Source organism: Cherax quadricarinatus, chromosome 44, assembly GCF_038502225.1.
Source record: "Cherax quadricarinatus isolate ZL_2023a chromosome 44, ASM3850222v1, whole genome shotgun sequence".
Lineage (NCBI taxonomy): Eukaryota > Metazoa > Arthropoda > Malacostraca > Decapoda > Parastacidae > Cherax > Cherax quadricarinatus.
Genome location: NC_091335.1, coordinates 28,715,867 through 28,787,955, shown reverse-complemented (window position 1 = coordinate 28,787,955; position 72,089 = coordinate 28,715,867). Strand labels below are relative to the sequence as shown.

The 72,089-nt window shown below is 41.0% G+C and overlaps 1 protein-coding gene across 1 annotated transcript; it reads left to right on the top strand.

The window, feature by feature from the left end:
• Window positions 1-31,365: 31,365 nt before the first annotated feature.
• Window positions 31,366-64,801, top strand: LOC128697332 (lachesin-like). The gene is made up of 3 exons (XM_070093856.1): window positions 31,366-31,369; window positions 32,725-33,043; window positions 63,632-64,801. The coding sequence occupies exons 1-3, from the start codon at window positions 31,366-31,368 to the stop codon at window positions 63,750-63,752; spliced, it is 444 nt and encodes a 147-aa protein (XP_069949957.1). The 3' UTR covers window positions 63,753-64,801.
• Window positions 64,802-72,089: the final 7,288 nt, after the last annotated feature.

Sequence of the window (72,089 nt, the reverse complement as noted above, 5' to 3'; positions counted from 1 at the left end):
TCAATAGGTACCAGATCAACCAGACTGTGATGGATATGTGGGGCAGCTAGCCTGCAGCAGCAACAGCCTGGTTGACCAGGCAAGCACCAGATGAGCCTGGTCCATGGCCGGGCTCCATGATATTTCAGCACACTCCCTTTTTTTTCCTTCTTTGTAGGTTTTTTGTGTCTATGTTTAATTTTGTGTTCTGTGCTCTGTTCTTGCGAGAGAGAGACCCAGTTTTTTTCAGTCACTTATCACGAGGTTTATATTTCGCGTTGCATCGCCTTTATATTTTACGTTATGCTGGTGCTGATATCAAGAGGCCATAGGCCTACTGTGCTCAACCTGCTCTACCCTCTCTCTGCCTCACTTACGCACCTGACAGCCTACAGACAACAAGTGTGCTCTCTCTCCCTCGTGGGCATGGACCTGGCTGGCCCAGGCCAATTTAAACATACTGCCTGTGTGCCAAGATCTCAAAAAAGCAAAGTCATTATTTACGAAGAACATAATTCACCTCTACCAGAGATCCACACCCACAAAATCTATTATTATAATACAACCCCACTCAAACATCCTCACTCATTCTCCCACACATGTACACCCACACACATACACCCACACACACACACACACACACACACACACACACGCATGCCAGGGACTATGATTCAACCCTTGCAACACACGAACTCCCCCCCCACACACACACATACTCAAAACCCTAAACACACGCACACACACACACACACACACACACACACACACACACACACACAAAATCACCATCAGAGCCCCACAGCCAAACAAGCATCCCAACACAATCCACAATTCACACTTACAGCCCCCACTCCACAATATGCTGTCGAGACCCACAGGACATTACCACGTCCCCAACCACACAGACCCCCAGAACAGTGTTGGAGAGGAAACTGAAGGTATGGTACACCAACGCTGATGGAATAACGAATAAGTGGGAGGAGTGGCATGAAAGAATCAAAGAGGCATCACCAGACATCATAGCTCTCACCGAAACCAGGCTCACAGGAATAATAACAGATGCCATCTTTCCAATGGGATATCAGATCCTGAGGAAAGACAAAGGGAAAAGAGGGGATGGTGGAGTGGCACTGCTCGTCAAAAACCAATGGGATTTTGAAGAGCTGGAGAGAGGAGTTAGAGGAGAAGCAAGAGACTACACAGTAGAACCACTTCAGTCTTCAGGTCCCAAGATGGTAGTTGCAGTGATGTATAACCCACCACAGAACAGCAGGAGGCCAAGGCAAGGGTATTATTAGAGTAACAGAGCGATCGTTGACACACTGGCTGTAGTGACCAGAAGGGCTCATGCGAGCAAGCTACTGATTGTGGGTGACTTCAATCACAAAGAAATTGACTTGGTGAACTTAGAGCCACCTGGGGCCCAGAAACGTGGAGAGCTAAGATGATGGAGGTGGTACTGGAAAACCTCATGTACCAACACGTAAGGGACACTACCAGAGAGAGAGGAGAGGATGAACCAGCAAGACTGGACCTAGTATTCACCTTGAGTAGTGCAGATATTGGCGACATCACATATGAAAGACCCCTCGCGGCCAGTGAACATGTGGTTCTGAGCTTCGAATACATAATAGAGTTACAAGTGGAAAGGGAAGCAGGAAGGGCAGGACGAACGAAGCCAAACTACAAGAGAGGGCTACAGTGGCATGAATAATTTCCTGCACAAGGTTCAGTGCGACAGAGCACTGACAGGGAAGTCAGTAAATGAGATGATGGAATATGTGACAACAATATGCAAGGAAGCTGAGGAAAGAGTTGTACCCAAGGGAACACCATCAAGTGTTGTACACAATACATACAACCGAGAAAGAAATGAAGAGGCTGTTAAATGAGCTAGATACCTCAAAGGCGATGGGGCCGGATAACATCTCTCCATGGGTTCTGAGAGAGGGAGCAGAGATGCTACATATGCCACTAACACCAATCTACAACACATGTATCGAAACAGGGAGACTGAGGCACGGAAGACAGCAAATGTAGTCCCAATTTAAAAAAAAGGGGACAGACAAGAAGCACTAAAGACCAGTGTCACTGACATGTATAGTAGGCAAAGTCACGAAGAACATTATCAGAAGAGTGGTGGAGCACCTAGAAAGGGAATGAGCTTACCACGACAACCAGCACGGTTTCAGGGACGGGAAAACTCGTGTCACAAACCTACTGGAGTTTACTGACAGGGTGATAGCAGTAAGACAAAGAGAGAGAGGGATGGGTAGATTGCGTTTTCTTGGACTGTAAGAAGGCTTTTGACATAGTTCCACACAAGAGATTAGTGCATAAGCTGGAGGGCCAGGGAGGTATAACAGGGAAGTCACTGCAATGGATCAGGGAATTCCTGTCGGGAAGACCTCAGCGAATCATGGTACGTGACGAGGTGTCAGAGTGGACCCCTCTGACGAGCGGGGATCCACAGGAGTTAATCCTAGGACCAGTGCTGTTTCTGGTATATGTGAACGAAAAGACGGAAGGAATAGGCTCAGAAGTGTCCCTGTTTGCAGATGATGTGAAGTTGATGAGAAGAATTCATTCGGACAAGGACCAGGCAGAACTAGAAAGGGATGTGGATAGGCTGCAGACCTGGTCCAGCAATTGGCTCCTGGAATTCAACCCCACCAACTGCAAAGTCATAAAGATTTAGGAAGGGCAAAGAACACCGCAGACGGAGTACAGTCCACGGGGCCAGAGACTACAAACCTCACTTAAGGAAAAGGACCTTAGGGCGAGTATAACACCGGGCACATCACCTGAGACACATCAACCAAATAACTGCTGCAGCATATGGGCGCCTAGCAAACCTGAGAATAGCATTCTGACATCTCAATAAGAAATTGTTCAGGACTCTGTACACCGTGTACGTTAGACTTATATTGGAGTATGCAGCACCAGTTTGGAACCCACACCTAGCCAAGAATGTAAGGAAATTAGAGAAAGTGCAAAGGTTTGCAACAAGACTAGTCCCGGAGCTAAGGTGCATATACTACGAGGAGAGGTTACGGGAAACTGACCTGACGACACTGGAGGACAGGAGAGATAGGGGGGATATGACAACGACATATAAAATACTGAGAGGAATTGGCAAGGTGGACAGAGACAGGATGTTCCAGAGATGGGACACAGCAACAGATCATTATTAGAAGTTGAAGACTCAGATGACTCACAGGGCTGTCAGGAAGTATTTCTTCAGTCTAAGAGTTGTGAGGGAGAGGAATAGTCTGGGAAGTGATGTAGTGGAAGCAGAAACTGTACATAGCTTTAAGAGGAGGTATGATAAATCTCATAGAGCAGAAAGTGACCTAGTAGTGATGAATAAAGAGGTGGGGCCAGGAGCTGTGGCTCGAATCCTGCAACCACAACTAGGTGAGTACAACTAGATGAATACACACATGCACACACACACACACACACACACACACACACACAAACACAAACACACACACACACAAACACACACACAAACACACACACACACACACACACACACACACACACACACACACACACACACACACACACACACACACACACACACACACACACACACACACACACAAATGTACATAAGCTTTACATTTCATTGTAACTTGCAAAAAAAAATGGGATCACAGGAAGTGGGACGGGAAGTAGGGAACCGAGGATGAGTCTGTGAAGGAAGAATGGACAACAGAACTCATGGAAAGGAAACAAGGGTGAGAAAGGAGGCTAGAATAGCTTAACATTAAAATACAGGAGAGGATGGCTGTGGAGTGCGAGAAGTGGGAGCTACAAGCTGCAGAAGCTAGGATACGGAGCTTAGAGAAGCTGAAAATGCTGAAATGGATTAAAGAATCAAAGAGCAGAATGGGCATGACATCAGGAACATGAACATCAGTAGCCATCGAGAGGACTGAGGGAAGGCAAGAAAATAAGTCATACAGAGAGACCGTATCAGACCACCGGGGTTCCCACGAAAAGTCGAGAAGTGAAAGTGACAGGCAGTTGGGTACAGGGACAACAGATAGAGAGGGGAAGGAAGGGAAGGAGACAGGTGCCCTGCAGAGGCGTTATCAGACCATTGAGTGATCCGGGAAATCTTAACGAAAATAGCAATGGGGATACTTAAATCAGATCATGGGAGGACAAAAGGGAGACGTCAATCTTTGTTCACGGGCTTTAAGAGGCAGTCTTTCTTCGTAAGTTGCCCCACCTTACGAAGACAAGGGGAGGAAAAAGGAGAGCTAAAAATATCATGAAAAACTTAGGAGAGGAAAACTTGACCCAGCTGACAAGTGTGGGCACATATGACAAGCAGGGTTCCAAAAGGGTCCGTCCTACAGCCGGTGTTATTTCTGATATATGTGACTGACATGACAGAAGGAATAGATTCAGAGGTGTCCCTCTTTGCAGATGACGTGAATCTAATGCACAGAATTCAACTGGATTATTAATTAGCATGTAGAACTATAGAGAGATCAGGGCAGGCTGCAAGCCTGGTCCAATAAGTGGCTCCTGGAATTTAACCTCACCAAGTGCAAAGTCACGAAGATCGGGGAAGGTAAAATTAGACCACAGAGTACAGGCTAGTAAGTCAAAGACTTGAAACCTCAGTCAAGGAAAAGGATGCTGGGGTGAGTATAATACCGAGCACATCTCCTGAGGTGGACATTAACCAAATAACTGCTACAACATATGGGCTCCTGGCAAGCCTGGCGTATCGACACCTTAGAAAGGAATCCTTCATGTTTTCATTCACTGTGTACGTCACGCCCATAGAGTAAGCAGCACCGGTATGGAACCCACACTTGGTCAAGGATATCAAGAAATTAGATAAAGTGCAAAGGTTTGTAACAAATCTAGTCTCGGAGCTAAGGGGTGTGTCCTACGAGGAGAGGTTAAGAGAAATCAACCAGATGATACTGGAGGATAGGAGAGATATGGAGGACATAATAACGACATTTAAAATACTGAGAGAAATCGACAAGGTGGACAGAGAATGTTCCAGAGATGGGACACAGCAACAAGGGGTCACAGTTGAAAGTTGAAACCTCAGATGAGTCACAGGGATCATAGAAAGTATTTCTTCAGTCATTGAGTTGTCAGGAAGTGGAACAGTCTGGGAAGTGAGGTAATAGAGGCACGATCCATACATAGCTTTAAGAACCTGCACATTGTGCATCAAAGTATGGAATGATCTAACATCCAGGCCCCAGAATAAATATGGGTGCCTAGCCGCAGCTAACCAGTGAATCACGTATCCCGGGGCACCAGACCTCTCATAATTTATTTCATCTAATACTGCAACATAGAGTGAACTTTGAAAGAGATTTTGGAACGTTTAATCATTCTCAAACAGGAGAAATTATTTATAATATCCTTTCTAAATCTAAATTCCTCCAACTTGAACTCATTGCCACTAGTCTTGTCTCGGTTATTTATTTTCAACATGCTATTTATACCAATATATTTAAGCCTTTCCAAAGAGTGCAAGTTCAATGCCTTTAGCCTGTTTTCGTAAACATGACTCACGAAATCGCAATGGCACGACTGCAAACAAACCGTACCACTGTAGCTAGCTGGTCCAGTGGCTATCGCAACGGTCTGGAGTTTTGCGACTCTCTGATCGCGGGTTCTAACCCCACCCGAGGTATTGTTTGTTTTCGTAAGGTTTCTAATACATGGAATAAACTTTGACATTCTTCCCTGTATATATCTGAACATATCTAAGTTCATCCTATAATGTTTAGGCCAGAACTGAGCAGCGTAATATAACTGACGTCTACGTGAAGATTCATTTAGCCAAACTTTAATTTCTATAACCTTATGATGACTTTTATTTACGTTTCTTGATGTAAAACCAGTAATTTTAGTAACTTTATTGAGTTCACTTATGCACAGTTGTCTTGGCTTTAAATTTCTGTTAACCAGGATTCATAGTTTTTATTCTCGCATTCGACTGACAAAGTTCTACTAAATTTACCTTACAAGTTCCATAGTTATTTCTTTTCCCAGGATTTAAGCTTTATATTTCTGTACACTGAGCAGCATCTGCCATTCCCCAAAATAACAACTTATCCAGATCATTCCATGCCCCTCTAGTGTCCTCATCCAGATCATTCCAAACCTCTCTAGTGTCCTCATCCAGATCATTCCAAACCTCTCTAGTGTCCTCATCCAGATCATTCCATGCCCCTCTAGTGTCCTCATCCAGATCATTCCAAACCTCTCTAGTGTCCTCATCCAGATCAATCCAAACCCCTCTAGTGTCCTCTTCCAGATCATTCCATGCCCCTCTAGTGTCCTCATCCAGATCATTCCAAACCCCTCTAGTGTCCTCATCCAGATCATTCCATGCCCCTCTAGTGTCCTCATCCAGATCATTCCAAACCCCTCTAGTGTCCTCATCCAGATCATTCCATGCCCCTCTAGTGTCCTCATCCAGATCATTCCATACCCCTCTAGTGTCCTCATCCAGATCATTCCAAACCCCTCTAGTGTCCTCATCCAGATCATTCCATACCCCTCTAGTGTCCTCATCCAGATCATTCCATACCCCTCTAGTGTCCTCATCCAGATCATTCCATGCCCCTCTAGTGTCCTCATCCAGATCATTCCAAACCCCTCTAGTGTCCTCATCCAGATCATTCCATACCCCTCTAGTGTCATCATCCAGATCATTCCATACCCCTTTAGTGTCATCATCCAGATCATTCCATGCCCCTCTAGTGTCCTCATCCAGATCATTCCAAACCCCTCTAGTGTCCTCTTCCAGATCATTCCATGCCCCTCTAGTGTCCTCATCCAGATCATTCCAAACCCTCTAGTGTCCTCATCCAGATCAATCCAAGCCCCTCTAGTGTCCTCTTCCAGATCATTCCATGCCCCTCTAGTGTCCTCATCCAGATCATTCCATACCCCTCTAGTGTCCTCATCCAGATCATTCCATGCCCCTCTAGTGTCCTCATCCAGATCATTCCAAACCCCTCTAGTGTCCTCATCCAGATCATTCCATACCCCTCAAGTGTCATCATCCAGATCATTCCATACCCCTCTAGTGTCCTCATCCAGATCATTCCATACCCCTCTAGTGTCATCATCCAGATCATTCCATACCCCTCTAGTGTCCTCATCCAGATCATTCCATGCCCCTCTAGTGTCCTCATCCAGATCATTCCAAACCCCTCTAGTGTCCTCATCCAGATCATTCCATACCCCTCTAGTGTCATCATCCAGATCATTCCATACCCCTTTAGTGTCATCATCCAGATCATTCCATGCCCCTCTAGTGTCCTCATCCAGATCATTCCAAACCCCTCAAGTGTCCTCATCCAGATCATTCCATGCCCCTCTAGTGTCCTCATCCAGATCATTCCAAACCCCTCTAGTGTCCTCATCCAGATCATTCCAAACCCCTCTACTGTCCTCATCCAGATCAATCCAAACCCCTCTAGTGTCCTCATCCAGATCATTCCAAACCCCTCTAGTGTCCTCATCCAGATCAATCCAAACCCCTCTAGTGTCCTCATCCAGATCATTCCAAACCTCTCTAGTGTCCTCATCCAGATCATTCCAAACCTCTCTAGTGTCCTCATCCAGATCAATCCAAACCCTCTAGTGTCCTCATCCAGATCATTCCAAACCCCTCTAGTGTCCTCATCCACATCATTCCAAACCCCTCTAGTGTCCTCATCCAGATCATTCCAAACCCTCTATGTCCTCATCCAGATCATTCCAAACCCCTCTAGTGTCCTCATCCAGAACATTCCAAACCTCTCTAGTGTCCTCATCCAGATCATTCCAAACCCCTCTACTGTCCTCATCCAGATCAATCCAAACCCCTCTAGTGTCCTCATCCAGATCATTCCAAACCCCTCTAGTGTCCTCATCCAGATCATTCCAAACCTCTCTAGTGTCCTCATCCAGATCAATCAAAACCCCTCTAGTGTCCTCATCCAGATCATTCCAAACCCCTCTACTGTCCTCATCAAGATCATTCCAAACCCCTCTAGTGTCCTCATCCAGATCATTCCATACCCCTCTAGTGTCCTCATCCAGATCATTCCATACCCCTCTAGTGTCCTCATCCAGATCATTCCAAACCCCTCTAGTGTCCTCATCCAGATCATTCCAAACCCCTCTAGTGTCCTCATCCAGATCATTCCAAACCCCTCTAGTGTCCTCATCCAGATCATTCCAAACCCCTCTAGTATCCTCATCACAAATAATTTGACGGCCTCTTAAAGTGGCATCAACAAACTTTTGTCTCTATTTACTCATCAAAGTCGTTCATCTAGATTCTAGAACAGTAACAAGGGTCACAGCACTGATCCCTGCAGAACATTAACGAAGGTCACATCACTGATCCCTGCAGAACATTATCAAGGGTCACAGCACTGATCCCTGCAGAACATTAACAAGGGTCACAGCACTGATCCCTGCAGAACATTAACAAGGGTCACAGCACTGATCCCTGCAGAACATTAACAAGGGTCACAGCACAGATCCCTGCAGAACATTAACAAGGGTCACAGCACTGATCCCTGCAGAACATTAACAAGGGTCACAACACAGATCCCTGCAGAACATTAACAAGGATCACAGCACTGATCCCTGCAGAACATTAACAAAGGTCACAGCACTGATCCCTACAGAACATTAATAAGGGTCACAGCACTGATCCATGCAGAACATTAACAAGGGTCACAGCACAGATCCCTGCAGAACATTAACAAGGGTCACAAGACTGATCCCTGCAGAACATTAACAAAGGTCACAGGACTGATCCCTGCAGAACATTAACAAGGGTCACAGGACTGATCCCTGCAGAACATTAACAAGGGCCACAAGACTGATCCCTGCAGAACATTAACAAGGGTCACAGCACTGATCCCTGCAGAACATTAACGAAGGTCACATCACTGATCCCTGCAGAACATTATCAAGGGTCACAGCACTGATCCCTGCAGAACATTAACAAGGGTCACAGCACTGATCCCTGCAGAACATTAACAAGGGTCACAGCACTGATCCCTGCAGAACATTAACAAGGGTCACAGCACAGATCCCTGCAGAACATTAACAAGGGTCACAGCACTGATCCCTGCAGAACATTAACAAGGGTCACAGCACAGATCCCTGCAGAACATTAACAAGGATCACAGCACTGATCCCTGCAGAACATTAACAAAGGTCACAGCACTGATCCCTACAGAACATTAATAAGGGTCACAGCACTGATCCATGCAGAACATTAACAAGGGTCACAGCACAGATCCCTGCAGAACATTAACAAGGGTCACAAGACTGATCCCTGCAGAACATTAACAAAGGTCACAGGACTGATCCCTGCAGAACATTAACAAGGGTCACAGGACTGATCCCTGCAGAACATTAACAAGGGTCACAAGACTGATCCCTGCAGAACATTAACAAGGGTCACAGCACTGATCCCTGCAGAACATTAACAAGGTTCACAGCACTGATCCCTGCAGAACATTAATAAGGGTCACAGCACTGATCCATGCAGAACATTAACAGGGTCACAGCACTGATCCTGCAGAACATTAACAAAGGTCACAGCACTGATCCCTGCAGAACATTAACAAAGGACACAGCACTGATCCCTGCAGAACATTAACAAAGGTCACAGCACTGATCCCTGCAGAACATTAACAAGGATCACAGCACTGATCCCTGCAGAACATTAACAAGGGTCACAGGACTGATCCCTGCAGAACATTAACAAGGATCACAGCACTGATCCCTGCAGAACATTAACAAAGGTCACAGCACTGATCCCTACAGAACATTAACAAGGATCACAGCACTGATCCCTGCAGAACATTAACAAAGGTCACAGCACTGATCCCTGAAGAACATTAACAAGGGTCACAGCACTGATCCCTGCAGAACATTAACAAAGGTCACAGCACTGATCCCTGCAGAACATTAACAAAGGTCACAGCACTGATCCCTGCAGAACATTAACAAAGGTCACAGCGCTGATCCCTGAAGAACATTAACAAGGGTCACAGCACTGATCCCTGCAGAACATTAACAAAGGTCACAGCACTGATCCCTGCAGAACATTAACAAAGGTCACAGCACTGATCCCTGCAGAACATTAACAAGGGTCACAGGACTGATCCCTGCAGAACATTAACAAGGATCACAGCACTGATCCCTGCAGAACATTAACAAAGGTCACAGCACTGATCCCTGCAGAACATTAACAAGGATCACAGCACTGATCCCTGCAGAACATTAACAAAGGTCACAGCACTGATCCCTGCAGAACATTAACAAAGGTCACAGCACTGATCCCTGCAGAACATTAACAAAGGTCACAGCACTGATCCCTGCAGAACATTAACAAGGGTCACAGGACTGATCCCTGCAGAACATTAACAAAGGTCACAGCACTGATCCCTACAGACCATTAACAAGGATCACAGCACTGATCCCTGCAGAACATTAACAAAGGTCACAGCACTGATCCCTGCAGAACATTAACAAGGATCACAGCACTGATCCCTGCAGAACATTAACAAAGGTCACAGGACTGATCCCTGCAGAACATTAACAAAGGTCACAGCACTGATCCCTGCAGAACATTAACAAGGGTCACAGGACTGATCTCTGCAGAACATTAACAAGGATCACAGCACTGATCCCTGCAGAACATTAACAAGGGTCACAGGACTGATCCCTGCAGAACATTAACAAAGGTCACAGCACTGATCCCTGCAGAACATTAACAAGGATCACAGCACTGATCCCTGCAGAACATTAACAAGGGTCACAGCACTGATCCCTGCAGAACATTAACAAGGGTCACAGCACTGATCCCTGCAGAACATTAACAAGGGTCACAGCACTGATCCCTGCAGAACATTAACAAGGGTCACAGCACTGATCCCTGCAGAACATTAACAAGGGTCACAGCACTGATCCCTGCAGAACATTAACAAGGATCACAGCACTGATCCCTGCAGAACATTAACAAGGGTCACAGCTCTGATCCCTGCAGAACATTAACAAAGGTCACAGCTCTGATCCCTGCAGAACATTAACAAAGGTCACAGCACTGATCCCTGCAGAACATTAACAAGGGTCACAGCACTGATCCCTGCAGAACATTAACAAGGGTCACAGCACTGATCCCTGCAGAACATTAACAAGGGTCACAGCACTGATCCCTGCAGAACATTAACAAGGGTCACAGCACTGATCCCTGCAGAACATTAACAAAGGTCACAGCACTGATCCCTGCAGAACATTAACAAAGGTCACAGCACTGATCCCTGCAGAACATTAACAAGGGTCACAGCACTGATCCCTGCAGAACATTAACAAGGGTCACAGCACTGATCCCTGCAGAACATTAACAAAGGTCACAGCACTGATCCCTGCAGAACATCACTCGTAACAGTTTCCCTATTTTTTCAAGGTGATTTCAAATTGCTTCAGCAATTACTGATTCAATTACCTTCTCAACAACTGATGTCAGGATGATTAATCTGTAACTGGATTAATCATGGAATTAAATTCTGCCATTTGCAAGAGATTCATTTAAAAAAGTAATTTAAAATCACTGTATTAATTATATTTGGAAAGTAATTATTTTTATTTTAGGTGTTAGAATTAATTTTCCAGTTAAAACATTTCAGATTACTGATTATTAATGATTTTTAACTTCCAGTATTATGCAATTTAGTTAATTTATTAACTGGATTAAATTTAAACCTCAACAATAACGTTAAATTCTATTAATTAACGTACATAGTCATACCATTTCTTTGGTCCATTACAGAGTCACCGTTTTTCGAATTTCCAATTCAGAATGTAACCGCTCAGGTTGGCCGAACAGCGAAGCTCACCTGTGTTGTTGATAATCTTGGGCACTATAAGGTATGTCTAACACCTGTTGATAATATTGGGCACTATAAGGTATGTCTAACACCTGTTGATAATCTAGGACAATACAAGGTATGTCTAAAACCTGTTGATAATCTAGAGCACTACAAGGTATGTCTAACACCTGTTGATAATCTAGAACAATACAAGGTGTGTCTACCACCTGTTGATAATCTTGGTCACTATAAGTTATGTCTAACACCTGTTGATAATCTAGGACAATACAAGGTATGTCTAACACCTGTTGATAATCTAGAGCACTACAAGGTATGTCTAACACCTGTTGATAATCTAGGACAATACAAGGTGTGTCTACCACCTGTTGATAATCTTGGTCACTATAAGTTATGTCTAACACCTGTTGATAATCTAGGACAATACAAGGTATGTCTAACACCTGTTGATAATCTAGAGCACTACAAGGTATGTCTAACACCTGTTGATAATCTAGGACAATACAAGGTATGTAGCAAAACAAGTCTAATGACTCAAGAAATCGTAATGTCACGATCGCGGGTTCTAGCCCTACCCGTGGTATGGTTCGGTTAAGTCTTTAATATTACGTATCCTCAAGAGGAAAGTTTAAATGAAGTAGTTACTTCATATTTTTTTCCCATTTTTTTCGTTTATATTTAGTTCGTAACACGACAAAGCCTCATCCTGTTGGCTTCAAATTTCGGACTGGTGGCAGTTATATGTTAGCAAAATATGTTTACATTGTGTCTGAGGTAGAAAATTACCTTCGTGTGCAATTATCCTCGAGTAAATTATGTAACAAGTCTCGTGCCTGTATTAGGCAGAAGTTGCAGGAGTAAAGTGGTTTTGAAAGTATAAAATAATTATAACTTACAGCAAATATTGTGCATGTTCAAGGCAGACGGGGGAATAATGATAATAACTGTAGAGAATACATCTACAGTGGACCCTCGAATTTAGTCGTGCCTTTTCTGTATGCAAAACTGTAGAGAATTCATCTACAGTGGACCCTCGAATTTAGTCGTGCCTTTTCTGTATGCAAAACTAACTGTAGAGAATATATTTACAGTGGACCCTCGAATTTAGTCGTGCCTTTTCTGTATGCAAAACTAACTGTAGAGAATATATCTACAGTGGACCCTCGAATTTAGTCGTGCCTTTTCTGTATGCAAAACTAACTGTAGAGAATATATTTACAGTGGACCCTCGAATTTAGTCGTGCCTTTTCTGTATGCAAAACTAACTGTAGAGAATATATCTACAGTGGACCCTCGAATTTAGTCGTGCCTTTTCTGTATGCAAAACTATTTTTATCTATAAAATGTATTTTTTGTTAATATTTTTGGGCGTCTGGAATGGTTTAATTGGATTTACATTATTTCCTATGGGAAATATTAACAAAAAATACGTTTTATAGATAATAAAATTAGTTTTGCACACAGAAAAGGCACGACTAAATTCGAGGGTCCACTGTACTTGATACAAAATAAATCTTAGCCAGCAAGATTCGAACCCATGTTGGCAGCTGTCCACGAGTGTGGCTGAGCTGCCAACCTGACGCCTTACAAATGTCCACATGACTTCAGAAATCATAATGACACGATTGCAAACCATATCACGGGTGGGGGTTAGAACCCGCGATCAGAGAGTTACAAAACTCCTAGTTGGATGAATCTTATTGTAGCTAGCTGACCCAGTGGCTAACGCGTCGGTCTGGAGTTTTATGACTCTCTGATCGCGGGTTCTAACCCCACCCGTGGTATGTCGTTTTTACAAATGACCAATAAAGTTAGGCAGCCTACTTGACTATAAGCCATGTTTCTTTATAACATTATTGGCCATCTGGATCTGAATAATTTAAGGCAGTCAGGTTGAAAGGTAGGCCACACTCGTGGACAACTGCCAACATTAGCGACAAATCCTTGTGGCCTCGATATTTCTTTGTATATACATTTGCTTGCTTCTGCTAGGTGCACTGAATGTGGCTGGCAATACGATGTTGCGGGTACACAAGAATGAATTAGGGATAAAAGCAATGTCTTTTGGGTTTATACACAAATAACCCGCACATAAAAGAGAGAAGCTTACGACGACGTTTCGGTCCGACTTGGACCATTGACAAAGTCACACTAGTGTGACTTTGTCAATGGTCCAAGTCGAACCGAAACGTCGTCGTAAGCTTCTCTCTTTTATGTGCGGGTTATTTGTGTATCGTTCCAGTCACGGTATTGTGCCTTTTTGTTATTTATCTTTTGGGTTTACTTTCCAGGTTGCCTGGGGTTACAAGGGAACCGGTGCTGTGCTGACAGTATCCACACAAGTCATCACCAACAACCCCCGTATCTCCATCCAGCGGGAGCAGCGCTCCACCTGGGTGCTGACTATCGCCAATGTCACCATGCAGGACCAGGGACACTACTGGTGCCAGGTTAACACCTCCCCACCGAGCTCCATCTCTGGCTTCCTCGCTGTAGTAGGTAATACCAATGATTCTACTCACGGCCACAACTTGTGGTAACTCACAGGCTGGTCTCATGAGATTATGCTCAGGCTAACAGACTAATCATCCATAGAAATGTAGAAGTTATGTTAGGTGAAAGTGAGAAGCAGATATCTAAAACGACAGGAATAAGTGAGAGTAGAAGAATAAACCTTAAGCCAAAAAGGATATACACAGAAGGTAGGAGGAGATAGTGATATACTGTATAAAGTTGCGTAGAGAAGATATCCAGAATAACTAAGAACAAACAGTTTTGAATAACTTATTGTGAAAAGAAATAGAAAATCTTATGGATAAATTTTTACGTGAAGGAAAATGTATTCCAGGAACAATAGAAAACATATATACAGAATGGAAAAAAATACATCCAAATGGACGATCGTAAATCCCAAAGAAGAAATAACACATACACAGAATATATATATATATATATATATATATATATATATATATATATATATATTAATAACACTGCGACTAGACGGGGAATCGAACCCGTGTTGTTTTAGCCCGCCTCATGGCAAGCGAAAATTCACGACCCTCTAACCCGTTGGACCATCCAATCCTACAAAGATCAAGCACCCAGCAAAACAAGGTGTTGTACCGTGATCCGAGGTGTACTAGCCTCCACAGCTTTAACCCAACTGAACTCCTTCCCTCGGCCCAGGAGCTTGAACAGTAAATTTATTCTTACTCCCTAAAGGCCACATCGTCTATGAACGATGAATAAACAGAAGGGTGGATGGTAGAGCATCGGACTGTCAATTTACGGACAGCGGTTCGAGCCCCTCGTCCACCCTTCTGTTGATCCTAATATATACATATATACATATATATACATATATATAAATATATAAATATATATGTATAAATATATATATTTATATATATATGGATATATATATATACAGTGGACCCCCGCATAACGATTACCTCCAAATGCGACCAATTATGTAAGTGTATTTATGTAAGTGCGTTTGTACGTGTATGTTTGGGGGTCTGAAAGGAATAATCTACTTCACAATATTCCTTATGGGAATAAATTCGGTCAGTACTGGCACCTGAACATACTTATGGAGTGAAAAAATATCGTTAACCGGGGTCCACTGTATATCCAAAATTTATGAAATAGGTAATGATTTAAAATATCCAAGAAATGTAATTGATAAATCTTTTAAAGTTGCTAGAAATACTTTTTACAATCCAAAAAGGGACAACAAGCCTAATTCAACTAAAAATATGTTGGTCCTCCCTTACCATGAAAACTTGGTTGATATGCCTTCTCTTCTTAAGACTTTTAATATTAAAGTTGTATTCAAAAATCTTGATACAGTAAAAAAATTTTTGATAAAGAATTCCCCCCAAAATGCTGATGGATGCGTCTATAAGATTCCTTGTAAAATTTGCGATAAAGTTTATTACGGTCAAACTGGTAAAAATCTCGAACTAAGATTAAAACAACATAAATATAGCATTACAACTGGACAAGATTCCAATGCTCTATTTATTCATGTAAGAGATTTTAACCATCCAATTGATTTTCAAAAAGTTGAGAAAGTAGTATCAAGCAAGTCCATGGTCGACAGGAATATAATTGAATCTTGTTTCATAAAAAGCAGTTTTGACAATAATATGAATATTTCCTTTGGTTTATATAAATTAGATCCATTTATAATTAATAGAATTTGGGAAGAATTTAATAATACACTGGACAAATAATAATTTTTAAATTTTCTTGGGTAGAATAGTTCGTGGGTGAGTTGTGCAAAGGACCTATCCAGTTGGGTCGGCGCGCGTCAGGTGTTTAACCGTTGTGGGATCTGATAGTGAGGTGTTGGCCGGACCCCTTATATAGCTTCCTTGGATGCTTTACTTTCATAGTTCCTTGATAATGTGAGTAGTCACGAAAGCGCTTGGAATTTCTCTATTCTTTCAGAGTGGTTGTTTTGCATATTTTGAAATCACCTGTTTAGTGTGATATTTTTTTATTGATATATATATATATATATATATATATATATATATATACACCAATTACAAGTTCCGCCGCTCGCTACTCCCCCACCCTCATCCCCCATGCATCCATGCTGCCCTTCACCCGTCACCCCACAGCTGGCGCCCTCCCACCCCCCACGATATCAGCAATGTCACAAGTAGTCGCGGGTTCCCAGGAATCTTCACGACAGAGCCAAAGCTGTCGTTCACGAGGCATCTGCCGGGTGTGCCACAGGGAATGTGCACTCAATCCCACATCTGGCAACATCCGTGCACACAATGGATGTCTAGGCTCCAGGAGAGCTCCAAATGAGAACAACCAACAGCCTCCCCCAGCAGACAGGGCTGACAGCTACCGTGACTTCACCTCTACAGAGGACCTCAAATCTGCAATCAAATTAACATCCACCAGGACTCTGACACACATCCCCAAAGCAGCTCGCCCTCAAGCTGCTAGCAAATTTACTGACCTTCTGAAGAAAGTCAACGATGCTCCTTCAAACAACAGATCCTGGCACAACTTGCTGCTTTTTGGCAATGCCTGTTTGGCTGTCCCACCAAGGAGGGACAAGTCACTAGCAACACATGTTATTAGGGCAATAAATGCATTCCCAAGGGATGACAACCTCGTCCATCTACCCCCTAGGGCGACAAACACCCGCCGGGCAAATGCCAACAACAGGACACCCGACACCTCAAAAATCAGAGCCCAAATTAGCAAAAAAAATAGAAGAGGGTAATACTATTGGAGCTTTGAGACTTATAACCAGTGAGGATACCATCGCTCCCAAGGACGTCAGCACGGCGCAAGCTCTGAAGGACAAACATCCACCCAGGGCTCCCAGTACCAACATTGACCTCCCTGACATTGCAGCAGGCGTAGAACATCTAACCTTACAGGATGCTGATGTGTATAAAGCTGCTATGTCATTTCCACAGGGTTCAGCAGGAGGTTTCACCGGTTTAAGGCCTCAACACTTAAAACAAATACTCAATCCAGCACTTGGTGAGGTTTCAGAGAGGCTGCTGTCTGAACTCACCAAATTTTCCAACCTGTGCCTGGCTGGCGGTGTCCCAGAGGCCATCAGACCCTTTTTCTTTGGTGCCTCATTGTGTGCCCTCCGGAAAAAGGATGGCGGAATCAGGCCCATTGCAGTGGGTAACACCCTTCGGCGCCTAGTCGCCAAGGCTGCAGTAAGAAGGGTGAGTCAAGAGGCTGCTGCAGTGCTGAAACCAACTCAGCTCGGTTTCGGCGTTCAACAGGGCTGTGAAGCAGCTGCCCATGCAGCACGAGTATATATCAAAAACAGTCCTATGAAAAAGCCTTGGTCAAATTGGACTTTGCCAATGCTTTCAACTCAGTCAGAAGGGATGCTGCTCTCCAAGCAGTTTATAGAAACTTCCCTTTCCTTTATCCCTTCATAGAATCGTGTTATAGTGTGACTTCCAAACTATTGTTTGGGGACCATGAAATTGACTCGTGTGAGGGCGTGCAACAGGGGGACCCTCTCGCCCCCTTTCTATTTTGTTTGGTCATCAAGGAAGTCACGGAGGCACTCTCCAGCGAGCTCAATATCTGGTTCCTGGACGACGGTACCCTAGCTGGCACAACAGAATCTCTCCTAGAGGACATCAGTAAAATTAAAGACATGGGAGAAAGCCTGGGCCTTTCTTTAAACCCCACCAAATGTGAAACAGTTTCTACCAATCAACAGATGATCCAGAATATTAGTGCCGTTTTACCAGGAGCACGAGCCATTGATCCAGCCAATAGCACTCTCCTTGGTGCTCCTCTTGGGTCCAATGCCATCGATCTGATCCTAGGAAAAAAAGTCTCAGACCTCCGGTCGATGGAAAGCAGGATGAAAGACATTGACACACACGATGCCTTCTACCTACTCACCAGGTGCCTGTCAATCCCAAAACTTACCTATTTTCTGAGATGCTCCCCAGCCTTCAGCAGTCCAAAACTCAAGGAATATGACTCTCTCCTGAAGGCCATTAGAGAGTGTATTGAATCTTTCCCTTGACGATGGACAGTGGTTGCAAGCCTCACTTCCAGTCAGGCTTGGAGGGCTAGGAGTACGCAGATCCTCCCAGATTGCTCTACCAGCTTTCCTGTCCTCTTCCATTGCATCAAACGAGTTGATAAGACAAATTCTTCCTGACACCCTCAGTGACTCAGCAGGAATAGAAGACCCTAGCTCTGCCAGTGCCATCACCGAATGGGAGACTCTTGCTGCTCCAGCACCAAACCCTAGTGCAGCACTGGCTCACAGTCAAGCTGGGATGGCCCAATTGCTGAAAAGGTGCTTGCCAACATGCACAGGGCTGCAACATCAGATAGGGAGATTGCCCGTCTCCAGGCTGTGAGTGCACATCACTCCGGGGACTTCCTCCAAACAGTTCCCATATCGGCAATGGGAACGCGACTCGACCCTAAGACCCTCCGTATTTCAGTGACTCTGCGCCTCGCTGCCCCAATTCACACAGAATATATGTGTATTTGCAGCGAAGTGCAAGCAGACCAATACGGTCTACATGGTCTTAACTGTTCCAAAACCAAGGGCTGGCATGCAAGACACAATGAGGTCAACGACATCATTAAGAGAACCCTTGCTACAGCTGGATGCCCTGCCGAGAGGGAGCCACGATCCCTTGCAGCAAACAATACCCACAACCCAGCAAAACGCCCCGTCGGGATCACCATCTATCCTTGGAAGAATGGCAAGCTCTTAGCATGGGACTATACCTGTGTGTCCACACTGGCTGACACCTATATCCATCACAGTGTGGGGCGACAGGGAGGAGCTGCTGACCACAGGGAGGAGTACAAGATCAGCAAGTACAGGGACATTAGCCAACAGTATCAATTTGTCCCAGTGGGATCAGAGACCTTGGGATCATGGGGAAAAAATGCCACACGTTTCCTTAAAGAATTGGGTTCCAGACTCATTGACACCACCAGGGACCCAAGTGCAGCCACTTTCATGTTCCAGCGCTTCAGCGTCGCCATCCAGAGGGGAAATGCTTGCTGCATACTTGGCTCACGTCCAGCCTCGGAGGAGCTGGAGGAAATTCATGATCTTTGATACATTGTGCCATTGTATTCATGTTTATGTTTTCTTCTGTAAATGTATTTTGTTTATTAATAAATGTTCACATAGAATAAAAAATATATAGGGGGTGGTAGGAGAAGAAAATATTCAAACAGCTCCGGGGAGAACCTTGAGTTTTCCCTGAGGTACGTTTATTGTCTTCTCTGAGGATGAGGGTCCCCATTCCAGCTATAGAGGTGGTATATATATATTTATTTTATTATCACACTGGCCGATTCCCACCAAGGCAGGGTGGCACGAAAAAGAAAAACTTTCACCATCATTCACTCCATCACTGTCTTGCCGGAAGGGTGCTTTACACTACAGTTTTTAAACTGCAACATTAACACCCCTCCTTCAGAGTGCAGGCACTGTACTTCCCATCTCCAGGACTCAAGTCTGGCCTGCCGGTTTACCTGAATCCCTTAATAAATGTTACTTTGCTCGCACTCCAATAACACGTCAAGTATTAAAAACCATTTCTTTCCATTCACTCCTACCAAACACGCTCACGCATGCCTGCTGGAAGTCCAAGCCCCTCGCACACAAAACCTCCTTTACCCCCTCCCTCCAACCTTTCCTAGGCCGACCCCTTCCCCGCCTTCCTTCCACTACAGACTGATACATTCTTGAAGTCATTCTGTTTCGCTCCATTCTCTCTACATGTTCGAACCACCTCAACAACCCTTCCTCAGCCCTCTGGACAACAGTTTTGGTAATCCCGCACCTCCTCCTAACTTCCAAACTACGAATTCTCTGCATTATATTCACACCACACATTGCCCTTAGACATGACATCTCCACTGCCTCCAGCCTTCTCCTCGCTGCAACATTCATCACCCATGCTTCACACCCATATAAGAGCGTTGGTAAAACTATACTCTCATACATTCCCCTCTTTGCCTACAAGGACAAAGTTCTTTGTCTCCACAGACTCCTAAGTGCACCACTCACCCTTTTCCCCTCATCAATTCTATGATTCACCTCATCTTTCATAGACCCATCCGCTGACACGTCCACTCCCAAATATCTGAATACATTCACCTCCTCCATACTCTCTCCCTCCAATCTGATATCCAATCTTTCATCACCTAATCTTTTTATCATCATAACCTTACTCTTTCCTGTATTCACTTTTAATTTTCTTCTTTTGCACACCCTACCAAATTCATCCACCAACCTCTGCAACTTCTATTCAGAATCTCCGAAGAGCACAGTGTCATCAGCAAAGAGCAACTGTGACAACTCCCACTTTATGTGTGATTCTTTATCTTTTAACTCCATGCCTCTTGCCAAGACCCTCGCATTTACTTCTCTTACAACCCCATCTATAAATATATTAAACAACCATGGTGACATCACACATCCTTGTCTAAGGCCTACTTTTACTGGGAAATAATTTCCCTCTTTCCTACATACTCTAACTTGAGCCTCACTATCCTCGTAAAAACTCTTCACTGCTTTCAGTAACCTACCTCCTACACCATACACCTGCAACATCTGCCACATTGCCCCCCTATCCACCCTGTCATACGCCTTTTCCAAATCCATAAATGCCACAAAGACCTCTTTAACCTTATCTAAATACTGTTCACTTATATGTTTCACTGTAAACACTCCCCCTACCTTTCCTAAAGCCTCCTTGTTCATCTGCTATCCTATTCTCCGTCTTACTCTTAATTCTTTCAATAACAACTCTACCATACACTTTACCAGGTATACTCAACAGACATATCCCCCTATAATTTTTGCACTCTCTTTTGTCCCCTTTGCTTTTATACAAAGGAACTATGCACGCTCTCTGCCAATCCCTAGGTACCTTACCCTCTTCCATACATTTATTAAATAATTGCACCAACCACTCCAAAACTATATCCCCACCTGCTTTTAACATTTCTATCTTTATCCCATCAATCCCGGCTGCCTTACCCCCTTTCATTTTACCTACTGCCTCACGAACTTCCCCCACACTCACAACTGGCTCTTCCTCACTCCTACAAAATGTTATTCCTCCTTGCCCTATACACGAAATCACAGCTTCCCTATCTTCATCAACATTTAACAATTCCTCAAAATATTCCCTCCATCTTCCCAATACCTCTAACTCTCCATTTAATAAATCTCCTCTCCTATTTTTAACTGACAAATCCATTTGTTCTCTAGGCTTCCTTAACTTGTTAATCTCACTCCAAAACTTTTTCTTATTTTCAACAAAATTTGTTGATAACATCTCACCCACTCTCTCATTTGCTCTCTTTTTACATTGCTTCACCACTCTCTTAACCTCTCTCTTTTTCTCCATATACTCTTCCCTCCTTGCATCACTTCTACTTTGTAAAAACTTCTCATATGCTAACTTTTTCTCCCTTACTACTCTCTTTACATCATTATATATATATATATATATATATATATAAACTTTTAACTCCACGCCAAAAGATAAAGAATCACACAAAGTGGGAGTTGTCACAGTTGCTCTTTGCTGATGACACTGTGCTCTTGGGAGATTCTGAAGAGAAGTTGCAGAGGTTGGTGGATGAATTTGGTAGGGTGTGCAATAGAAGAAAATTAAAAGTGAATACAGGAAAGAGTAAGGTTATGAGGATAAACAAAAAGATTAGATGATGAAAGATTGGATATCAGATTGGATGGAGAGAGTATGGAGGAGGTGAATGTATTCAGATATTTGGGAGTGGACGTGTCAGCGGATGGGTCTATGAAAGATGAGGTGAATCACAGAATTGATGAGGGGAAAAGGGTGAGCGGTGCACTTAGGAGTCTATGGAGACAAAGAACTTTGTCCTTGGAGGCAAAGAGGGGAATGTATGAGAGTATAGTTTTACCAACACTCTTATATGGGTGTGAAGCATGGGTGATGAATGTTGCAGCGAGGAGAAGGCTGGAGGCAGTGGAGATGTCATGTCTGAGGGCAATGTGTGGGGTGAATATAATGCAGAGAATTCGTAGTTTGGAAGTTAGGAGGAGGTGCGGGATTACCAAAACTGTTGTCCAGAGCGCTGAGGAAGGGTTGTTGAGGTGGTTCGGACATGTAGAGAGAATGGAGCGAAACAGAATGACTTCAAGAGTGTATCAGTCTGTAGTGGAAGGAAGGCGGGGTAGGGGTCGGCCTAGGAAAGGTTGGAGGGAGGGGGTAAAGGAGGTTTTGTGTGTGAGGGGCTTGGACTTCCAGCAGGCATGCGTGAGCGTGTTTGATAGGAGTGAATGGAGACAAATGGTTTTTAATACTTAACGTGCTGTTGGAGTGTGAGCAAAGTAACATTTATGAAGGGGTTCAGGGAAACCGGCAGGCCGGACTTGAGTCCTGGAGATGGGAAGTAAAGTGCCTGCACTCTGAAGGAGGGGTGTTAATGTTGCAGTTTAAAAACTGTAGTGTAAAGCACCCTTCTGGCAAGACAGTGATGGAGTGAATGATGGTGAAAGTTTTTCTTTTTCGGGTCATCCTGCCTTGGTGGGAATCGGCCAGTGTGATAATAAATATATATATATATATATATATATATATATATATATATATATATATATATATATATATATATATATATATATATATATCCACATAACATGAAAGTAATAATACAAGTGAAGATGGTATAACACAAAGGATTAGAAAGATGTTAATAGTTTCTGTAGCTTATACCAACATCTTGTTGTTTTTGGAACAATGAGAAAGGTAAAAACAAAATACCAAGGATTCCAGATGAGAAAATGTGGAAAAACGTAAAATGCAGAGTGTTAAAATGACGCCAGTTCAAAGAGGAAAAATGAAATATTAAATAAAGATACGTGTATGAGAAACCCGAGGGGAAAAACCAATAAAAGAATAGGTGAGGAGAATAGATGGGGATTTTTGTCAGTGAGGGGATGAAGGAGAGTAGGACCAGGAGCAGACACGACTTCCCTCACCCCCCTTTTATTTATTTTAGGAAAAAGATTTATAGAACGAATTTGAAAAAGAGTTGTTGACAAAGTTTCAAAGATTAACAGAAATGCATCTAACATCTTGAAAAATAAATAAAAAACAAGAACTTTGCAAAAGTGACAAGGAATCACCTCAAGTAATTATCAACCAGGAATAATAAGTCTCCCACACCCTGAAAACTTTCTTAATAATCTTTCTTTACCTGGAGTTTACCTGGAGAGGGTTTCGGGGGTCAACGCCCCCGCGGTTCGGTCTGAGACCAGGTCTCAATGTTGCAATTATAAAAAATGAAGAAATTAAATAAATGATATGACTAAGAATTCCGTCAAAAAATACTGATGGCTGTGTCTAATTCTTTATACAAAATTTAATATATTTTGGAAAAATTAAGAAAAAGTCTTGAGCCAAAATTACGGCAACAATCACACCATTAAAATTGGCCAGGAGTTTTATGCTCTAAGTGAGATCACTCGTCCAAAAATTTGGGTATTTTTATTCCGGAAACGTTTCGCCAGCCCGTGGCTTCTTCAGTCTTATGCAGAGAAAAGTGTAAAATGAGTAGTAGTTTGCGGTAATCAGTCTCTCAGCCTGGAGTCGATGTGTTGAGTCCATCAGTCTTGATAAAAGTGCAGCACGATACCAGAAGGACTCACAGGTAAGGACCCGCTAGAGGAGAGGAGGAAGTGGGGATACTTGAGGAACTGACCGGGAAGAAGAGAGAACTACACAGAAAAGAAAGTTGCCGACTCTAAACTCAGCAGCAAATGCATTGTAAGGGTTGTTGTGTAAGGCTTGTGCTCAACTACTCTCTTCAAGACTGGTCTTGCTAGGTCGACAAAATATGTGACTAACTCTAGGCACAGTTCCTCAACTGACCTACAGAGACGCACGTCTATAGCTATGGTATTTTAATAGCGAGGATGGAAGTGCAGCATATTTGTGAAGATTGGGATTATATACTGATGACAGATGAGGTGGAGGAGAGAGAGGCGGAGTCACCATTGGACAAAACCACTAGCTGAAGTAGGTTGTGCAGGGATTTCTTCAAAACTAATCTGTAAGCACGATTTACTTACAACAGTGGTTTTTTCCAGTGGTGACTTAGCCTCTTTCTCCTCCACCTCATCTGTCGTCAAAATATAAGCCTCATCTCCGCAAATATGCTGCACTTTGATCTTCACTATTAAAACATCATAGCTATCGATGTGCGTATCTGTGTAGGTCAGTTGAGGAACTGTGTCTAGAGTCAGTCACATCTTTCGTCGACCTAGCAAGACCAGCAGCTTTTGCTGCTGAGTTTAGCGTCGGCACTTTCCCTTTCTGTGTAGTTCTCTCTCTCTTCCCGATCAATTCCTGAAGTATCCCCACTTCCCCCTCACCTCTAGGGGGTCCTTACCTGTGAGTCCTTCTGGTATTATGCTGCACTTTTATCAAGACTGAAGGACTCAACATGTCGACTACAGGCTAAGGGACTGATTACTTCAAATTAATTCTCATCTTCCACGTTTCTCCGCATAGGACTGAAGAAGCCACTGGCTGGCGACACGTTTCCAGAATAAAAATACCCAAATGTTGGACGAGTGGTCTCATTTATCAGCTTACATGAAAATATACAGCATAAGATTATTGGTCAATTTTAATGGTATGATTGTTGCAGTAATTTTGGTTCAAGACAGGACGGTAGTACCTCCCTGGGTGGTTGCTCTCTACCAACCTACTACCACAGGACGGTAGTACCTCCCTGGGTGGTTGCTGTCTACCTACCTACCACCACAGGAGGGTAGTACCTCCCTGGGTGGTTGCTATCTACCAACCTACTACCACAGGACGGTAGTACCTCCCTGGGTGGTTGCTGTCTACCAACCTACTACCACAGGACGGTAGTACCTCCCTGGGTGGTTGTTGTCTACCAACCTACTACCACAGGACGGTAGTACCTCCCTGGGTGGTTGTTGTCTACCAACCTACTACCACAGGACGGTAGTACCTCCCTGGGTGGTTGTTGTCTACCAACCTACTACCACAGGACGGTAGTACCTCCCTGGGTGGTTGCTGTCTACCAACCTACTACCACAGGACGGTAGTACCTCCCTGGGTGGTTGCTGTCTACCAACCTACTACCACAGGACGGTAGTACCTCCCTGGGTGGTTGCTGTCTACCAACCTACTACCACAGGACGGTAGTACCTCCCTGGGTGGTTGCTGTCTACCAGCCTACTACCACAGGACGGTAGTACCTCCCTGGGTGGTTGCTGTCTACCAACCTACTACCACAGGACGGTAGTACCTCCCTGGGTGGTTGCTGTCTACCAACCTACTACCACAGGACGGTAGTACCTCCCTGGGTGGTTGCTGTCTACCAGCCTACTACCACAGGACGGTAGTACCTCCCTGGGTGGTTGTTGTCTACCAGCCTACTACCACAGGACGGTAGTACCTCCCTGGGTGGTTGCTGTCTACCAGCCTACTACCACAGGACGGTAGTACCTCCCTGGGTGGTTGCTGTCTACCAACCTACTACCACAGGACGGTAGTACCTCCCTGGGTGGTTGCTGTCTACCAACCTACTACCACAGAACGGTAGTACCTCCCTGGGTGGTTGCTGTCTACCAACCTACTACCACAGGACGGTAGTACCTCCCTGGGTGGTTGCTGTCTACCATCCTACTACCACAGGACGGTAGTACCTCCCTGGGTGGTTGCTGTCTACCATCCTACTACCACAGGACGGTAGTACCTCCCTGGGTGGTTGCTGTCTACCAGCCTACTACCACAGGACGGTAGTACCTCCCTGGGTGGTTGCTGTCTACCATCCTACTACCTAGAAAAATACATACCTGTTAATGCCGGAGATTCGAACCTGTGAACAAAGACAAGAGGAACGAAATTATTCACATGTACCCGACAATATTGCCGGATTTATTTTTATTATATGCATACACATACACACAATATATATATATATATATATATATATATATATATATATATATATATATATATATATATATATATATATATATATATATATATATATATATATATATATATATTTATATTGCGCCGAACAGGTAAAACTTGCGATTTTGTCTTAAATAGCAACGATCTTCTTGCCGAATAAGGGAAGCGAAATTTTGTGTATGCAACACTGTCGCAAAAATCATTCTGAACTTAACGAAAAAATATGTTTAATTTTGTTTATTATTAAATTGTTGTAAACTTGTCTAAAATATATTTTGTAGGATTAGGCTAAATTAAATTGCACTTGTTATAATAATAAGTTTTCTAAGGTTATTTTGGTACAAAATTATTAATTTTATTTTTTTATTAAAATAAATGACAGAATATATATCTTTAAACATTTGAATATATATATATATATATAATAATATCTATATATATATATATATATATATATATATATATATATATATATATATATATATATACATCCGAGCGAAAGGGCTCTTTTAGACAGAACTTGCACAGGCCAGGGAGTTTACCTGGAGTTTACCTGGAGAGAGTTCCGGGGGTCAACGCCCCCGCGGCCCGGTCTGTGACCAGGCCTCCTGGTGGATCAGCGCCTGATCAACCAGGCTGTTACTGCTGGCTGCACGCAAACCAACGTACGAGCCACAGCCCGGCTGGTCAGGGAGATACCAATCTAATACAAGCTTGTCTGGAAACTACCAGTTGTCGAAATAACGTCAGTAACAGCGATCTAGGGAATGATCATTCATACCTGTACCTAATTTCCACAATACAGTGCAGGAAACATTCGAAGGACAGGCCAGGGAGATGCTGGTTGTACAGAGACCTCTCCTAATTAAGTAAAGTTCACAAATATAGCGTATAAGAAGTAGGAGAAAATTCTGAAACAGCTTCAGGGAGAAACCAGGGTTTTCCCTGAAGTACGTTTGTCTTCTCTGAACTTAATTAGGAGAGGTTTGGGTATAATTGGCATCTCCCTGGCCTCTCCCGTGCTTGTTTCACTCTTTATGTAATGGAAATTAGGTATAGGTGTGAATGATCATCCCGTAGATCGGTGTTACTGACGCTAGTTAGACAACTGGAAGTTTCCAGACAAGTTTACATTAGACTGACTTCTCCCTGGTCTGTTCACGTCCGGTTCCTTGTCTAAAACAAAACTTTCAGTTAGCCAAGACAGTAGTCAAAACATGACATACCTATACAATGTTAGTCGACGATAAATGGCAGTATTTATGCGACGTTTATGATCAAATGACATCACTCTACCTGGCTGGTTTCATTGTCCGGAGGCCTTTTCGGCTAAGTCAAAACAGTAGGCAACACACTCGCCTCACACACTGAGTGTCCGTGGTTCAGTCCCCAGCATGGGTGTAAACATCCGCTGTCCTTGGTTCTCAAAGAGGATGGTACCACCCCCTTTGGGGGCGGTGGAAAGGTTTATCTGGAGAGAGTTCCGCGGGTCAACGCCCCCGCGGCCCGGTCTGTGACCAGGCCTCCTTAGGTCAGTGTCCCAGGATGCGACCCACACCAGTCGACTAACACCCAGGTACCCATTTTACTGATGGGGAACATAGACAACAGGTGGAAAGAAACACGTCCAATGTTTCTACTCTGGCTGGGAATCGAACCCAGGCCCTCACCGTGTGAAGCGAGAGCGTTAACCACCACATCCACTGTCCTTGGTTCTCAAAGAGGATGGTACCACCCCCTTTGGGGGCGGTGGAAAGGTTCAGAGGATCGTTGAGATAAAAGGGGTTGGTAAGGGGTAAGTAAGGTGTTATCAAAACCAAGGGAACGTTTGTTTTGCAAAAACTAAGTCACAGACATTTAATATGCTTTACAAAGAATAATATTAACAGAAAGCAGTTATTTTGTTGAGACATGACTGGAAAAAAGACAGACATTACCCTATGACACCGTTACTTTCTGAAGTTATCCTGGGAGGCTAATCTTCCCTACCCCAGGTTATCATGGGTGGCTAACCCTCCCTACCTCAGGTATCATGTGTGGCTAACCCTCCCTACCCCAGGTATCATGAGAGGCTAACCCAGGCTACCATGGGTGGCTAACATTCCTTACCCCAGGTTATCATGTGTGGCTAACCCTCCCTACCCAAGGTTACCATGGGTGGCTAACCCTCCCTACCCCATGTATCATGTGTGGCTAACCCTCCCTACCCAAGGTTACCATGGGTGGCTAACCCTCCCTACCCCATGTATCATGTGTGGCTAACCCTCCCTACCCAAGGTTACCATGGGTGGCTAACCCTCCCTACCCAAGGTATCATGAGAGGCTAACCTTCCCTACCCCAGGTTATCATGTGTGGCTAACTCTCCCTGCCCAGGTTATCATGTGTGGCTAACGCTCCCTACCCAAGGTTATCATGGGTAGCTAACTCTCCTTACCCCATGTATCATGTGTGGCTAACCCTCCCTATCCCAGGTTATCATAGGTGGCTAATCCTCCTTACCCCAGGTTATCATGGGTGGCTAACCCTCCCTACCCCAGTTTATCATGGGTGGCTAACCCTCCCTATCCCAGGTTATCATGGGTGGCTAACCCTCCCTATCCCAGGTTATCATGGGTGGCTAACCCTCCCTATCCCAGGTTATCATGAGTGGCTAACCCTCCCTACCCCAGGTATCATGAGTGGCTAACCCTCCCTACCCCAGGTATCATGAGTGGCTAACGCTCCCTACCCCAGGTTATCATGGGTGGCTAACCCTCCCTACCCCAGGTTATCATGGGTGGATAACCCTCCCTACCCCAGGTTATCATGGGTGGCTAACTCTCCCTACCCCATGTATCATGGGTGGCTAACCCTCCCTGCCCCAGGTTATCATGGGTGGATAACCCTCCCTACCCCAGGTTATCATGGGTGGCTAACTCTCCCTACCCCATGTATCATGGATGGCTAACCCTCCCTACCCCAGGTTATCCTGGGAGACTAACCTTCTCTACCCAGGTTATCATGGGAGGCTAACTCTCCCTGCCCAGGTTATCATGTGTGGCTAACCCTCACTACCCAAGGTTATCATGGGAGGCTAACCCTCCCTACTCCATGTATCATGGGTGGCTAACCCCCCTATCCCAGGTTATCATGGGTGGCTAACCTTCCTTACCCCAGGTTACCATGTTTGGCTAACCCTCCCTACCCCAGGTTATCATGGGTGGTTAACCCTCCGTACCCCATGTTATCATGGGTGGCTAACCCTCCGTACCCCATGTTATCATGGGTGGCTAACCCTCCCTACCCCATGTTATCATGGGTGGCTAACCCTCCGTACCCCATGTTATCATGGGTGGCTAACCCTCCGTACCCCATGTTATCATGGGTGGCTAACCCTCCGTACCCCATGTTATCATGGGTGGCTAACCCTCCGTACCCCATGTTATCATGGGTGGCTAACCCTCCCTACCCCATGTTATCATGGGTGGCTAACCCTCCCTACCCCATGTTATCATGGGTGGCTAACCCTCCCTACCCCATGTTATCATGGGTGGCTAACCCTCCCTACCCCATGTTATCATGGGTGGCTAACCCTCCCTACCCCATGTTATCATGGGTGGCTAACCCTCCCTACCCCATGTTATCATGGGTGGCTAACCCTCCCTACCAAAGGTGTTACCTACATTTTCTCTGACACGTTTTCTTTTAACTCCGTCATTAACAGAGACTTAACTATTCCCATAAAGATTCTGAACCAAAAACTTTATACATTAACTGGAAATACCATTAATAATATTATTCTAAGTCTAAGCACTCGTGTTTATGCATTAATCTCTCCTGTTTCATACGGGACACGTATGCAAATACACACGGATTAATTTAACAATTAAACAAGATCATCAACGACATGAGTGAGGGATTTGTGATGTATTTGTAAATATACACTGAGGGTGTCCCGTGGCTCAGTTGGCAACGCTCTCGCCTCCCTATGTACCCCAGAATGGGTGAAAATGTTAGGCATGTTTTCTTGCACCTGCTGTCCCTGTTCACTTAGCAGTAGGTAGGTTGTTTTCGTGTTAGTCGATTGGTGTGGGTAGCATCCTGGGGATCAAGATTAAAGGACCATATAGACAATAAGACACAGTCGTCGATGACGCACTGATCCTATGGGTTTATTTAAGGTGGCTAACCCTCCGGGCTTAAAAATCCGATGAAATATTATCTATCAAACAACTCGTGTATATAAGTGGTATCCACGCTTCTAAATCACTGCGTAGTTTCAGTGTACATTAATAGTTAACAAGTCCCCCTTTGCGCAAGCTAAGTATATTATTTTAACCACGAATGTCCTCGGATGTCGGTAAAACACCTAGCTCTGCTGGCTGCACCACCTTTGTAGGACTGGCTGGTTCTGTGGGTTAAGGGCATCGAGAAATGGTTGGAAGTAACTAGGCTCATGGGGCCAGAGTGAAGGTCGTCCTAAGTTCCTCTCTCCTTTTTGCGGGTTGTCAGAGTGCAGTAATTTAATAATAAATAAACAATGAAATACTTTTTTTCTCTAGGTTGCATACCCAAATTTTCGCTTGCCTTATTCGACAAGAAGAGAGATGCTATTTAAGCCAAAATCCCAAGTTTTACCTATTCAGCACGACATATATTTATATATATATATTATATTCATGAATAACTTTAAACCTCACTCACGCCCTGCCAGATCAATACGTATTTTATCCACATTGTGACCGTCTTGCAGTCACAGTAGACAATCTTCCAGAATCTTACATGTGTTCCTCGTGGTCCACCAGAGCCACCAGTGCTGGACGGAGGTGACGAGGAGGTGACTGTCAACAGGGGAAGCTCCGCCAACCTGACGTGCCACGCCCATGGCACGCCTACACCCACAGTCAGGTGGATCAGGGAGGACTACGATCGCATCAGAATCAGTGATTCTCACTATGGTAATATATTTATATGGCTATTAACTATGAGTATTATAGTCACACACACACACACACACACACACACACACACACACACACACACACACACACACACACACACACACACACACACACACACACACACACACACACACACACACGTGATGGGGTATCACAGTGGGCAACTGTGACAAGCGGGGTCCCCAAGGGGTCGGCCCTAGGACCAGTGCTATTTTTGGTATATGTGAATGACATGATGGAAGGGTCAGACTCAGAGGTGTCCCTGTTCGCAGATGCTGTGAAGTTAATGAGGAGAATTAAATCAGATGAGGATCAGGCAGGACTTCAAAGAGACCTGGACAGACTGGACACCTGGTCCAGCAACTGGCTTCTCGAATTTAACCCCGCCAAATGCAAAGTCATAAAGATCGGGGAAGGGCAAAGAAGACCGCAGACGGAGTATAGGCTAGGTGGCCAAAGACTGCAAACCTCGCTCAAGGAGAAAGATCTTGGGGTAAGTATAACACCGAGCATGTCACCGGAAGCACACATCAACCAGCTAACTGCTGCAGCAAATGGGCGCCTGGCAAACCTGAGAACAGCGTTCCGATACCTTAGTAAGGAATCGTTCAAAGGCACTGTACACCGTGTACGTCAGGCCCATACTGGAGTATACAGTACCTGTTTGGAACCCGCACTTGATCAAGCACGTCAAGAAATTAGAGAAAGTGCCAAGGTTTGCGACAAGGTTAGTTTCAGAGCAAAGGGGAATGTCCTATGAAGAAAGGTTAAGGGAAATCGGCCTGACGACACTAGAGGACAGGAGGGTCAGGGAAGACATGATAACATGTAAAATACTGCGCGGAATAGACAAGGTGGACAAAGACAGGATGTTCCAGGGAGGGGACACAGAAACAAGAGGTCACAATTGGAAATTGAAGAGTCAGATGAGTCAAAGGGATGTTAGGAAGTATTTCTTCAGTCATAGAGTTGTCAGGCCGTGGAATAGCCTAAAAAGTGACGTAGTGGAGGCGGGAACCATACATAGTTTTAAGACGAGGTTTGATAAAGCTCATGGAGTAGGGAGAGAGAGGACCTAGTAGCAACCAGTGAAGAGGCGGGGCCAGGAGCTAAGACTCGACTCCTGCAACCACAAATAGGTGAGTACACACATACACACACATTTACACGTTCTAAAACAAATTGTACGAATCGTGTCAACTTATCAATTACTTTTAATGTGAGTGAATTTAAATATGCAGGTATACACAAGTAGAAATCTAACAACACACAAATAACAGACCTGTATATGTAAAGGTCTCACAATATACAGTTATATTACCATACCTGATCTTTCTTTATCTAACGTGTGTATACACGTGACCTGTGTTTCCTCCCGGTAGTGTCAGATTACGTGGGCAGCTCACTGTTGCTACGAGACGTGACGCAGCGCAGCGCCGGCGGCTACCTCTGCATCGCCAGCAATGGTCACCCACCATCCATTAGCAAGAGAATCATCGTCAGCGTCAACTTCGTACCGGAGGTGATGGGACCCAAGCCAACAACGTGGGCGTCCCTGGGCTCCACCGTCAGTCTTACCTGCCTCTTCACCGCCCATCCAGCCCCTCGGGTCGTCTGGATGAGGGAAAATTACTTGGGCTCTCAGATGCTCAATGAAGAGTATTTCACCGTGACACCTCAAGACGGTCATCCTCCTTACACGTGAGTCGCCTCAGGGTTCTCTCTAACTTATTGTCCTTATATATGCAGTAAGACTGATATTTCATTCTGGAAGGTTTGATAAAACTAGACTTTCATTCAAGTGAGCGCCTAGATATAGCTTCATTAAATAGTTCGTTCGTTGAGATTAAATAATAACTATGAAAGGAGGTAAATAACTTTGTCCATGGAAGCAGAGGGGAATGTAAGAGTATAGTTATACCAATGCTATTTTATGGGTGTGAAGCATGGGTGGTGAATGTTGCAGCGAGGAGAAGGCTGGAGGCAGTGGAGATGTCATGTCTGAGGGCAATGTGTGGTGTGAATATAATGCAGAGAATTCGCAGTTTGAAAGTTAGGAGGAGGTGCTTGATTACCAAAATTATTATCCAGAGGGCTGAGGAGGGGTTGTTGTGGTGGTTCGGACATGTAGAGAGGCTGGAACGAAACAGAATGACATCGAGTGTGTTTAAATCTGTAGTAAAGGCTGGGTAGGGGTCGGCCTAGGAAAGGTTGGAGGGAGGGGGTAAAGAAGGTTCAGTATGTGAGGAGCTTGGACTTCAAGCAAGCATGCGTGAGCGTGTTAGAGAGGAGCGAATGGAGACAAATGGTTTTGATGAATTGACGTGCTGTTGGAGTGTGAGCAAAGAAACATTTATGAAGGGATTCAGGGAAACCCGCTGGCCGGACTCGAGTCCTGGAGATGGGACGGGTGTTAATGTTGCAGTTTAATAAATGCAGTGTGAAGCACCCTTCTGGCAAGACAGTCATGGAGTGAATGAAAGTGAAAGTTTTTTTTTCGGGCCACCCTGCCTTGGTGGGAGACGGCCGATGTGGTAATATATATATATATATATATATATATATATATATATATATATATATATATATATATATATATATATATTATATATCGTGCTGAATAGGTAAATTAGTTTTCACATACTCCTCATTCTCCATCGTTCTTCATGACTCTAATAAGGTGTTATATTAGTGGGTAGATTCAAGACTATCAGTTACAGATCAAAATTTTGTTCTCGTCTCCATTGCAGAGATATTTCAAGTGTTGCAATGCCTTACTAGATGTGTTACTAGATTTATTATTATATGAAGGAAGGAAATGTTCTCTGTATATTGTCTAGTTTGTCTTAGATGTCAGCTGTAAGCACAGAACAATATTTTTAACGAATGAGCTAGAAATCCGAAACGATGCTTCAGTACCTGAATATTCCCAATAAAACTATTATTCCTGGTCTTAACCGTGTTTTATAGACTGTGTTATCAGAACAATACGTTAGATAATTTAATTCGTTGATATTTTGCCTATTCCCACAGTGCTACGAAAACATGATTAGATTATGCTGCACAGTTCTGGTCACCGTATTACAGAATGGATATAAATGCACTGGAAAACGTACAGAGCAGAATGACAAAGTTGATCCCATGTATCAGAAATCTTCCCTATGAAGATAGTCCGAGGGGCCTGAATCTGCACTCTCTAGAAAGGCGTAGAATTAGAGGGGATGAGACTGAGGATAACAAAAAGATTAGGTGATGAAAGATTGGATATCAGATTGGAGGGAGAGAGTATGGAGGAGGTGAATGTATTCAGATATTTGGGAGTGGACGTGTCAGCGGATGAGTCTATGAAGGATGAAGTGAATCATAGAATTGATGAGGGGAAAAGGTTGAGTGGTGCACTTAGGAGTCTCTGGAGACAAAGAACTTTGTCCTTGGAAGCAAAGAGGGGAATGTATGAGAGTATAGTTTTACCAACGCTCTTATATGGGTGAGAAGCATGGGTGATGAATGTTGCAGCGAGGAGAAGGCTGGAGGCAGTGGAGATGTCATGTCTGAGGGCAATGTGTGGTGTGAATATAATGCAGAGAATTCGTAGTTTGAAAGTTAGGAGGAGATGCGGGATTACCAAAACTGTTGTCCAGAGGGCTGAGGAAGGGCTGTTGAGGTGGTTCGGACATGTAGAGAGAATGGAGCGAAACAGAATGACTTCAAGAGTGTATCAGTATGTAGTGGAAGGAAGGCGGGGTAGGGGTCGGCCTAGGAAAGGTTGGAGGGAGGGGGTAAAGGAGGTTTTGTGTGCGAGGGGCTTGGACTTCCAGCAGGCATGCGTGAGCGTGTTTGATAGGAATGAATGGAGACAAATGGTTTTTAATACTTGACGTGCTGTTGGAGTGTGAGCAAAGTAACATTTATGAAGGGATTCAGGGAAACCGGCAGGCCGGACTTGAGTCCTGGAGATGGGAAGTACAGTGCCTGCACTCTGAAGGAGGGGTGTTAATGTTACAGTTTAAAAACTGTAGTGTAAAGCACCCTTCTGGCAAGACAGTGATGGAGTGAATGATGGTGAAAGTTTTTCTTTTTCGGGCCACCCTGCCTTGGTGGGAATCGGCCAGTGTGATAATAAAAATAAAGACTGAGGTGTATAAATGGAAGACAGAATAAATAAAAGGGATGTAAATAACGTTCTGAAAATATCTAGCCTAGACAGGACTCGCAGCAATGTTTTTAAGTTGGAAAAATTCGGATTCAGGAAGGATATAGGAAAGCACTGGCTTGGTAATAGAGTTGTGGATGAGTGGAACAAACTCCCGAGTACAGTTATTCAGGCTAAAACGTTGTGTAGTTTTAAAAATAGGTTAGATAAATACATGAGTAGGTGTGAGTTGAACCAGACTAGCTTGTGCTACTACGTCAGTTGCCGTGTTCGTTTCTTAAGTGAACATGACCTGACCTGACTAGGTTGGGGAAATGGCTTAAACAGGTAGGAAACGTGGACCTGCCTCCCATGGGCCAGTAGCCCTGCTGCAGTGTTCCTTCTTTATGTTCTTATGTCATGCACCCCGTGCTTGTTTAGACGTAGTTTTCCAAGTGTTCTCTATTTGCAACGAAGACTCGGCCATTTAAAACGCTTTCAAAACTGGTTTACAGACTCCTATATCTTCTGTACGGAGAACTAAATTTTGCTGTTATATATTGCACTGTTTAATGATGGTTTAATTGATAACTGTCGTTTGTTTTATGCTGGAATAGTTATTAGTGGTTTTTATGTTGTGGGTTTAGGTTTTATCCTCTAACTGCTGTGATGATGAGGCACTAAAAGGGCACCTGAAACGTTTCTTGCTTTAGTGGACGTTTAACGATACCAGGATCGTCTCTTGCTTTAGTGGACGTTTAACGATACTAGGATCGTCTCTTGCTTTAGTGGACGTTTAACGATACCAGGATCGTCTCTTGCTTTAGTGGACGTTTAACGATACCAGGATCGTCTCTTGCTTTAGTGGACGTTTAACGATATCTGACTCACGAAATCGAAATGACACTCTCATCGCGGGTTCTAACCTCATCTGTGGTATGGTTTAACGATACCTGGATCGTCTCTTCACTCAACGTTTAACGATACCTGGATCGTTCCTTGCTTTACTGAACGTTTAAAGATACCTGGATCGTTTCTTGATTTACTGAACGTTTAACTATACCTGGGTCGACTCTTGCTTAAATGAACGTTTAACGAAACCTGGATCGTCTCTTACTTAAATGAAAGTTTAACGATACCTGGATCGTCTCTTGCTTTACTCAACGTTAAATGATACCTGGAATGTCTCTTGCTTTACTCAACGTTTAACGATTCCTGATCGTCTCTTGCTTTACTAAACGTTTAACGATACTTGGACCGTCTCTTGCTTTGCTCAACGCTTAACGATATATGGATCGTCTCTATCTTTGCTCAACGTTTAACGATACCTGGATCGGCTCTTGCATTACTCAACATTTAACGATACCTGGATCGTCTCCTGGTTTACTCAACGTTTAACGATACGTGGATTGCCTCTTGCTTAACTGAACGTTTAACGATACCTGGATCGCCTCTTCCTTAACTGAACGTTTAACGATACCTGGATCGTCTATTGCTTTACTCAACGTTTAACGATACCTGGATCGTCTCTTGCTTTACTCAACGTTTAACGATACCTGAATTGTCTCTTGCTTAACTGAACGTTTAACGAGACCTAGGTCGTATCTTGCTTTACTCAACGTTTAACGATACCTGGATCGTCATTTGATTTACACAACGTTTAACGATACCTGGATCGTCTCTTGCTTTGCTGAACGTTTAACGATACCTGGATCGTCTCTTGCTTTACTCAACGTTTAACGATATATACCTGGATCGTCTCTTGCTTTACTCAACGTTTGACGATACCTGGATCGTCTCTTGCTTTACTCAACGTTTAATGATACGTGAATCGTCTTGCTTTACTCAACGTTTAACGATACCTGGATCGTCTCTTGCTTTACTGAACGTTTAACGATACCAGAATCGTCTCTTGCTTAACTCAACGTTTAACGATACCTAGGTCGTCTCTTGCTTTACTCAACGTTTAACGATACCTGGATCGTCTCTTGCTTTGCTAAACGTTTAGCGAAACATGCATCGTCTCTTGCTTTGCTCAACGTTTAACGATACCTGGATCGCCTCTTGCTTAGCTGAACGTTTAACGATACCTGGGTCGTCTCTTGCTTTACTCAACGTTTAACGATACCATGATAGTCTTTTGCTTTACTCAACGTTTAACGATACCTGGATCGTCTCTTGATTTACACAACGTTTAACGATACCTGGATCGTCTCTTGCTTTGCTGAAAGTTTAACGATACCGGGATCGTCTCTTGCTTTACTGAACGTTTAACGATACCTGGATTGTCTCTTGCTTAACTGAACGTTTAACGACACCTGATCGTCTCTTGCTTTACTCAACGTTTAACGATACCTGGATCGTCTCTTGCTTTGCTCAACGCTTAACGATACATTGATCGTCTCTTGCTTTGCTCAACGCTTAACGATACATTGATCGTCTCTTGCTTTGCTCAACGTTTAACGATACCTGGATCGCCTCTTGCTTAACTGAACGTTTAACGATTCCTGGATCGCCTCTTGCTTAACTGGACGTTTAACGAAACCTGGATCGTCTCTTGCTTTACTCAACGTTTAACGATACATACCTTGATCGTCTCTTGCTTTGCTCAACGTTTAACGATACTTGGATCATCTCTTGCATTACTCAACATTTAACGATACCTGGATCGCCTCTTGCTTAACTGAACGTTTAACGAAACCTGGATCGTCTCTTGCTTTACTCAACGTTTAACGATACATACCTTGATCGTCTCTTGCTTTATTCAACGTTTAACGATACCTGGATCGTCTCTTGCTTTACTGAACGTTTAACGTTACCTGAATCGTCTCTTGCTTAACTGAACGCTTAACGATACCTGGAACGTCTCTTGCTTTGCCGAACGTTTAACGATACCGGGATCGTCTTTTGCTTTACTCAACGTTTAACGATACCTGGATCGTCTCTTGCTTTACTCAACGTTTATCGACACCTGAATCGTCTTTTGCTTAGCTGAACGTTTAACGATACCTGGATCAACGTTTAACGATCTTCGTCTCTTCCTTTACTCAACGTTTAACGATACATGGATCGTCTTTTGCTTTGCTCAACGTTTAACGATACCTGAATCGTCTCTTGCTTAACTGAACGTTTAGCGATACCTGGATCGTCTCCTGCTTTTCTCAATGTTCAACGATACCTGGATCGTCTCTTGCTTAACTCAACGTTTAACGATACCTGGATTGTTTCTTGCTTAACTGAACGTTTAACGATACCTGGATTGTGTCTTGCTTAACTGAACGTTTAACGATACCTGGATCGCCTCTTGCTTAACTCAACGTTTAACGATACCTGGGTCGTCTATTGCTTTACTCAACGTTTAACGATACATACCTGGATCGTCTCTTGCTTTACTCAACGTTTAACGATACCTGGATCGTCTCTTGCTTTACTCAACGTTTAACGATACCTGGATCGTCATTTGATTTACACAACGTTTAACGACACCTGGATCGTCTCTAGCTTTGCTGAACGTTTAACGATACCTGGATCGTCTCTTGCTTTACTAAACGTTTAACGATACATACCTGGATCGTCTCTTGCTTTACTCAACGTTTAACGATACCTGGATCGTCTCTTGCTTTACTGAACGTTTAACGATACCAGAATCGTCTCTTGCTTAACTCAACGTTTAACGATACCTAGGTCGTCTCTTGCTTTACTCAACGTTTAACGATACCTGGATCGTCTCTTGCTTAGCTGAACGTTTAACGATACCTGGGTCGTCTCTTGCTTTACTCAACGTTTAACGATACCTGGATCGTCTCTTGATTTACACAACGTTTAACGATACCGAGATCGTCTCCTGCTTTACTCAACGTTTAACGATACCTGGATCGTCTCTTGCTTTGCTGAAAGTTTAACGATCCCGGGATCGTCTCTTGCTTTACTGAACGTTTAACGATACCTGGATTCTCTCTTGCTTAACTGAACGTTTAACGATACCTGATCGTCTCTTGCTTTACTCAACGTTTAACGATACCTGGATCGTCTCTTGCTTTGCTCAACGCTTAACGATACATTGATCGTCTCTTGCTTTGCTCAACGTTTAACGATACCTGGATCGTCTCTTGCATTACTCAACATTTAACGATACCTGGATCGTCTCCTGGTTTACTCAACGTTTATCGATACCTGGATCGCCTCTTGCTTAACTGAACGTTCAACGATACCTGGATCGCCTCTTGCTTAACTGAACCTTTAACGATACCTGAATCGTCTCTTGCTTTACTCAACGTTTAACGATACATACCTTGATCGTCTCTTGCTTTATTCAACGTTTAACGATATCTGGATCGTCTCTTGCTTTACTGAACGTTTAACGTTACCTGAATCGTCTCTTGCTTAACTGAACGTTTAACGATACCTGGAACGTCTCTTGCTTTGCTGAACGTTTAACGATACCTGAATCGTCTCTTGCTTTACTCAACGTTTAACGATACATACCTTGATCGTCTCTTGCTTTATTCAACGTTTAACGATATCTGGATCGTCTCTTGCTTTACTGAACGTTTAACGTTACCTGAATCGTCTTTTGCTTTACTCAACGTTTAACGATACCTGGATCGTCTCTTGCTTTACTCAACGTTTATCGACACCTTCATCGTCTTTTGCTTAGCTGAACGTTTAACGATACCTGGGTCGTCTCTTGCTTTACTCAACGTTTAACGATACCTGGATCGTCTCTTGCTTTACTCAACGTTTAACGATACATGGATCGTCTCTTGCTTTGCTCAACGTTTAACGATACATGAATCGTCTCTTGCTTAACTGAACGTTTAGCGATACCTGGATCGTCTCTTGCTTTACTCAACGTTCAACGATACCTGGATCGTCTCTTCCTTTACTCAACGTTCAACGATACCTGGACTGTCTCTTGCTTTACTGAACGTTTAACGATACCTGGATTGTCTCTTGCTTTACTCAACGTTTAACGATACCTGGATTGTCTCTAGCTTAACTGAACGTTTAACGATACCTGGATTGTCTCTTGCTTTACTCAACGTTTAACGATACCTGGTTCGTCTCTTGCTTTACTCAACGTTTAACGATACCTGGATTGTCTCTTGCTTTACTCAACGTTTAACGATACCTGGATTGTCTCTTGCTTTACTCAACGTTTAACGATACCTGGATTGTCTCTTGCTTTACTCAACGTTTAACGATACCTGGATTGTCTCTTGCTTTACTCAACGTTTAACGATACCTGGTTCGTCTCTTGCTTTACTCAACGTTTAACGATACCTGAATTGTCTCTTGCTTTACTCAACGTTTAACGATACCTGGATTGTCTCTTGCTTTACTCAACATTTAGTGACAACCTAGGAAGTATGATAACTGATGCACGCATGAATAAAGATCACTTACTACTCTCAGGTGACTTCAATATAAATCTCCTGCAAGACCAGGACCCACACGTTACTGAATTCACAAACACTGAGTAACTGCATGTTGCTACCAGCAGTAACAAAACCTGTAAAGTAAAAGGACACTAATGCAACTAATGTGACATTTTATTGTGGCAACGTTTCGCTCTCCAGGAGCTTTATCAAGCCATTATCAAGCTCCTGGAGAGCGAAACGTTGCCACAATAAAATGTCACATTAGTTGCATTTGTGTCCTTTTACTTTACATATTATCGGTAATTCTACCAACTTTATTACAGTAACAAAACCTACAAGAGTTACAGAGACTAGTGTTTCCCTACTAGACCACATCTGGACCAACACCATATCCCCTTGAAAATCAGGCATAATCATAGATAATATCACAGATCACTACCCTACCTTCCTCATCATAAATCTTGGCAAATTACCCCATGACACTACTAAAGTCACTTTCAGACTTGACAATGAGGCAGCCATTAATAACTTCACAGCAGCAGTGACAAATATTGACTGACATACTGAGCTAGAAACCTACAACACTCACTTATCTTCACTACAGCACTTACTTATCTTCCCTACAACACACACTTATCTTCCCTACAACACACACTTATATTGTCTACATCACACATACTTATCTCTCTACAACACACTTATCTTCACTACAACACTCACTTATCTACACTACAACACTCACTTATCTACACTACAACACTCACTTATCTTCACTACAACACTCACTTATCTACACTACAACACTCACTTATCTTCCCTACAAGACACACTTATAATGACTACATCAGACATACTTATCTCACTACAACACACTTCACTACATCACAAACAAAAACACAGGGACTGTGACTCGACCCCCACATCCACATATAGGTGAGTAAAAAACATGACTGAAACAAATACAAACTCTCACAACCACTCCCAAATTCCCACACAACTATATATATGTAACATTAATTACAAATTTATAACTCGGTCTAAATTCGAAACTATAATATTTTTTATAGTTATTAGCGTATACCTCAGTAGGTCATTTCTATAACATCAACATGTAATCTCAGTTTACTGCCTCTATAAAGTACCCACAAAAATGAAGAAATTTACTCTTTTTGTGTGTGCCATCTTGGTCCTGTGCGGCCTCAGCCTTATTGTGAGGCACGTTTATCGCCAGATTTTGAGGTCCCAAAAACTGGAAAAAGAGACCCTCGAAAAGTCAATTATCGCTTTTGGAATATATGATTTTAATTTGCTTACGGATAACAACAAGGATGAGGTGGTTGAGTGTTCTACATGGATTGTTGAGATTCCCGTAGCTGGTCTAGTGTATGAGAGTTGGTGTCTGGGAAAATAGCTGGAGGTGCTACGAAGAAGGATGCAGGACCTAAATCATGTAAGGATTCTCATCACAACGAAGATCACCCATCTGTTGATAACTGGATTAATCATGGTAATGATTTATGCCATCTATCAGGCTGTCAAGATCATTTTAACAACTAGAACACAACTATCCAGCCCAGTTATTCTAGAATGTCCACCACCCCTGGCCCTAACACCACCTAATACTTTTCCTCTAGTTTTGCCACCACCTAAAACCCTTCCTCTGGCCCTATCACCACCTGAAACCCTTCCTTTGGCCCTGCCAGCACGTGAAACCCTTCCTCTGGTCCTATCACCACCTGAAACTCTTTCTTTGGCCCTTCCACCACGTGAAACCCTTCCTCTGGCCCTACCACCACCTGAAACCCTTCCTCTGGCCCTAACACCACTTGAAACCCTCTCCCTGGCTCTACCTCCACATGAAACCCTTCCTCTGGCCCTACCACCACCTGAAACCCTCTCCCTGGCTCTACCACCACATAAAACCCATCAGCTGGCCCTATTTCCACCTCCAACGTTTTCCTTGGACCAGAAATATCCCCAGTTCGTGTTCATATGCTCATAGTGGTTCCGACTAGAGTCAAACCTACCACAAAAGACCATTACCAATCAGGTCTAACACACCCCCAAAATTAATTTACCTGACAAAGCTAAGTAGAAAAGACGTGAGAAAATGGTATTAAAAAAAATACTTCAAAAAAAATAAAGAAAGAGTTGGAAGAGGAAGTAGACGGAGCAGCATTAGTAGTATCCCACAGGGACCTGGATACCATCGAGAATTATAAAGAGAAAAAGAAAGCAAAAAGAAATAAAAAGAAAAGAAAATACAGGTGAATTAAAGTAATGAGGAGTGAGAGGATAGAAGAGAGAAGTGATTGAAGGGGAACAAAGTTCTATCCGATGGTGGAATTAGATATTTTTTTTTCCAGCGGAAATGGATTACTTTAGTTTCTGGTGATTTATGCTCATCAATCACCGTGTGTCTGTGTTTGTATATTCAATATATTTATTTATTTATTCATTTAACGGATAAAATAACTCAATATTTGCAATACTTTAATAACCAGACAAACTCAATGATAATTTGCCATAAAAAATGGTTTCTTTAACATAAGTTTGGATGGATTTATTTCCCAACAAGCAATATGTTGGACTTAAACTACAACACTTACATATCTTCACTACAACACTCACTTATCTTCACTACAACACTCACTTATCTTCACTACAACACTCACTTATCTTCCCTACAACACTCGCTTATCTTCCCTACAACACTCACTTATCTTCACTACAACACTCACTTATCTTCACTACAACACTCACTTATCTTCACTACAACACACACTTATCTTCACTACAACACTCACTTATCTTCACTACAACACTCACTTATCTTCACTACAACACTCACTTATCTTCACTACAACACACACTTATCTTCACTACAACACTCACTTATCTTCACTACAACACTCACTTATCTTCACTACAACACTCACTTATCTTCACTACAACACTCACTTATCTTCACTACAACACTCATTTATCTTCACTACAACACACACTTATCTTCACTACAACACACACTTATCTTCACTACAACACTCACTTATCTTCACTACAACACTCACTTATCTTCACTACAACACTCACTTATCTTCACTACAACACTCACTTATCTTCCCTACAACACTCGCTTATCTTCCCTACAACACTCACTTATCTTCACTACAACACTCACTTATCTTCACTACAACACTCACTTATCTTCACTACAACACACACTTATCTTCACTACAACACTCACTTATCTTCACTACAACACACACTTATCTTCACTACAACACTCACTTATCTTCACTACAACACACACTTATCTTCACTACAACACTCACTTATCTTCACTACAACACTCACTTATCTTCACTACAACACTCACTTATCTTCACTACAACACTCACTTATCTTCACTACAACACTCATTTATCTTCACTACAACACACACTTATCTTCACTACAACACACACTTATCTTCCCTACAAGACACACTTATATTGACTACATCACACATACTTATCTCACTACAACACACTTCACTACATCACAAACAAAAACACAGGGACTGTGACTCGACCCCCACATCCACATATAGGTGAGTAAAAAACATGACTGAAACAAATACAAACTCACACAATCACACCCAAATTCCCACACAACTATATAAATGTAACATTAATTACAAATTTATAACTCGGTCTAAATTCGAACGTAACTAAAATATTTTTTATAGTTATTAGCGTATACCTCAGTAGGTCATTTCTATAACATCAACATGTAATCTTAGTTTACTGCCTCTATAAAGTACCCACAAAAATGAAGAAATTTACTCTTTTTGTGTGTGCCATCTTGGTCCTGTGCGGCCTCAGCCTTATTGTGAGGCACGTTTATCGCCAGATTTTGAGGTCCCAAAAACTGGAAAAAGAGACCCTCGAAAAGTCAATTATCGCTTTTGGAATATATGATTTTAATTTGCTTACGGATAACAACAAGGATGAGGTGTTTGAGTGTTCTACATGGATTGTTGAGATTCCCGTAGCTGGTCTAGTGTATGAGAGCTGGTGCCTGGAAAAATATCTGGAGGTGCTACGAAGAAGGATGGAGCACCTGAATCATATAAGGATTCTCATCACAACGAAGATCACCCATCTGTTGATAACCGGATTTATACTGACAATGGTTTATGCCATCTATCAGGCTGTAAAGGTAATTTTAACAGCTGGAACACGACTGTCCAGCCCAGTTTTTCCTCTAGAGCGTCAAGCCCTCATTGCTCTAGGACCTCCACCCTTCCTTCCTCTAGCCCTACCACCACCTAAACCCCTTCCTCTGGCCCTACCACCACCTAAAACCCTTCCTCTGGCCATTCCATCACCTAAAACCCTTCCTCTGGCCCTACCACCACCTGTAACCCTTCCCCTGGCTCTACCACCATCAAAAACCCTTCCTGTAGCCCTTCCAACACCTGAAACTCTTCCCCTGGCCCTACCACCACCTGAAACCCATCAGCTGGCCCTATTTCCACCACCAACCTTCTCCTTGGACCAACAATATCCTCAGTTCGTGTTCATATGCTCTAAGTGGTTCCCACTAGAGACAAATCCACAACACCAGACCATTGCCAACCAGGCCCAACACACTCCCCAAAATAATTTACTTGACAAAGCTAAGCAGAATAGACTTGAGAAAATGATACTGAAAAAAGAATGTTTCCAAAAAAATAAAGAAAGCTGGAAGAGGATGAAAAAGGAGCAGCAGTATTCCAGAAGGACCTGGATGCCATCGAAAAGTGTAAACAGAATAAGAGAGCAAAAAGAAGGAAACAGAAAGCAAAGAAAATACAAGTGAATTAAGGTAATGAGGAGTGAGAGGTTAGAAGAGATTGAAGAGGAGCGAAGTTTTATCCGGCGATGAAATTTGATATTTTTCCAACAGAGATGGATTACTTTAGTTTCCTGTGATTGATGCTGTTCAATCACTGTGTCTGTGTTTATTTAATATATTTATTTATTTATTCCTTTGATGGATACAATAACTCAACATTTGCAATCCTTTAATAACCAGACAAACTTAATGGTTACTTATTTTCAGGTGCTAAAGTGTAATACGTCATTATTTAATATTATATTCCCAAGCTCCCTTATTTGATTACCACTTTATTTGTTCACCACTACTTATTTTAGTCCCTTTTGTATTGTCCCCTTTATTTTAGCTTTAAAAACTACCTTATTTCATATATTTACGTTTGTTAAAATAATTCAGGTGCTATTTCTTAGCTTTAGAATATTTACTTTGTCTTATACTTAAGTCTAATTATAGATCCACTATAAATCTTATGATTACAAGCACTGATCCTCATACCAACCTCTTATTGAATGACTTAAATGAATCAAACAGTAACTGTAATTACTACACAGCAGAATAAACAAAGGCACTTCTCAGAGCCAACAACAACATAACTGTCTTTAACTACAATGTCAGATCTTTAAGCAAACATTACGATGACCTCATAGCATTACTAAATTCCCTGCATGCCAATATGTCCATCATTACTCTCACAGAAACCTGGCTGAAGCCAGATACTACAGATGTCTATGCCATTCCTGGTTACACAGCCATACACAACTGTAGGCCAGACCAACAAGGGGGTGGCACAGCTATATACTACTCAGACCAACTAGTATGTATCACTAATACTCGCACAAGGGACGAACATGGGGAATATATAATAGCTAAATTCAAATCCAAATACCTACAAAAACCTCTCACAGTGATAAACATCTACAGAGTACCACAGTCAAACATTAGCCGTTTTAGTGACAACCTAGGAAGTATGATAACTGATGCACGCATGAATAAAGATCACTTACTACTCTCAGGTGACTTTAATATAAATCTCTTGCAAGACCAGGACCCACACGTTACTGAATTCACAAACACTGAGTAACTGCATGTTGCTACCAGGAGTAACAAAACCTGTAAAGTAAAAGGACACTAATGCAAATAATGTGACATTTTATTGTGGCAACGTTTCGCTCTCCAGGAGCTTTATCAAGCCATTATCAAGCTCCTGGAGAGCGAAACGTTGCCACAATAAAATGTCACATTAGTTTCATTTGTGTCCTTTTACTTTACATATTGTCGGTAATTCTACCAACTTTATTACAGTAAGAAAACCTACAAGAGTTACAGAGACCTGTGTTTCCCTACTAGACCACATCTGGACCAACACCATATCCCCTTGAAAATCAGGCATAATCATAGATAATATCACAGATCACTACCCTACCTTCCTCATCATAAATCTTGGCAAATTACCCCATGACACTACTAAAGTCACTTTCAGACTTCACAATGAGGCAGCCATTAATAACTTCTCAGCAGCAGTGACAAATATTGACTGACATACTGAGCTAGAAACCTACAACACTCACTTATCTTCACTACAGCACTTACTTATCTTCCCTACAACACACACTTATCTTCCCTACAAAACACACTTATATTGTCTACATCACACATACTTATCTCTCTACAACACACTTATCTTCACTACAACACTCACTTATCTACACTACAACACTCACTTATCTTCACTACAACACTCACTTATCTACACTACAACACACACTTATCTTCCCTACAAGACACACTTATATTGACTACATCAGACATACTTATCTCACTACAACACACTTCACTACATCACCAACAAAAACACAGGGACTGTGACTCGACCCCCACATCCACATATAGGTGAGTAAAAAACGTGACAAACAAATACAAACTCACACAACCACACCCACATTCGTACACAACTATATTTATGTAACATTAATTACAAATTTATAACTCGGTCTAAATTCGAAACTATAATATTTTTTATAGTTATTAGCGTATACCTCAGTAGGTCATTTCTATAACATCAACATGTAATCTTAGTTTACTGCCTCTATAAAGTACCCACAAAAATGAAGAAATTTACTCTTTTTGTGTGTGCCATCTTGGTCCTGTGCGGCCTCAGCCTTATTGTGAGGCACGTTTATCGCCAGATTTTGAGGTCCCAAAAACTGGAAAAAGAGACCCTCGAAAAGTCAATTATCGCTTTTGGAATATATGATTTTAATTTGCTTACGGATAACAACAAGGATGAGGTGGTTGAGTGTTCTACATGGATTGTTGAGATTCCCGTAGCTGGTCTAGTGTATGAGAGTTGGTGTCTGGAAAAATAGCTGGAGGTGCTACGAAAAAGGATGGAGCACCTGAATCATATAAGGATTCTCATCACAACGAATATCACCCATCTGTTGATAACTGGATTAATCATGGTAATGATTTATGCCATCTATCAGGCTGTCAAGATCATTTTAACAACTAGAACACAACTATCCAGCCCAGTTATTCTAGAATGTCCACCACCCCTGGCCCTAACACCACCTAATACTTTTCCTCTAGTTTTGCCACCACCTAAAACCCTTCCTCTGGCCCTATCACCACCTGAAACCCTTCCTTTGGCCCTACCAGCACGTGAAACCCTTCCTCTGGTCCTATCACCACCTGAAACTCTTCCTTTGACCCTTCCACCACGTGAAACCCTTCCTCTGGCCCTACCACCACCTGAAACCCTTCCTTTGGCCCTACCAGCACGTGAAACCCTTCATCTGGTCCTATCACCACCTGAAACTCTTTCTTTGGCCCTTCCACCACGTGAAACCCTTCCTCTGGCCCTACCACCTCCTGAAACCCTCTCCCTGGCTCTACCACCACATAAAACCCATCAGCTGGCCCTATTTCCACCTCCAACGTTTTCCTTGGATCAGAAATATCCCCAGTTCGTGTTCAGATGCTCAAAGTGGTTCCCACTAGAGTCAAACCTACCACAAAAGACCATTACCAATCAGGTCTAACACACTCCCAAAATTAATTTACCTGACAAAGCTAAGTAGAAAAGACGTGAGAAAATGGTATTAAAAAAAAATACTTCAAAAAAAATAAAGAAAGAGTTGGAAGAGGAAGTAGACGGAGCAGCATTAGTAGTATCCCACAGGGACCTGGATACCATCGAGAATTATAAAGAGAAAAAGAAAGCAAAAAGAAATAAAAAGAAAAGAAAATACAGGTGAATTAAAGTAATGAGGAGTGAGAGGATAGAAGAGAGAAGTGATTGAAGGGGAACAAAGTTCTATCGGATGGTGGAATTAGATATTTTTTTTTCCAGCGGAAATGGATTACTTTAGTTTCTGGTGATTTATGCTCATCAATCACCGTGTGTCTGTGTTTGTATATTCAATATATTTATTTCTTTATTCATTTAACGGATAAAATAACTCAATATTTGCAATACTTTAATAACCAGACAAACTCAATGATAATTTGCCATAAAAAATGGTTTCTTTAACATAAGTTTGGATGGATTTATTTCCCAACAAGCAATATGTTGGACTTAAACTACAACACTTACATATCTTCACTACAACACACACTTATCTTCACTACAACACACACTTATCTTCACTACAACACTCACTTATCTTCACTACAACACTCACTTATCTTCACTACAACACACACTTATCTTCACTACAACACTCACTTATCTTCACTACAACACTCACTTATCTTCACTACAACACTCACTTATCTTCACTACAACACTCACTTATCTTCACTACAACACTTATCTTCACTACAACACTCACTTATCTTCACTACAACACTCACTTATCTTCACTACAACACTCACTTATCTTCACTACAACACTCACTTATCTTCACTACAACACTCACTTATCTTCCCTACAACACTCACTTATCTTCCCTACAACACTCACTTATCTTCACTACAACACTCACTTATCTTCACTACAACACACACTTATCTTCACTACAACACTCACTTATCTTCACTACAACACTCACTTATCTTCACTACAACACTCACTTATCTTCACTACAACACACACTTATCTTCACTACAACACACACTTATCTTCACTACAACACTCACTTATCTTCACTACAACACTCACTTATCTTCACTACAACACTCACTTATCTTCACTACAACACTCACTTATCTTCACTACAACACTCATTTATCTTCACTACAACACTCATTTATCTTCACTACAACACACACTTATCTTCCCTACAAGACACACTTATATTGACTACATCACACATACTTATCTCACTACAACACACTTCACTACATCACAAACAAAAACACAGGGACTGTGACTCGACCCCCACATCCACATATAGGTGAGTAAAAAACATGACTGAAACAAATACAAACTCACACAATCACACCCAAATTCCCACACAACTATATAAATGTAACATTAATTACAAATTTATAACTCGGTCTAAATTCGAACGTAACTAAAATATTTTTTATAGTTATTAGCGTATACCTCAGTAGGTCATTTCTATAACATCAACATGTAATCTTAGTTTACTGCCTCTATAAAGTACCCACAAAAATGAAGAAATTTACTCTTTTTGTGTGTGCCATCTTGGTCCTGTGCGGCCTCAGCCTTATTGTGAGGCACGTTTATCGCCAGATTTTGAGGTCCCAAAAACTGGAAAAAGAGACCCTCGAAAAGTCAATTATCGCTTTTGGAATATATGATTTTAATTTGCTTACGGATAACAACAAGGATGAGGTGTTTGAGTGTTCTACATGGATTGTTGAGATTCCCGTAGCTGGTCTAGTGTATGAGAGCTGGTGCCTGGAAAAATATCTGGAGGTGCTACGAAGAAGGATGGAGCACCTGAATCATATAAGGATTCTCATCACAACGAAGATCACCCATCTGTTGATAACCGGATTTATACTGACAATGGTTTATGCCATCTATCAGGCTGTAAAGGTAATTTTAACAGCTAGAACACAACTGTCCAGCCCAGTTTTTCCTCTAGAGCGTCAAGCCCTCATTGCTCTAGGACCTCCACCCTTCCTTCCTCTAGCCCTACCACCACCTAAACCCCTTCCTCTGGCCCTACCACCACCTAAAACCCTTCCTCTGGCCATTCCATCACCTAAAACCCTTCCTCTGGCCCTACCACCACCTGTAACCCTTCCCTTGGCTCTACCACCATCAAAAACCCTTCCTGTAGCCCTTCCAACACCTGAAACTCTTCCCCTGGCCCTACCACCACCTGAAACCCATCAGCTGGCCCTATTTCCACCACCAACCTTCTCCTTGGACCAACAATATCCTCAGTTCGTGTTCATATGCTCTAAGTGGTTCCCACTAGAGACAAATCCACAACACCAGACTATTGCCAACCAGGCCCAACACACTCCCCAAAATAATTTACTTGACAAAGCTAAGCAGAATAGACTTGAGAAAATGATACTGAAAAAAGAATGTTTCCAAAAAAATAAAGAAAGCTGGAAGAGGATGAAAAAGGAGCAGCAGTATTCCAGAAGGACCTGGATGCCATCGAAAAGTGTAAACAGAATAAGAGAGCAAAAAGAAGGAAATAGAAAGCAAAGAAAATACAAGTGAATTAAGGTAATGAGGAGTGAGAGGTTAGAAGAGATTGAAGAGGAGCCAAGTTTTATCCGGCGATGAAATTTGATATTTTTCCAACAGAGATGGATTACTTTAGTTTCCTGTGATTGATGCTGTTCAATCACTGTGTCTGTGTTTATTTATTTAATATATTTATTTATTTATTCCTTTGATGGATACAATAACTCAACATTTGCAATCCTTTAATAACCAGACAAACTTAATGGTTACTTATTTTCAGGTGCTAAAGTGTAATACGTCATTATTTAATATTATATTCCCAAGCTCCCTTATTTGATTACCACTTTATTTGTTCACCACTACTTATTTTAGTCCCTTTTGTATTGTCCCCTTTATTTTAGCTTTAAAAACTACCTTATTTCATATATTTACGTTTGTTAAAATAATTCAGGTGCTATTTCTTAGCTTTAGAATATTTACTTTGTCTTATACTTAAGTCTAATTATAGATCCACTATAAATCTTATGATTACAAGCACTGATCCTGATACCAACCTCTTATTGAATGACTTAAATGAATCAAACAGTAACTATAATTACTACACAGCAGAATAAACAAAGGCACTTCTCAGAGCCAACAACAACATAACTGTCTTTAACTACAATGTCAGATCTTTAAGCAAACATTACGATGATCTCATAGCATTACTAAATTCCCTGCATGCCAATATGTCCATCATTACTCTCACAGAAACCTGGCTGAAGCCAGATACTACAGATGTCTATGCCATTCCTGGTTACACAGCCACACACAACTGTAGGCCAGACCAACAAGAATGTATCACTAATACTCGCACAAGGGATGAACATGGGGAATATATAATAGCTAAATTCAAATCCAAATACCTACAAAAACCTCTCACAGTGAAAAACATCTACAGAGTACCACAGTCAAACATTAGCCGTTTTAGTGACAACCTAGGAAGTATGATAACTGATGCACGCATGAATAAAGATCACTTACTACTCTCGGGTGACTTCAATATAAATCTCCTGCAAGACCAGGACCCACACGTTACTGAATTCACAAACACTGAGTAACTGCATGTTGCTACCAGCAGTAAGAAAACCTACAAGAGTTACAGAGACTAGTGTTTCCCTACTAGACTACATCTGGACCAACACCATATCCCCTTGAAAATCAGGCATAATCATAGATAATATCACAGATCACTACCCTACCTTCCTCATCATAAATCTTGGCAAATTACCCCATGACACTACTAAAGTCACTTTCAGACTTCACAATGAGGCAGCCATTAATAACTTCTCAGCAGCAGTGGGAAACATTGACTGACATACTGAGCTAGAAACCTATACAGATACTAACAAATGTATTAATAATTTTCTAAAAAAGACCCAATACGTCTATAACAAGCACTGCCCTAAAAATCCATAAATTCAAAGCACCTATATGAAAAACAGTACAGAATGGGTCACATAACCAGAGACCAAACAAAACGTTACTCGTCAATTCTAACCAGCCTGATAAGAAGGGCTAAAAAACTGTATTATGAGAACAGATTATCCAACTTACGAGGTGATATAAAAAAAGACGTGAAAAACCCTATCAGAAATTCTAGGAACAAAAAAGATATCACGAAATAGCGAAATTGAATTAACAAAACCAGATGAACCCCAACTCCCACCAACAGAAACAGCAAACACTCAATAATTTCTTCTCCACTATAGGAAAAAACTTTGCCAATAAAATCCCAAGCTCAGATACCCCACCCAGTGACTACCTCACTGGCAACTACCCGAACACACTGTTCCTAGCTCCGACTAACCTTACTGAAGTCTCCCTTATTATCAACACACTAAAAAAACAAGACAGGAGATTTAAATACCTTACTACCCTTTATATACAAAAAAGCGTCACAAGTGCTATCATCAATCACTGCAACACTCTTTAACAAATCCATAGAATCCTCTACCTTCCCTACAGTTCTCAAAATAGCAAGGGTCACCCCGATCCATAAAGGAGAAGACCAACAGAGTTGAATCACTATAGGCCAATATCCAACTTACACCCTCTCTATAAAATCTTCGAAAAATTAATTCATAAGCTAATCTATTTCTACCTCATCTCCCACAACATACTCAGCCCCTGTCAATTTGGGTTCAGGCCTAATAAAAATGCTAATGATGCTATTATACACATGCTAGAACATATATACACTGCAATAGAGAAAAAAGAAGTCCCACTGGGGATCTTCATTGACTTACGTAAATCTTTTGATACAGTTGACCATGACTTGCTCCATATAAAATTGTCGCACTATGGTATAAGAGGGCACTCCCTCATCTACCTAAAGTCTTACCTCAGCAACAGAAGCCAATATGTGTACACAAATGGGGCAAACTCTTCCGCACAGCTAATTACAGTTGGTGTCCCACAGGGAAGTGTCCTTGGCCCTCTTCTCTTTCTCATATACATAAATGACCTACCAAATGCATCGCAACTACTCAAACCCACACTATCTGCAGATGACACTACATACGCCTTCTCTCACCAGAGCCCAGTCACACTAGCCAATACTGTAAATACCGAATTACAGAAAATATCTACCTGGATGAGTACTAACAAACTTACTCTATACATTGACAAAACCTACTTCATTCAGTTTGGTAACAGAGCTACAGATGTCCCTCTTAACATAATGATAAACGGATCACCTATCACAAAATTCACAGAGGGAAAATTTTTAGGAATCCACCTTGATAATAGACTCAAATTTCAAACACATATACAACAAATTTCCAAAAAAATTTCCAAGACCGTAGGCATACTATCGAAGATACGGTACTATGTTCCACAATCAGCCCTCCTGGCCCTATATCACTCACTTATTTACCCCTATCTCACCTATGGAATTTGTGCATGGGGCTCAACAACAATAAACCATCTCAGACCATTAATTACCCAACAAAAGGCTGCAGTCAGAATGATAACAAATTCCCACTACAGACAGCACACTTCACCAATATTCAAAACTCTAAACCTACTCACAATACAAAACATCCATACTTATTACTGCACCTACTACATTCATAGAACACTTAACTCTGACATAAACCCTCCCCTCAAACGTCTCCTTACCAACCTCAACAGAACACATGGCCATAACACAAGGCACTTTGATGTTCCTCGTGTCCATCTCACACTGCAAAAACTCAATGCACACAAAAGGCCCTAAAATCTGGAATTCATTACCTGTGAATATAAAAGAAACACTGTTTATAAATTCAAGTCTCTTCTCAAAAATCACTTACTCACCCACAAGTAGTACTGAATAATTGTATCTCATAAATTGTATCTCATAAATGTTTCTCATTATTGTATCTCATAAATGTCTAATCTGTGACCCAATCAAACTTTATTTTTTAATTACATTACCTAACAGAATACTCCATTCTACTGAATGCTCAGCAACACAGTAAATGACCATTTGACTTGTCTTTGTAATACTCATTTGTGCTAAATTGTTATCTGTTTACAATAATGTTTTTACCACTGAATATATCATTGCTTAGTTAATCTTAAGTTAATTTTAAGCTGCCCATAATGCTCTGCATACAAGGAGCTTCGGCATGTTGCACTGTAATAACTGTATTCCTTTGTACTTCACTGTATCATGTTCAAATAAATAAATAAATAAATAAATAAATACCTGGATCGTCTCATTCTTTACTGAACGTTTAACGATACCTGGATCGTCTCTTGCTTTACTCAACGTTTAACGATACCTGGATCGTCTCTTGCTTTACTCAACGTTTAACGATACCTGGATCGTCTCTTGCTTTACTCAACGTTTAACGATACCTGGATCGTCTCTTGCTTTACTCAACGTTTAACGATACCTGGGTCGTCTCTTGCTTTACTCAACGTTTAACGATACCTGGATCGTCTCTTGCTTTACTCAACGTTTAACGATACCTGGGTCGTCTCTTGCTTTACTCAACGTTTAACGATACCTGGATAGTCTCTTGCTTTACTCAACGTTTAACGATACCTGGATCGTCTCTTGATTTACACAACGTTTAACGATACCTAGATCGTCTCTTGCTTTACTCAACGTTTAACGATACCTGGATCGTCTCTTGCTTTGCTGAACGTTTAACGATACCGGGATCGTCTCTTGCTTTACTGAACGTTTAACGATACCTGGATTCTCTCTTGCTTAACTGAACGTTTAACGATACCTGGATCGTCTCTTGCTTAACTCAACGTTTAACGATACCTGGATCGTCTCTTGCATTACTCAACATTTAACGATACCTGGATCATCTCTTGGTTTACTCAACGTTTAACGATGCCTGGATCGCCTCTTGCTTAACTGAACGTTTAACGATACCTGGATCGCCTCTTGCTTAACTGAACGTTTAACGATACCTGGATCGTCTCTTGCTTTACTCAACGTTTAACGATACCTGGATCGTCTCTTGCTTTACTCAACGTTTAACGATACCTGGATCGTCTCTTGCTTTACTGAACGTTTAACGTTACCTGAATCGTCTCTTGCTTAACTGAACGTTTAACGATACCTGGAACGTCTCTTGCTTTGCTGAACGTTTAACGATACCGGGATCGTCTCTTGCTTTACTGAACGTTTAACGATACCTGGATTGTCTCTTGCTTAACTGAACGTTTAACGATACCTGGAACGTCTTTTGCTTTACTCAACGTTTAACGATACCTGGATCGTCTCTTGCTTTACTCAACGTTTAACGATACATGGATTGTCTCTTGCTTTACTGAACGTTTAACGATACCTGGATTGTCTCTTGCTTAACTGAACGTTTAACGATACCTGGATTGTCTCTTGCTTTACTCAACATTTAGTGACAACCTAGGAAGTATGATAACTGATGCACGCATGAATAAAGATCACTTACTACTCTCAGGTGACTTCAATATAAATCTCCTGCAAGACCAGGACCCACACGTTACTGAATTCACAAACACTGAGTAACTGCATGTTGCTACCAGCAGTAACAAAACCTGTAAAGTAAAAGAACACAAATGCAACTAATGTGACATTTTATTGTGGCAACGTTTCGCTCTCCAGGAGCTTTATCAAGCCATTATCAAGCTCCTGGAGAGCGAAACGTTGCCACAATAAAATGTCACATTAGTTGCATTTGTGTTCTTTTACTTTACATATTGTCGGTAATTCTACCAACTTTATTACAGTAACAAAACCTACAAGAGTTACAGAGACTAGTGTTTCCCTACTAGACCACATCTGGACCAACACCATATCCCCTTGAAAATCAGGCATAATCACAGATAATAGCACAGATCACTACCCTACCTTCCTCATCATAAATCTTGGCAAATTACCCCATGACACTACTAAAGTCACTTTCAGACTTCACAATGAGGCAGCCATTAATAACTTCTCAGCAGCAGTGACAAATATTGACTGACATACTGAGCTAGAAACCTACAACACTCACTTATCTTCACTACAGCACTTACTTATCTTCCCTACAACACACACTTATCTTCCCTACAACACACACTTATATTGTCTACATCACACATACTTATCTCTCTACAACACACTTATCTTCACTACAACACTCACTTATCTACACTACAACACTCACTTATCTACACTACAACACTCACTTATCTTCACTACAACACTCACTTATCTACACTACAACACTCACTTATCTTCCCTACAAGACACACTTATAATGACTACATCAGCCATACTTATCTCACTACAACACACTTCACTACATCACAAACAAAAACACAGGGACTGTGACTCGACCCCCACATCCACATATAGGTGAGTAAAAAACATGACTGAAACAAATACAAACTCACACAATCACACCCAAATTCCCACACAACTATATAAATGTAACATTAATTACAAATTTATAACTGGGTCTAAATTCGAACGTAACTATAATATTTTTTATAGTTATTAGCGTATACCTCAGTAGGTCATTTCTATAACATCAACATGTAATCTCAGTTTACTGCCTCTATAAAGTACCCACAAAAATGAAGAAATTTACTCTTTTTGTGTGTGCCATCTTGGTCCTGTGCGGCCTCAGCCTTATTGTGAGGCACGTTTATCGCAAGATTTTGAGGTCCCAAAAACTGGAAAAAGAGACCCTCGAAAAGTCAATTATCGCTTTTGGAATATATGATTTTAATTTGCTTACGGATAACAACAAGGATGAGGTGTTTGAGTGTTCTACATGGATTGAGATTCCCGTAGCTGGTCTAGTGTATGAGAGCTGGTGCCTGGAAAAACAGCTGGAGGTGCTACGAAGAAGGATGGAGCACCTGAATCATATAAGGATTCTCATCACAACGAAGATCACCCATCTGTTGATAACCGGATTTATACTGACAATGGTTTATGCCATCTATCAGGCTGTAAAGGTAATTTCAACAGCTAGAACACAACTGTCCAGCCCAGTTTTTCCTCTAGAGCGTCAAGCCCTCATTGCTCTAGGACCTCCACCCTTCCTTCCTCTAGCCCTACCACCACCTAAACCCCTTCCTCTGGCCCTACCACCACCTAAAACCCTTCCTCTGGCCATTCCATCACCTAAAACCCTTCCTCTGGCCCTACCACCACCTGTAACCCTTCCCCTGGCTCTACCACCATCAAAAACCCTTCCTGTAGCCCTTCCAACACCTGAAACTCTTCCCCTGGCCCTACCACCACCTGAAACCCATCAGCTGGCCCTATTTCCACCACCAACCTTCTCCTTGGACCAACAATATCCTCAGTTCGTGTTCATATGCTCTAAGTGGTTCCCACTAGAGACAAATCCACAACACCAGACTATTGCCAACCAGGCCCAACACACTCCCCAAAATAATTTACTTGACAAAGCTAAGCAGAATAGACTTGAGAAAATGATACTGAAAAAAGAATGTTTCCAAAAAAATAAAGAAAGCTGGAAGAGGATGAAAAAGGAGCAGCAGTATTCCAGAAGGACCTGGATGCCATCGAAAAGTGTAAACAGAATAAGAGAGGAAAAAGAAGGAAATAGAAAGCAAAGAAAATACAAGTGAATTAAGGTAATGAGGAGTGAGAGGTTAGAAGAGATTGAAGAGGAGCCAAGTTTTATCCGGCGATGAAATTTGATATTTTTCCAACAGAGATGGATTACTTTAGTTTCCTGTGATTGATGCTGTTCAATCACTGTGTCTGTGTTTATTTATTTAATATATTTATTTATTTATTCCTTTGATGGATACAATAACTCAACATTTGCAATCCTTTAATAACCAGACAAACTTAATGGTTACTTATTTTCAGGTGCTAAAGTGTAATACGTCATTATTTAATATTATATTCCCAAGCTCCCTTATTTGATTACCACTTTATTTGTTCACCACTACTTATTTTAGTCCCTTTTGTATTGTCCCCTTTATTTTAGCTTTAAAAACTACCTTATTTCATATATTTACGTTTGTTAAAATAATTCAGGTGCTATTTCTTAGCTTTAGAATATTTACTTTGTCTTATACTTAAGTCTAATTATAGATCCACTATAAATCTTATGATTACAAGCACTGATCCTGATACCAACCTCTTATTGAATGACTTAAATGAATCAAACAGTAACTATAATTACTACACAGCAGAATAAACAAAGGCACTTCTCAGAGCCAACAACAACATAACTGTCTTTAACTACAATGTCAGATCTTTAAGCAAACATTACGATGATCTCATAGCATTACTAAATTCCCTGCATGCCAATATGTCCATCATTACTCTCACAGAAACCTGGCTGAAGCCAGATACTACAGATGTCTATGCCATTCCTGGTTACACAGCCACACACAACTGTAGGCCAGACCAACAAGAATGTATCACTAATACTCGCACAAGGGATGAACATGGGGAATATATAATAGCTAAATTCAAATCCAAATACCTACAAAAACCTCTCACAGTGAAAAACATCTACAGAGTACCACAGTCAAACATTAGCCGTTTTAGTGACAACCTAGGAAGTATGATAACTGATGCACGCATGAATAAAGATCACTTACTACTCTCGGGTGACTTCAATATAAATCTCCTGCAAGACCAGGACCCACACGTTACTGAATTCACAAACACTGAGTAACTGCATGTTGCTACCAGCAGTAAGAAAACCTACAAGAGTTACAGAGACTAGTGTTTCCCTACTAGACTACATCTGGACCAACACCATATCCCCTTGAAAATCAGGCATAATCATAGATAATATCACAGATCACTACCCTACCTTCCTCATCATAAATCTTGGCAAATTACCCCATGACACTACTAAAGTCACTTTCAGACTTCACAATGAGGCAGCCATTAATAACTTCTCAGCAGCAGTGGGAAACATTGACTGACATACTGAGCTAGAAACCTATACAGATACTAACAAATGTATTAATAATTTTCTAAAAAAGACCCAATACGTCTATAACAAGCACTGCCCTAAAAATCCATAAATTCAAAGCACCTATATGAAAAACAGTACAGAATGGGTCACATAACCAGAGACCAAACAAAACGTTACTCGTCAATTCTAACCAGCCTGATAAGAAGGGCTAAAAAACTGTATTATGAGAACAGATTATCCAACTTACGAGGTGATATAAAAAAAGACTTGGAAAACCCTATCAGAAATTCTAGGAACAAAAAAGATATCACGAAAGAGCGAAATTGAATTAACAAAACCAGATGAACCCCAACTCCCACCAACAGAAACAGCAAACACTCAATAATTTCTTCTCCACTATAGGAAAAAACTTTGCCAATAAAATCCCAAGCTCAGATACCCCACCCAGTGACTACCTCACTGGCAACTACCCGAACACACTGTTCCTAGCTCCGACTAACCTTACTGAAGTCTCCCTTATTATCAACACACTAAAAAAACAAGACAGGAGATTTAAATACCTTACTACCCTTTATATACAAAAAAGCGTCACAAGTGCTATCATCAATCACTGCAACACTCTTTAACAAATCCATAGAATCCTCTACCTTCCCTACAGTTCTCAAAATAGCAAGGGTCACCCCGATCCATAAAGGAGAAGACCAACAGAGTTGAATCACTATAGGCCAATATCCAACTTACACCCTCTCTATAAAATCTTCGAAAAATTAATTCATAAGCTAATCTATTTCTACCTCATCTCCCACAACATACTCAGCCCCTGTCAATTTGGGTTCAGGCCTAATAAAAATGCTAATGATGCTATTATACACATGCTAGAACATATATACACTGCAATAGAGAAAAAAGAAGTCCCACTGGGGATCTTCATTGACTTACGTAAATCTTTTGATACAGTTGACCATGACTTGCTCCATATAAAATTGTCGCACTATGGTATAAGAGGGCACTCCCTCATCTACCTAAAGTCTTACCTCAGCAACAGAAGCCAATATGTGTACACAAATGGGGCAAACTCTTCCGCACAGCTAATTACAGTTGGTGTCCCACAGGGAAGTGTCCTTGGCCCACTTCTCTTTCTCATATACATAAATGACCTACCAAATGCATCGCAACTACTCAAACCCACACTATCTGCAGATGACACTACATACGCCTTCTCTCACCAGAGCTCAGTCACACTAGCCAATACTGTAAATACCGAATTACAGAAAATATCTACCTGGATGAGTACTAACAAACTTACTCTATACATTGACAAAACCTACTTCATTCAGTTTGGTAACAGAGCTACAGATGTCCCTCTTAACATAATGATAAACGGATCACCTATCACAAAATTCACAGAGGGAAAATTTTTAGAAATCCACCTTGATAATAGACTCAAATTTCAAACACATATACAACAAATTTCCAAAAAAATTTCCAAGACCGTAGGCATACTATCGAAGATACGGTACTATGTTCCACAATCAGCCCTCCTGGCCCTATATCACTCACTTATTTACCCCTATCTCACCTATGGAATTTGTGCATGGGGCTCAACAACAATAAACCATCTCAGACCATTAATTACCCAACAAAAGGCTGCAGTCAGAATGATAACAAATTCCCACTACAGACAGCACACTTCACCAATATTCAAAACTCTAAACCTACTCACAATACAAAACATCCATACTTATTACTGCACCTACTACATTCATAGAACAATTAACTCTGATATAAACCCTCCCCTCAAACGTCTCCTTACCAACCTCAACAGAACACATGGCCATAACACAAGGCACTTTGATGTTCCTCGTGTCCATCTCACACTATGCAAAAACTCAATGCACACAAAAGGCCCTAAAATCTGGAATTCATTACCTGTGAATATAAAAGAAACACTGTTTATAAATTCAAGTCTCTTCTCAAAAATCACTTACTCACCCACAAGTAGTACTGAATAATTGTATCTCATAAATTGTATCTCATAAATGTTTCTCATTATTGTATCTCATAAATGTCTAATCTGTGACCCAATCAAACTTTATTTTTTAATTACATTACCTAACAGAATACTCCATTCTACTGAATGCTCAGCAACACAGTAAATGACCATTTGACTTGTCTTTGTAATACTCATTTGTGCTAAATTGTTATCTGTTTACAATAATGTTTTTACCACTGAATATATCATTGCTTAGTTAATCTTAAGTTAATTTTAAGCTGCCCATAATGCTCTGCATACAAGGAGCTTCGGCATGTTGCACTGTAATAACTGTATTCCTTTGTACTTCACTGTATCATGTTCAAATAAATAAATAAATAAATAAATAAATAAATAAATAAATAAATACCTGGATCGTCTCATTCTTTACTGAACGTTTAACGATACCTGAATCGTCTCTTGCTTTACTCAACGTTTAACGATATCTGGATCGTCTCTTGCTTTACTGAACGTTTAACGATACCTGAATCGTCTCTTGCTTTGCTCAACGTTTAACGATACCTGGATCGTCTCTTGCTTTACTGAACGTTTAACGATACCTGAATCGTCTCTTGCTTTGCTCAACGTTTAACGATACCTGAATCGTCTCTTGCTTTGCTCAACGTTTAACGATACCTGAATAGTCTCTTTCTTTACTGAACGTTTAACGATGCTATTATTATTTTTTTTTTGCTCTTTTTCCTCTCTAATAATGTAATTATCCGGGTTCCTATTTTTGCCTATGATATATATTGTGCTTTAATTTTTGGGATTATCACCATGTTCTGTTTAACATAAGATTTCGTTAGGATTTTTAACCTCGCAGGGTTAGCCACCCATGATAACCCATGAAAGTCAGTGCGTCATTGAGGACTGTCTTATTTCCATTGTGGTCCTCAATCTTGTCCCCCAGGATGCGACCCACACCAGTCGACTTACCCCAAGGTACCTATTTGCTGCTAGGTGAACAGGGCAACAGATGTAAGGAAACGTGTCGAAATGTTTCCACCCCATTGGGAATCGAACCCGGGTCCTCCGTGTGTGAAGCGAGAGATTTGTCAGCCACCGGATGTTTCAGGCCTGTAAGATATATTCAACTGATCCTTAATACAGTATACATCAATATTCTAATATTCTAACGTACCTTATAAATTTCCATCCACTAACACATTGTATGTTGCAGATCAGACACACTGTGTATGTTGCGAACCACTCACACTGTATTGCAGGACTCTCGAATAGTGTATGATTCAGACTTCACATGGTGAATGATGCAAGCAATCGACCAGCAGTGCACAATAACCACTAGGGAGGTAGAGATGCGCCTTGGTTAACACCTTTTTGTATTGCGATTAATAATGCTTCTTCAGGAGCAATGTACTTTGTATATGGAATGTAGGAGAACCCAAGTGTGTCCAGAGACACAGAGATACAGTCCAGATAGACACACAGTCCAGACACAGGTGGATACACCTAACTCGGCTCTTCTGCATTCCATTTTTTCTTATAGCATTGCTCAGGAAACATTTGCATTTGCAATGCGAAAGGCTTTAAGCAACATGCCCCCCCCCACAGTGATTGTTGCACACTCCGTATGTCTGAGGCACTGTCGAACAGCGCAGTGTATGTTGTAGATCTCTCGCAGTGTATTGTTCGGATTTCTCATACCATGTATCTTGCAAACCACTCAATGTTGCAGAGATTGTGAATGGTTTGCAAGATACATGTCGCAGAGAGCCTAAGTGAACTATGTATCCTTCAAGCCTTTCTCATCAATTTTATTGCAAAGCACTGACACTGTTGAAGATCCCTCACATTCTGTCTCTTGCAGACACAACATGACGCTCAACATGAGAAACTTAATCTCGTCTGACTTCGGCATCTACACCTGCATCATCAGGAACTTGCTGGGCGAGGCTCAAGCCACCACCATCCTGAGAGGTAAGTCTTGATGCTACCATAACATCACCTTCACAACACTTCCGACAGCAGACTCAATAGAAAGCAAGTGTAGTTACCCATATATTCAGAGAGGCGGTGTTTAACTTTTCGCGAGTTACTTCTCCCCTGTCGACCATTACACTTTAAATACATAAACACGATATGTGTGTGTTTCGGTAGTCGCATAAACCGAGGTAGGTATCCCCGTGTCCTGTAACCCCAGCCACCTCTACATCAACACAGCCAGAAAAGAACATAAGTGAGCAATATAATTTTCTAATTTGAAACCTGGTCTCAGACCGAGCCGAGGGGGCGTTGATTTCCGAAACCTTCTCCAGGTATCTGCAGGTGATGCTAAGCTGAATCATTCATCACGGAACACGGAATAAGAGGAGAATAGGAGGCAGCAGAGAGTTTGCATAAATAAGGAGAAATCAGAATGGGGGCACGTCACAAGCGGTGTTCCTCAGGGGTCAGTGTTGGGCCCGTTGTTCAAAATTTACATAAACGACATAGATGAGAGAATTAATAGCGACATAATCCAATTTGTTGATGGCACCAAAATAGGCCGGCCAATTCATTTTAATGAGGACATTAGAACACTCCAGGATGATTTGAATAGACTGATGCAGTGGTCGAAGAAGTGGCAGATGCAGTTTAATATAGACAATAGCAAAGTTCTAAATGTTGGACAAGAAAATAACCATGCCACATATAAACTCAATGATGTAGATCTTAATACTGATTGCGAAAAGGATTTAGGTGTTCTGGTTAGCAGTAATCTAAAACCAAGACAACAGTGCATTAGTGTTCGCAATAAAGCTAACATAATCCTTGGCTTCATATCTAGAAGTATAAATAATAGAAGTCCTCAGGTTGTTCCTCAACTCTATATATCCTTGGTTAGGCCTCATTTAGCTTATGCTGCTCAGTTCTGGTCATCGTATTACAGAATGGATATAAATGCTCTGGAAAACGTACAGAGGAGGATGACAAAAAAAAGGCACAATACCGTGACTGGAACGATACACAAATAACCCGCACATAAAAGAGAGAAGCTTACGACGACGTTTCGATTATATATATATATATATATATATATATATATATATATATATATATATATATATATATATATATATATATATATATATATATATATATATATATGCAATAAGATCACAGTAAACAGGTGATTTCAGAATATGCAAAACAACCACTCTGAAAGAATAGAGAAATTCCAAGCGCTTTCGTGACTACTCACATTATCAAGGAACTATGAAAGTAAAGCATCCAAGGAAGCTATAAAAGTTGAGAAAGTAGTATCAAGCAAGTCCATGGTCGACAGGAATATAATTGAATCTTGTTTCATAAAAAGCAGTTTTGACAATAATATGAATATTTCCTTTGGTTTATATAAATTAGATCCATTTACAATTAATAGAATTTGGGAAGAATTTAATAATACACTGGACAAATAATAATTTTTAAATTTTCTTGGGTAGAATAGTTTGTGGATGAGTTGTGCAAAGGACCTATCCAGTTGGGTCGGCGCGCGTCAGGTGTTTAACCGTTGTGGGATCTGATAGTGAGGTGTTGGCCAGACCCCTTATATAGCTTCCTTGGATGCTTTACTTTCATAGTTCCTTGATAATGTGAGTAGTCACGAAAGCGCTTGGAATTTCTCTATTCTTTCAGAGTGGTTGTTTTGCATATATATATATATATATATATACATATATATATATATATATATATATATATATATATATATATATATATATATATGTCGTGCCGAATAGGCAGAACTTGCGATTTTGGCTTAAATAGCAACGTTCATCTTGCCATATAAGACGAGTGAAAATTTGTGTATGCAATAATTTCGCCAAAATCATTCTGAACCTAACGAAAAAAATATATTCCACTGTGTTTGTTTAGTATTAAATTATTGTAAACAAATCTAAAATATATTTAGTTGGGTTAGGGTAAAATAAATTGTTCTTGTTATAATAAAGTTAGGTAAGTTTTCTAAGTTTCTTTTGGTGCAAAATTATAAATTTTTACATTAACATTAATGGAAAAAATATATCTTTAAACGTATAAGAGAAAATTTTAGAAAGGCCTTAATTTTAAATGAGTTCTTGCTAATTGACCAGTTTTACATATTCGGCACGACATATATATATATATACAAGGAATTCGCAAGAACAGGCGAAATATACACAAACACTGATCTCTGGCTGAAGGAGACTCGAACCTACGAACCTTGGAACAAGGTACACAGTGCATTACCAATCTACCCACTCTGGCTGCCTTGGATCAAAGTCTAGCGCAAGCTGGACTCCAAGGTATTGGTCCAGTGTGGGTAGATTGGTAAAGCACTGCGTACGTTGTTCCAAGGTTCGAGTCTCCTTCGGCCAGAGATAAGTGTTACATATATATATATATATATATATATATATATATATATATATATGAGTGTGTGTGTGTCGTGCCGAATATGTAAAACTGGTCAATTAGCAAGAACTCATTTAAAATTAAGTCCTTTCTGAAGTTTTCTCTTATACATTTAAAGATATATTTTTTTCATTAATGTTAATGTAAAAATTTTTAATTTTGCACCAAAAGAATCTTAGAAAACTTACCTAACCTTATTATAACAAGAACAATTTATTTTAGCATAACCCAACTAAATATATTTTAGATTTATTTACAATAATTTAATACTAAACAAACACAGTGAAATATTTTTTTTTTGTTAGGTTCAGAATGATTTTTGCAAAATTATTCCATAAAAAAATTTTCGCTTTACCTATATGGCAAGATGAGCGTTGCTATTTAAGCCAAGATCGCAAGTTCTGCCTATTCGGCACGACATATATAATATATATATATATATATATATATATATATATATATATATATATATATATATATATATATATATATTTATATATATATGTATATATATATATAGGGGGGTTTTATATTGCTTAGAAACATATTTTCATATATTGTATTTTTGGGTGAAAATTGCTGGGAGACAAATACAACAAACTAAGAGAACTTAATTTTTTCTCTAAAACTCCCTGAATAAACTGAGTTTTTTTTTGATGAGTAAGGTAGGTTAAATATTATATAAAAGACTTAATTACATTTCTTCTTTCTGTAATGTAATCTTTATCTACTTCTCCAGTATTTACATGTAGATGTAATTATTTTCCAGTAAGGTGAGTGTATCTCTTGACTGGAAATGTTCATGTGTTTGTAGCGTCATTATGGAATTTCGGTACGTTGTAGCATATAACGAATTTATATCTTGTTTCTCTTCTCGTTTATACTTTTATAGGTAATGTCAAGGTACAAATTTACATTTACCTATGTAAAAATATATTAGGCTCTGTGAAATTTATTTTGGGTGAGGCAGGTGGGTGCATAATGTCACCTTACATAGTTGTTGATCATAATTTAGCCCAAAATCGACATTTTAAATAATATAAAGACAGGCCAATTATCACTGATGCCCTGTTTCACTTCCCTGAAATTTATATCATCAACATTACCAATAAAACTCGACATATGAACATAAATTTAGTACAAATCTTTGCCTCGCTTCCCTCAGCTCTAGCAATACAGTTGTATTTATATTCAATGTCCTCATCAAGAAAAATTCCGATTACTGTAGCACCATTGCTGTGTAAACATCAAGAATTACCACTTTGCACTAATGGATAGAGAACTCTGATAAAAGAACTAGACTACTGTATTACTGAGTTGCTGTAGAGGTTCATGGTTAAGGAGATTTTTAGCTGTCGTAGAGAACAGCTGTAGTTTCAAGATGAACAGTTGTGTTAGGCTGATGTAAAGAGGTGGAACATTGATGAATTAGACACGTGTGTAACATCTACTAAATAATCACAGGTGTTCCGCAGGTGTGTAATTCATGAGAGGTGTTACATTACCGAGGTGCTGGAGATTAATCATCATCAGTCAGCACTCCACTCAGCATCTCATGAACATTCTCGGGATCACAACACAATTAGTAATTATTTACACTAATGATTATGATGTACTTAAATTATTATATATGCATATTTTTCGGTTAATGCAAAAATATGGGTCATTAGATAAGCACATCTCAAAAAATATTCATGCCCAATAAAGGTAATAATTGCTCTATTTAATTATGACGAATATACTGAAATCACTGCATTATGGTAATTTCTTCTTTCACGGTTACATATCAGTTCTTCCTTTATGGGTAGAGTATCAGTTCTCCCTCGACACTGGAACAATTAAACGTATGAGATCACAAGTCACATCATCACAGTCCTCATCTGCAATGTAATCACTGTTGATGCAGACATCATATTAATGAGTATATATACACATCTTTCTTATATATGAAACACTGGAGGTATTACTACAAAGAGTAATACCTCCAGTGTTTTTATGTCTATATTATTAGAAGTAAATTAGGTAAGATTCAGACCAGTTAGCATTTATCTGTCTTTTTTAAACCTTCTGTCTCATTAAGATTTATCTAATATGAGAAGCACCTTGGCATAAACAATCTCAGTAAGGTTTAGCGTAAGTAATAATTAACAAAGTTCCTACTTAAAGACCACTAGATTTTCTTACCTGTGATATGTAATGAATTCATTAAGATTAACCTGTTAATTAGACTTTTATTTTTATTAACACATCGGATGTTTCCCTTCAAAAGAAACACTTTCATCATCCTTCACTCCATCAATGTCTTGCCAGACGCGTGTTTACACTACTGTTAAAAGTCTGCAACATATCAACACTCCTCACTGAGAGTACAGGCATTGTACTTCCTACCTCCAGGACTCAAGTCCGGCTAACCGTCTTCACTGAATCCCTTCATAAATGTTACTTAGATAGCACTCCAACAGCACGTCAAATCATAAAATATATTCGTCTCCACTCGAATCTAACGCGCACACACCCTTGCTGGAAGTCCAAGCCCTCGCAGAAAAAAACCTCCTTTACCACCCCCCTCCTCCAACCTTTCCTAGAACGATCCCTACCCCGCCTTCCATCTACTAAGATTATATGCCCTCCGAGTCATTCTATTTTCTCCCATCCTCTCTAAATCTTCAAACCATCTCAACAACCTTTCATCTGCCCTCTGGATAATACTTTTGAAAACCCCGCACCTCCTCCTAATCTTCAAGCTATGGATTCTCTGCATTATATTCACACCACACATTGCTCTCAGACACGACATATCTCCACTGCCTCCAGCCTTCTCCTTGTTACAACATTCTCCACCCATGCTTCACACCCATATAACAGTGTAGGTATAACTATACTCTCATACATTTCCTCTCTTTGCTTTCATAATATTCCTTGTCTCCACAGACTCAGTGCACCACTCACCTTTATCCCTTCATCAATTCCATGATTCACCTCAACTTTCATAGACCCATCCGCTGACACGTCCACGCCCAGATAAATGAATACATTCAGTTCCTCCATACTGTCTCCCTCCAATATGATAAAAAAATTTAGGTAATGAAAAAATTGGATATAATCACCTTGCTATTTCCTATGTTTACTTTTAATTTCATTTTACATACCCTACCAAACTCACCCACCAACCTCTGCAACTTCTCTTCAGAATCCCCCAAAAGCACAGTGTCATCAGCAAAAAGGCAACTGCGACAACTTCCACTTTGTATTAGATTCTTTATGTCTTAATCCCACACCTCTTGCCATCCCCATCTATAAATATATTGAAAAACCATGGTGGCATCACGCAACCTTGTATTCTTAGCCACAATCAATATGTAGACATTTTCAAGGAATGTGCATATATATATATATATATATATATATATATATATATATATATATATATATATATATATATATATATATATATATATATATATATATATATATAATATAATATTTATATATATATATATATATATATATATATATATATATATATATATATATATATATATATATATATATATATATATATATATATATTATATATATATATATATAATCTTGCTGAATAAGTAAAACTGGTCAAATAGCAAGAACTCATTTAAACTTAAATCCTTTCTAAAATGTTCTCTTGTACGCTTGAAGATATATTTTTCCATTTATGGTAGTGTAAAAATTAATAATTTTGTACCAAAAGAACCTTTGAAAACTTACCTAACCTTACTATAATAAACGCAATTTATTTTAGGCTAATCCAACTTAATGTATTTTAGATAAGTTTACAATAATTTAATAATAAACACAATGAAACACATTGTTTTCGTTAGATTCAGAAAGATTTTTGCGAAATTATTGCAAAAACAAATTTTCGCTTGCCTTATTCGGCAAGAAGAACGTTGCTATTTCAGCAAAAATAGCAATTTTTACCTATTCAGCACGTCATATATATATATGTATATATACCTAGCTCTGCTGGGTGCGTGATCTTTGTAGGATCGATGGCTAAGTGGATAAGGTGACATGTACATTGTGTGGTCTCTTGAGGTGGGGATCAAACGCCCCCGATATTTCAGCATGCCTCCAGAGAAGACAGCCAAAATTCCGAGATGCCTCAATCCACTCGACCATTAATGCTTCAAACATCAGGTGTCAGGTACCGGTGAACATGTCTCCTCTGATGCGAGTACATGCGAGTACATGTGTGGCTGTAGAAGCTACAAGAATAATTACATTCTACAATACATAAGACATTGTCGAAATAGAATCAAATAAATAAAGACATTGATATGGTATATAAATGAAACCGAAAAAATTAGACGCGAGTTATACAGATTACATTATTTCTTATATTACTGGAACAACCTCGACATATTGCTTAATATATATTATTTATATCGGGTTTTGTTAGATTATACTCTCGCCTCCTAATAAAAATTAACCAATTTCTATAATCCATCAAACTGCAGTAAAATAAAGAAAAATAATTAAGTTTAAAAAAACGCTGCAAAAACTGACCAGTGGAGAGCACTCAAAAATTCTGCAGTCTGATCCCTGGTCAATTAAAATAGGTTTTTGGAAAGCTTTGTGGTTGTTTCTGTGGCCATTACAAACAGTTTTCGCTTTTTCTCTTCTTATAACTTTTCTATTTTAAAAATTTTCTCCACTCTCTATACTTTTCTATTTCTCTTATACTTTTCTTTCCCTTATACTTTCCTCTTTTCCTTATACTTTTCTCTTTCCCTTATTCTTTTTTCTACTCCTTTTATTTTTGGAGTTAAAACCGATTGTGATTCCTTTTGGCCTTTACTAGCAAATAACAGAAATTAATGATAACCCTTTAAAAAAAAGGTGGGCCTTTTCTACGAGGTGAACTTGTACCTCTGGGGCCTTGTTAATATTGAGAGCCTTGTGGGAATTTATAGAAAGAATGATGGTGCTGGTACCTACTTACACAAGGTGTTGGTTTAGCTTGTCCTCGGAGAAGGAATGAGTCGATAATAGTAAGGAAATACCCCGAAAGGTCGAATTTGAGGCTTCCCAGTAGATGGAAACGAGGACTTGGTTGGTCCATCAGAACTCTTCTGACAAACTACAACTTTATGCTAAAATATGCACGTAAACCATTCAATAATAAAAAAATATAATTTGACTAAATATTTCCCATAAAATGAAACGGTAGCGGAAGTTTCCATTAAAAATGTGAAATATCACTTATTTTTATATTAAAATAATCTAAACTATGCCACCGACTATTAGTATTTATGTATCCCTCCAGAATAAATCATTTGGGTTTATTTGGGCGTCTAAAATACCTCAAATTAGTCGTCAAAAATAGAAAATTTGGGGTTGCCTGCCAAGGGATCTAGGTGGGTACTCCTTTGTAAGCAAATCTCAGAGCCTGATACAGGTCTCAGCAGACCCTCATTACCACCAAAACGTAGAGTGGGATTTAGCTTACATTTACCTATTCAGTGTCTCATTTGTCGTGTAATGTGTGCTTATGTGCCACGACAATGTGTTCAGTGTCTCATCTGTCGGGTAGCTAGGTGGTAGCCATAGTCCTGCGTATGCACCGCAGCCAGGATTATCACGAACTGAATTGAGTAACTTATCAAGTCCCTCTTGAGAACAGCCAGGGGTTTGCTACCAAAGCTTCGGATATTTATATATGATGATAGATAAATGAAGTTTATTGTTCCATATGCTGCAGCAGTTATCTGGTTAATGTGTACCTCAGGAGATGTGCTCGGTAGGAGAGTCACTACAAGATTCATTTCCTTGAGTGAGGTTTGCAGTCTTTGGTCACCTAGCCTATACTCTGTCTGGGGTCTTCTTTGCCCTTCCACAATCGGCATTACTTT

What these genes read in the sequence shown, in the direction of transcription:
- LOC128697332 (XM_070093856.1), top strand. An exon ending in GACGGTCATCCTCCTTACAC is followed by an intron (nt 33,044 to 63,631) that starts GTGAGTCGCCTC and finishes TGTCTCTTGCAG; the next exon opens with ACACAACATGACGCTCAACA.